Source organism: Pagrus major, chromosome 20, assembly GCF_040436345.1.
Source record: "Pagrus major chromosome 20, Pma_NU_1.0".
NCBI classification, from domain to species: Eukaryota; Metazoa; Chordata; class Actinopteri; order Spariformes; family Sparidae; genus Pagrus; species Pagrus major.
In genome coordinates this window covers 8,418,824-8,490,912 of record NC_133234.1, presented here as the reverse complement: position 1 = coordinate 8,490,912, position 72,089 = coordinate 8,418,824, and the positions used below count along the sequence as shown (strand labels likewise).

Genomic DNA, 72,089 nt, shown 5'->3' with positions numbered 1-72,089 from the left:
ACCATGGACCTGCTCCGGAGTAGGGCCAAGCTGCGCCAACCCGTAACAAGCACCCATCTCCCCCAAAAATCGATAATCTACTCACGTCTGTGCAGGAAACCTGTGAGAAAGACTTTTTTTTTTTTTTAAAGTCAGTGTATTCAGCTCTCAGTGCTTTTGTAGCATCTAATTGAATCTCTTTAGTTTCTCTCGTCCTGTTTGTACTTGTAAATCTGCTGTTTTACTGTTTCGTAGTGAAAACACGCTTCCTGTAATGCTGCTTCATAATAAAAGCTTTTAAATGACTAAATAACAAGGGGCTTTTATTGTGAAGAAGTTATAGTAAATAAAAGGTGTTTGTAACTGAATTAGTGGAGCCACTTTGTTAACGGTGATTCTTTGATAGTGCTGCGGAGATTGAGACAAGCGCGTCAAATCAGTACATACAAACTCTAACAACGACAACTTCTATAATTATCTGTTATATTTACCTAAATATTTTTTCCTGAACGCCATAGCCATCCCCTCAACCATCGCTGCTATAAGTCCCTAACATCGCTAATGAGTCAGCAGAAATAACATGAACGGTAAGTAGTGAGAAATAAGTGGTGACATTGACGCACTAAGCTAACTAGCTTCAAATTTCCAAGTGAAATACAAACTTAACAGCACAATGGTTCTCTCAAAATCTGAATCCACCACTAACTGAGCCATGAGTTAATTAGCTAACGGTAGCTAGCTACAGCCAAGGATCGCTAGCAAAGAGCAGCAGTTGTCGTTTACTCTGGTGATAGAGTTACCCCTGAACTGGCCATATTCTACAAAGCAACAACAGGACATAATGCTTTGTGAGAAGACAAAAAACCTTTTTCTCCTGGGCTGTAACATGCTCCAGTCAGAAGCGCACCACATAAATTCCGTGTCTCCAAGCAACCGCAGCTCTCAGATGTCAGTCAACCACAGCCATGGAAAACACCCACCCTGAGGTTGAAGTTCAGACATTATAACCCATATTTCTTCATAAAAAGTGAGAAGAAATCTGATTTCAGTTTGACTCAAAAAGTTGTGAAACTAAACTTTTACAAGCAATATCCAGTGCACGCATTGGTGAGACTTTTGTATTAAAACTTTGTCTGACAGATGATACACTCTGTTCTGTGTCAGCCCCTGCTGGCTTGCCAACATCATTTGTGGGGGTACAATATGTCACAGTTCTTATATTTAAATGAATAAAAAGATGAGGTGAATCACCCAAAATATCATTATAGAAAATCTTCTTTTCAGTCTGTTTATTTAAGGTCAGTGTTAATAAGAGTGGACGTCAGCTCTCCATTCTCTAACAGATGTTCACCGCTTTGTTTCACTCACAAAGATGTGTGTTTACAGTCATCATCCATTTTAATCTTTTTTAGGTTTTTATTATCTTATTTGGTTTCATTAGGGGCGGTTTTTCAAAATAACTACCGGTGCTACATGTCTAATAACAGCTCATATGACAAAAGGTGGCAAAACACACATTTTATATCTTTGAAAATGTCACATTATTACTTTAATTGCACTTCTGCTTCGCCGAAGATCCCTTTGCACACTCGAGCTCGTGTGTGGGTGGGATGGATGTGCTTTCCTGGATTGTCTAGGAAAATGTCACAGGAGACAGATAGAGAAATGGAGAGGAGGGAACTGCGGTGGGTTTGACATTGATCTCCCTTTTATACCGATGCATATTGCATGACTCATTCATTTGCAGCGGGGCGTGTTGCGAGTGTGGGTGTGCACACGTCTGCTTGTCCTGAGGTGTGTGTGTGTGTGGTCTTATAGCCCTCTTTTTGCAACCATTGTGCAACATACATGTGAGTGTTTAACCTGATTTGTAGCGCAGAGTGTTTTCCAATTTGCCTTGAGATGCTTGTTTTAATCAGCTCGAGTGTCTCCCATGAGCTCCATGTGCTCCATCTTCTGCGGAAATTGGCTTACCCACATGTGCAGCTATCTTTTTCACGTTCAGTCTCAGGTGGGATATGCACTTGTGGGTACTCAAAATAAACTAATAAAATACAGGGATGTGTGTGTGACTTTAATGAAATAAAGAAAATAGATACAAGTGGATTCACTTGCTACACTGATCTAGAATTCAGGAAAATATCAATGAGCTTCACTTGACACATGCTGCAAGCTTAATGGACCCTTTTATATATTGAGAAAAGAGAAAACCTTTCGGAAGAAACTGTTGCTTATTAACACCACAGATATTGTGTAGGCTCCGTCTAATGTGTGTACATGTGCGGAGGAAGGTGCTATGTGCGTTGTGTAATGAGATCACTTTAAAAAAAAGAAAAGAAAAAAGTCAAGTAAACCAAACCGACTCCTGTCTTTGTCTGTCGTTAAAGCACCCCTCACATTTTTTTTTCACATTTTCGCACCTACACTCTCTCTGCATCATCTCATGGCTCCCCTTGTGGTCCTACAGCGCTCTTAGCTTCTTCAGCAGTCCGCCCACATCAGCTGAGAGCAAGGTGTGAATTAACATCAACAGTCATTACCACTCTCATCCCATTCTGCCTGGCCAGCATATGTGTCAGATGGTGCCTCCATATGCAGAGTGTGAGCACAATGTGTGGAAAAGTTTAGGGCATGGGGTATGTGCGTTGTTAAGATCTTTGGTTACTAGTCATACACCCAGGGTTACAGTTATGACTAACAGGAGAATAATGAACAAATTCTAATGGATCATTAAAGTTTCAGAGATAGTGCTGTGAGTCAGGCTGAATCCGTACAAGTCAGTTAAAATATTTCCACCTGGAGTTCACTTGGAAGGTATTTTTGGAGCTGTCATGTCACCATGGTGGCAAAAAGATACGGTCTCAGCTCTAGTTCTGAATGAAACGGTGGAAACACATCATGGTTCATATGAACAGTTCCTGACAGAGATGAATATCATCCCTGAGACTTCATCCATAGGTTGATTAAGGGTAGGTTTTTTAAAATCTGGAGCTGGGCATATTTTTCACAGGCAGAAAATCTGAATAATAGTGAGGCGAGGCGAAACTGGGGGGAAACGATTCAAACCAATGTTATCAGTTGACTGATAAACTGTGTTTCAATGTCTCAAATATAATAAATATTTAAATGAAAGGAAATATTTTCATTGATTTTAAAGATAGCCATGGATAAGCAAAACCCTAACTCTATGATGATGTCCATAGTCACCTGATTTCAGAAGTCACTGTAATGGATGCATCTAGTTATCAGCCTCACTTAACCCATTGCAATGTGAATACAATTTTCAGTTATGTATAGCATTAGGGATTACAATGCAAAAATCAGTAAATTCATTACAGTTACTAATCCCAAGTTGGAGTCGGCTTATTTTCTGTCTTCACAGGAGTTTGATGGACTTTGAATATCTGTTTGGTTTCCCTGCATTTACTGGAGCTGACAGATATGTTAGCATAAGAGCAGGGGCTGGAGGAGTGGTGAGGCACTTAGCCTCACCAGTGAGAGAGGAAAATGGCTCCTGGGAACTGGTAAAATTGTTGTATTCATATGGTGCATCTTTGGAGTTGTTTAAAGGTGCCTTTGATGAAGCTGTGGAGTAACAAAAGTAACATGTAACATGAAAGATTCTTTTTGTTGTCAAGTAATAGTAAATGTAACTTATTTGTCACTGAGTAATATGCAGTGACAAAGTAATTTTAACTTGCCAAACACTGTGTACTTCAATACATTTTGGTTCTTCAGTGCTGATTTTAATTCCCTATTTATTCATATTTATTCATAAGGAAAGGTGTTCTGCACACATGCTCTTTTTCAGTAACCAAGCATTAATGCTTTTCAGTTTAACCTTTTGCAGTGTGCTCCTGATAAGTGGCTTCCAGCTACCATCTCTCTCTCTGGTGTACCTGCCTCCTCCCCACCTACTCACTCTGATCTTTGTCTTACCTCAAGTAGCTCTCATAAACAGTACAAGACACGATCACTTTTGTAAATGGTACAGAGAGGTGTGGGAGGTCACCAAGAGACGCTATTGCAACACCGAGACCTTACTTACAGCTACTGATCTTTACTTTCGCTTTACATTCAGCCAAGAATGAAAGATACCTGTGTGCCATGAAATGGACACTTACATCTAGTGTGACTTATTGTATGATTGTTTACAAGATGTGAACATGAGTGGTTTATACACATATACACACCCAGGGTTACTGTATGTGTCACCTTACACTAAACCATGAATTGCTCCCAACAGGCAGGTCAGCGCTTTACATGGCAGCTCTGCCACCATTTGTGTGTGAATAAGAGTGCAGATGGGAGAATAAGAGGCAAAATGGAACATCACTTTGTCCGTAAGCAGAAAAAGCATCGTTGAATGCATTCTTTTTACTATTCTGTTCATTTTGTTCATGAATCATCTGTGAAATAGTGACATTTCAAGCAGGCATTTGAATGGAAGTACTACCCATCATGTAAAATGCTTCCATCTGGGACCAGGGCTTTGCATAGATGCAAATTATTGTATACACCGATCAGCCACAACATTAAAAGGACAAGCAAGCACAAGTGGAGTGAATAACATTGATCATCTTCTTAAAATGCGATTTTCTACTAATACCTTCTAGTATTCATGCTAATGCCACTTGAGATGTACCACCCACCCAAACACTGATGCAGACCGAGTGCACCCCCTCATGGCAACATCAGTTTCTGATGGCTGTGAGTGCCATTAACAAATTGATCCACAGAGCCCTTACAATGGACCAGACTTGGCTTGAACCTATTGAGGCATTAATACAAGACCTCCGAGGGTGTCCTGGTGGATCCTATGAGTCCTGTGGATTGTGAATTGGGCTATCCATGGATTGAACATGTTCTGGCAAATCCCATGGATACTCAATCAAATCGGGATCCAGACAATTTGAGAAGTCAAATCGATGCCTTCAGCTCTTTGCCACGTTCCTTGGGCTATTGCTGAGCAGATTTTGGGGTGGGTGGGTGATGTATGTCAAGTGGCATCCACATGAATACCAGGACCCAAGGTTTCCCAGCAGAATATTGGGCTCTAACTCGATGACAAATGTTATTTACTTCACCTGTTAGTCCTGATCAATGAAATCAATTTCAATTAGTGTGAACTAGTTACCTTTTTACCAGCCAGTTTCTTCTTGTTCTGGAAGACAGTTAACAGCAAAAAATGGACAACTTACCCATAGATAGATTGATCGATGGGTGGATGGATGAATGGATGAATGGATGGATGGATGGCAACAAGGATTCTGCTGGGAGATAATCTACCAACATAACAAAAGCATACATCAATATAAGATCAAGAACAAAACAAGCATCAACAAATAAGGATAGGGGAGGGACGAGAAAAAGGGAGTTGCAGCAGTGCAGTGGTTACAAGTGAGAAAAGTCCATGTCAGGGGGTTGTTGGGGTATTTGAAAGGGTCATACACTGGACTTTACCTCCAGAGACTGAGGTTTGTGTCCCATTTGGGACCAAGGGTCAATAGTGGCAAGTGACGTTTTTAAGTTATGTTACGTAAGTAAGTTAAAGTACGTGAAATGAGTTATGTCACTTACGTAACTCTAAGTCATAAGACTGAATGTTGTTATTTTAGCCCAAAGTAAAATCTTTTTCTAAACCTAACCAAGTGGTTTTCATGCCTAAACCTAACCAAACCGCAACCGTTTGACAGTACAAAAGTCATGATATGTCAGGTTGAGTCATCTGCATTTCTTATCATTTTATCAAGTCAGTAAACAGCAAAAAATGGACACTTGCCCATAGATAGATGTATAGATGGATGGATGGATGGATGGCAACAAGGATTCTGCTGGAAGATAATCTACCAACATAACATAGCATACATCAATATTAGATCAAGAAGAAGACAAGCATCAACACACAAGGAGGAGGAGGGGCGAGATAAAGGCAGACGGCGTTGACAAGAGTATATTTACAGTATGTTAAGTTATAGAGCTGCGTACTGCAATGAATATGACTGGAATGACAGTCATCTGCTGGATGAGCTGATCGATTGTGGAACATAAGTGAAATAGCTGATGCCAATTAGTTGATGCAAACATGACTTCCGTGCAGTACATGAGCTACTGCAATGCATCTTTAAGAATCAAACAAAAAAACAGGTATTTTTGAGCCAAAACATGATGCTGATGGTTTTTGTGCCCAAACTTAACGAGACCATAAGCACAGCGTCATCACAACATAAAATAGAAAGTTGAACCGACAGTGTAAGGAAAATTAAAGTACCAGCGTGGAGGAATGTGAAGTTTCAGCATGTCTGTAGTTTGCCACTGCCATCATTTATTCTGGCAACTGGGTTGGAAAGTGCCACCAGGGGCCATTTGGCATCAAGGTTTTCCTACTTTTTGGGTTTGATACTGAATAACACAAGAAAATAAAAAGAAGCTGCAACAAAAATGGTCCTTCAGGCATTCCAGGTCAGGGTAAAAGAGAGAGAGAGAGAGTGAAAAAGAAAGCAGGTGGCCTTGATAATCACACCTCCCTGTCAGTAAGATGGATGCATATGCAGCCAGGCTCACCAACTCTACAGGCTGTTTCTCCTCTCTCCATCATCTCCACCCCTCTGCTGTCTGAAGCACCATATCTCCCTCCCTCTCCATCTTTCTTTATTTCGCTCTCTCCACCTGCCCTCATGTTTCATCCATGAGTGGTACAACCCACTCTCACTTAGCACAAGAAGTAATCATCGACCAAGGCTCTCACATATTGGGCTACACGCACACACAGGTTTGAGTTACTGTACTTTTGAGGACTGTTGTCTCAGTTTTCTTGAATGTCCATCCGATGGCAAATTTTAAGAAAACTCTGACATATTATTGAAGTAAATAGCAAAACCCCCAAATCCTTTAAGCAGTACAAACACACCATATTGTTGAAGACTTTAATTGATCACTAGCTAAATTCACTTCATGTTGGCACTTCTGGGGGTCTGATTTCTTAATTAGAGAAGTGCTTCTGGCGGAACATGGGAGGCATTCTTGAAGCAATCTTATCGCAGCAATACTTGTGGTATTGCGTACAACTTCAGAATGAAACCGACATGTTTTAGCCTTTGGTATGTTTTCTTCTTCAATTATCCAGCCTCATCATATTCAAGCAATGGTGCAAGCCACTGGCTAATTCCATCTTGACTCCACCAAGGCTTCGCCCCCTCTCTCCACAAGTTTGTGTTTTCCCTGCGGACATGGAGGAACATTAGCATTCATTTGGAATCTTGTTTCTGGCCACCTAATGATTGTAAATGTATTATTCAGTTCATTTTTAGCTCTGTTTTGGTCTCCACCAAGTTGCATACAGGTATATGGGACACTGGGACATAGCAGGGTTCTGTCTCTCATAAATACTGTGTATTATATGATAACCGATCAGTGCAATAATCAGTGCACCCAATACTGACTTACAGGTGGTAAGTACGGGGCTGGAGTCTGGATGTGTTTTGCATAGCTTTGCTGCAAGCATGGAAAAACAGCGAGTTAGCTAGCTGCTTATGTTGTCTGCAATTTCATGCTTGGCAGGGAGCATAGGTGTGTTTACCAGAGCTCTTTTGCTAAACCAGCCTGTTCTCACTCTCAGCCTGGTCAGTGGACTATGGTCATAAGTTTGACGCTGTATGTACCCCTCTTGTGTCACTTCTTGAAGGGGCCCGCTAGTGCATGAGTTAGGTCACTTACGTTACTGTGAGTCACAAGACTGAATGTTGTTATTTTAGCTCAAAGTGAAATATTTTCCAAACCAAACCCCACCGTTTGACAGTACAAAAGTCATGATATGTCAGGTTGAGTCATTTGCATTTTTGAATCGTTTTCGAGGGGGAACCGTTTGTCAGCAAGCTTTATTTTGAAAGTTTATCCAGAAGTTGCAAATACATATTATTGCTAACTTGACCGTTGAGCTCTTCACGTCCAAAACTGATGCTACAGGGGTAAGTAGAGCGTCATAGTTTGAAGCTTAAGGCCACCGACCAAGCTGACTACTTGATGAGTTGGGAGTGAGAACATGTGGATACGGCAGGTTAATGTGAGCTTTTATTTTCTTACTGAAAACAGCTACCTCCTGTGGCTGGAAATAAGATGGAGGTGCAGGCCAGACAACCAAAACAAAGCTTAAAGACACCAAATGCAATTAGTTGCAGTGAATTAAGAAGGCGTGAATTATAGTATATCTCCTTTAACGCATACCCTAAATCAAAATTAGTCTTAGCCACACCCTGATCTTGATGTTTAACTCAACCATCTGAACAGGTATGGGCTGTAAACATGTTCCTTTCATCAATGTTTCTATCCTTGTGTGGAGATTCAATCCATACAGACATACAACAGCAAACACACAGAGAAACATCCACAAACAGTCGCAGGTGTTTTTTTGCTGCTCATCACAGCCACAGCTTCTTGTTATTAACTTCCTCATCTTGTCTGAGACAAAGAACTGGCCTTGGAAATGGATTTCTCCTGGATAGAGACAAAGCAAATAAAGAGAAAAATACACAACGGGTGTAATTTTCTCCATCTCTGTGTGTGTTACGGAGAGCAAGAGACCTGGATAGTAAAGCGTTCCCGCAATCAGCAGTGATTGATGACTCATATATGGGACCAGCTGATGGACAAATGGTCAGGAAGGTTTTTTTTGTTTTTTTTCTCGTTTAGATTTTTGCTGCGCATTCCCAGATGTCATGAATAATTCATTACGATGCTTCTGTGTATTAATGCAAAAAAAGCAGAGTGAGACAGGAGGGATGAGGGCCGGGTAAGGCAACTAGCTGCATATATCTGTTTAACTCTCCCATCTCAATGTATCACGCAAGTGTGAAATCAGCCACAGCATTGGAGATGGTCGTGTTGTGGAGTGTGCGTGCACAGGATGCGATAGGGAACATTACTCTGCTTTACATGGGAATGTGCTTTCTCTTTTAAAGGCTTGCAGTCACAGATGCAGGTGAGCACATGTGGTTCACACTGGCTCTATCCGACTAGAAAACACTATTTGTCGGCAGACAACTGCATTTTGTGTGATTTACTCTGATAGCAATACAGCAAAAGGCTTTTCAGACAAAGGAGACACAAAGAAAGTCGATGTTGATGGAGAAGTAAAAGCTACAGAAATGCATTTGCTGAAAAATTTATGAAAAAGCAACCTTTGTAGTCAAAGACTGGCCATCCACCAAGACATACTAGAAATGTCATTTGTGGCATGGCTCAGATGAAAGCACCCATCATGGTTGTCTGTCCACGAAAAAAGTGCATTACTGCAAAGTGCATGTTTTTTTTTTTTTTATCTTTGGATAGCATGAAATCTGTCAAAATAGCAACATTTGCTGCAAAACATACATTTTTCCAGAGGAAAGCAACAAAATTTGAGAGAAATAGTGTATGTATTCTGTGCTAGGAAACATGTTAAAAATACTGCCCCAGTATAAATAATTAATATGTTCAATTAATATAATATATTCTATGTAATGAGTTACAACATGCACATTTAATCCATTCAAACAAGATTCATTCAGGATTCTCAGACGGCTCAGACGGTCTGCTCCAAACTAATGAAATAGAGCACACTGCTTCATTTGAATACATTCATTTCAAATTGATTAAAATCAGCCCACGCAGGAATTTTAATTTGATGTGTCATAACGACATTTCTTAACAAGGTCGATCATATTAATAATTGCCTGTGCCATTCATTTTTCCAGCATCTGATTTAATTAGGTATGTTGGGTCCGGCCATCACACTGCACATCAGAAAGGACTGTTAGAAAGCACTGGCTTTTGGGGGTTTTCTGCTCAATGGTCACACTGGCTTATGTCTTGAGTTCTTAAATCATCTCATAATTGCAGGCGGTAGCAAGTAAAAATAAACCTTGAGCGAACACCAAAGTGCTTTTGTTATCTGAAAGGTTTGTCTGTTGTGATGTTACATAGCCTCCATTCTCCTAGTGTGAAGGCCTGACTCACAGTCAGGGCAGAACAGAGTGGAACAATTAATTGGATTCATCCCAAAGTTGTTGGACGGTGGTGAGGTCAGGATTCTGTGGAGAGGGGGTGCCACATACTGTACAGTGTAAATTAACCAACACAATTATATTCAGCCAGAGAATACAGCTAGAAATAAGCACTCCAGGCTAACTATCTTACTTACTGTTCTTTATTTCTGCTGATCAATGAGCATTGTCCCTGTTAAAAGTATTAACAGGATTAAAGGAAAATCTGAAATCTTAAAGATGCACTGATCAGTATTTTTATATGTACAATGGATCAAATGAGTAATGTGAAAGATTTTACTTGTAGCGAAGAACCCACAGACAGCTATCAACAGACTCTGCATGTGCCCTCAGCTCTATGTAGATTTATGCCATCTCATTGTTTTGGTTAATTCATGAGTTGTTTTTTTTTGTTTTTTCCTTCATTGTTTAACTGTTTTCAGCGAAAAAGCTCTGATATACACACTGTACCTGATACCAAAAAGCAGAAGACAAAGTTAGCAGCTAACGGGTGAACATAGTGGAGCATTTAACATCGTTCTCACTCCCACCTCGTCAAATACGGCAGCTTTCTCAGTGGCCTAAAGATTCAAACTATGACGCCCTACCTACCCCTCCAGAAGTTGAAGGGCTCTGTGGTCAAGTTAGCAAAAATGTCATATGTAACATCCGGTTAGACTTTCAAGAGTGTCATCGCTAGTTTCAGACCGACACAGTTGTCTTTTCTGTTTTATTGTCAGCAGAAAAGCTCTGATAAACCTACTGTACATGATACCAATTGGCACAAATATAAAGTCAGCAACTAGCATAGTGGAGCATTTTAGCAGCTAGTTATTGGTGGAGGCCAAAACAGAGCTAAAACAGATTGTTACACAAAGATGGCCACAAACATGACTCAAAAGTCATACTAAAGTTGCTCTGTATCTGATGGATCTGTAATTAGGTGACTGTAGTGAGTGAATAACACTCACTACAACAACTTTATAATGTGGTAATATTTCACCGTCATGTTTACAGCTTGCTGCACTGCCACCATGTGGCAAAACCAAAAATTACTGCAGGTTTATGCTGTACTGTATACTTGCTATCTTGCGTAAAGAGCTCATCTGCCACTGAATATTATTCAAGTAACTGAATAGAATTTCCTGTTATAAGAACTACTGAGGGTTTTATGTCTACTTAACCCATTCTCTTAACCCTGGCAGATTCGTATAGATTATTAAAGCTTCAGTCTCTTATAAATGTTATGAATTTTCATTCTTTGGCCTTTACGATAGTGCTAGAGCCCTACAACAACTTGACATGCTTTATAGTAAAGCAGCATGCACAGCTTGACACTGGGCGGAGATGGTTTCAGTTATCTTATTAAATCTTAAGAGCCTTTAGATTTTCTTTAGTGCGATGCTTTCTTGAACCTCCTTGACTGAACCACTGTACCATAGATCATATCATGTAGTCTGTTTTGTTCAGCGTGTCAGATAGAAGGCCAACAAATCTGCCCTGAACTGCTGAAGGACCTGCTCTTTCAATATATATAGCGTCTCTCTATAAAAGCCTGCTAAGTGTGTTATTGATTAAGTAATGCATCAACGCTCTGTCTTTTTCCTCTGCTCTTCTCACTCTCTTTTCTGTCGCCTGCCCTCGCTCTCTCATTTTATATCACAAATAAAATCCAAAGAATTCAGCTAATTATACCCCCCACTGGACTGATGCAGCAGAACTGCATAATGAATGAGTTTGTCTACTTTGTCAGAATATCGTTTTCAGCAAAAAAAACAGCTGCAAAAATGATCTTTGACAGAAATGTAAACGTCGTACCCATGATATTTGTTGGTTTGTATGTTGTCAATGTCAGTGTTGAGGTTACAAAAGCTACCCATCACAGCGATATATTTCTTTCAGTGGTACGGCTGTGGCTCAGGGGTAGAGCCAGCATCTTGTTATCGGAAGGTCGCTGGTTTGATTCCCCTGGTCTGCATTGTCAAAGTGTCCTTGGGCAAGATACTGAACCCCAAACTGTTCCTGATGTGCTGGTCGGCACCTTGCATGGCAGCCACCGCCATCAGTGTATGAATGTATGAATTACTGGAAGTCGCTTTGGGCAAAAGCGTCTGGTAAATGTAACGGAGTAATGTAACACAATGTAGTGTTACTAATAATATTTCAGTAATATATTACTACAGTTATGTTATGTAACGAAGTGCAGTGAAGAGTTTATTGTTGTTTTTTTAAGAACCCATCCACACCATGCATAAGCATATTAATAAAGGCTATGTATATGTTTAATATAGCCGAGCTTATAAGTTCTTTGTTAAGTCTCTGTGTGACTGAAATTAGCTGTAATTTGTAGCCTAATGATGAAGCCTAATCCTCCGAGCGCACTGTAACTTACATTCTTGAATCACGTATGCCCATGCATTCCTTGTTCTGTGGACTTATCATGTCACTGTAATCTACATTATAGAAGGTATAGGTCTATTGTGTTTCATATGACTAAGCCTACAATTAAAAATATTTATTCCTTTCTCATAATATATCAGACGTTGATCCTTTGTCTGCCTGCTCATCACTGTTTCAATCAATTGTTCTATATAGGTTATTTGGGCATTTTGTTGAAATTAACTCAAAAGTAGTGTAATAAGTTATTTATTACTCTATGCAGATAGTAATATTGTAACGTAATATATTACTTAAAATGAAGGTAACTAGTAATATGTAATAAATTGCATTTTGAAACTAATTTGCCCAATACTGGTCAACATACAATCTACCACTGGTGGAGTCTCAATAAAAACACACACCACTGTTGTGTCATCGGCTTGTCAGGTCGCAGCAGGCTTGGTTAGCAATGCTGTCACGCTGGTCGAGACGGGTTTCACACTGTGTTTCCATTTCCACTCAAGATACACAGCATGTTCCTCTACACATGTTAAATGTAATTCACTCTTTTCTTTTCTATTTTGGGATTGTTGGGCCCGCAGTTTGGATTGCAGATATATTGATCTCTTTCACGCTGTAAGTTACTTTTAATCACAATTTGAATCTTTTTACCAATTTATATATGGAGTAGAATGTTAATTTAGGCAGAGCACTGAAGTAGCACTTGTATGGTATGTGCTAATTAAAAAATCAAAACATATGAACATTAACCCTTTCAAGTCACAGTATTATTTTTTGTTTTTTAAGTGAAAAATCAGCTTTTCTGTCACCATGCATCAATGGTATGAAATGCGATTCAGAAATAACTGTTAAATCTTTAAATCTCAGAAAACCAGAGGTAAAAACAATATTTTTCAGCTAAATACGATCTTAGAAATACTTTATCCTGGTTTTGATAATATTTTTCTTATACGTCTTTTTTCTGTGATTGAAAATACATCCATCCATGCCGGTGGATGTTATGCACCAAAGGGTGTATTCTGCCTCTTGGGCCTATTTAATGAAAAGAAGAAAGGGGCTTATAATTATATTAAATCTGAAAACGGTTTAATATTGCTGTGTGTGTGTAAATTAAATCGTAATCTTAATAACGCACACAAAATGAATCTAGGCAGAATATACCCTTTGGTGCATAACCTCCACTGGGATGGAAAGATGCATTTTCAGTAAAAGAAAATATTTAAAATGTTATTAAAATCTGGATAAAAGTATTTCTAACAGCTTACAGATAAAAAAAAACATTTTTTTACGCGACTGGTTTTCTGAGAATAAAATGATTTAACAGTTATTTCCTTTGTCAGCTTAAATTTATAATACCATTTCTCAAAATGGGAAAGGCATACAAGGATGATAATGAACTGGAAAGCCCTGTGGACAGGGCTTTGAGTGAGGTTAAAAATGGCTGCCAAATATCTGTCCACTGTAATCTGCCCACTGAAACGGTTACTGGAGTTCTATGTCGGGATGCTAACTCTGCTCTCTTCCACGCCTGTCCACTTACTTTTATTCAGCTTGCTATATACAGTATTGGAAACACTACTTACCTTTGGCACTGGAAGGGAAATAAAGACATGGATGTAATACCTACACTGGACAGACTGTTTGGTATCAGCTGCTTCATTATTGCTTGCGTAGCAGTGGCTCATTCTCCAGCTGTTTGGCGACCAGCCGACTAGGAACGCCAAATCCTATTCATTCAGGTGTACAAAGTGGCCATTAAAAGCCAATCTTTCCAGCTATTACTCCGCCAAACCATTCCTGCAACAAATCCGACTGCATAACCATTTATTCTTATTGATCATTCAATGAAGAAGTGTCTCTGACTCAGCTGGCAAATGCTGCTAATTGGTAATTCAACATCATTTGCCACGCCTTCATAATACTATTATTAAGAATTAAAGTGCCTTTCAATGCGGTGATTAGATTTCTGCTCTCCTGCTCCACTCTGTTGTTTGCTTTGCAGCAGCACATTACTTAGACATTACTGTTTTGTGTCTGTGTCCTCAGATGCACTATACCTGACTGCTATCCTTTTTTTACACACATCAAAAAATATTCCCTCTTACACAACTTTTGATCAAATTTCTGCCTTTTCAGTGCAGCTTTAAAGGAAGAGAGTGGAGATTAAAGATACCGAAAGGCTTGGTGACTCATCCCAGGACTCCAGGAGTGTTGTTTTTTCCCCCTGTCAGCTTTCTCATTCCCTCTCTAGTTTCTACGTCAACCCAACAGACCAGGCTAATTTCTCATCCCCTGTCTTCCCCAGTCATTACTTCTATCCCTGCATCACTCTTTTCCCCTCCACCCCCGCCCCCACTCCTTCTGTCTTCTCCGTCGAGCCCTCCCTTGCTCGTTTAGCCATCGTCTCCTCAAATCTGGTGGTCTGTCTACCCTGGATAAATGCTTTCAAAGGCCACAGAATGACTCAGCACATGTTTCTCTTGGAGGTCACAGTTAATGCATACCAATCGTAGTGGGGCCAGATGGCCGGTGTCTGGGCAGGGAGGATGGCACAAGGGCAACAGCATTACACCGAAACAGCAGACAGACTTGCTCAGAGGAAAGAGCAACAAGGGCAAAGTTAGGGCTGGGTGGAGAATTAGAAATAAATACAGTTATGATTAATTGAGTCATGTATAAAATGATTTATAGTGCTAAAATGAACAAGAATGGAGTGAAACAGGTTCTATTTCCTGCAGAGTTAACATTTGGGGTTTTACACACAATAGCAACAAACTGGTTTATGTGAGGTCACCTTTTTAAACTTGAGAGCCTCCCACCATCCCCTGACTGTAATTTACTCTAACTTATTTTGTTGCATTTGAGTGTTTTTCATAATAAAAGCATTTAGGTTTTAAAGATACAATATGTAAGAACTGAATTTAGCATGCTAACCAGCTAGCCCCGGCCCATCCTGTCTCGCACTTTGTACCACAAGAGGTGATAGTCTAATAGTATAGCTCAGGCACTGACTCATACCCAACCAGCCTCTCCTGAACCCACCATGCTTTTTTTGCATGCCCAGAATACAAGTCCTGGTCAAGGTTCCTGTAAATCACAGTTGTACTGTATCCCCTGTCGTCAGACTGGCCTCAGTCAGTCTCTGAGTCTGTGTTCAGTCCTGGTGCATCCATGTTTGCTGAGAGGTTGCTGAACCCGGCTGTTGCCTGTTGGCCTAACTTTGGATCTGGTACCACACCCTGCCAGCTATCCCCACTTGGTCACCTCGTCCTGGGCCTGAAAACGTCTTCCTTTCTGCGATCCAACACTCCCGTGCAAGCAGTATAAACAAAATCAACGTTTTCACAGAGCTCCAAACTCCCAGTTCGGATTACTAGCCGCATGGCTAACTGTGCTGACTAGTTAACCAAAGCTACAGTTAACAGCTGTTAGCAGTTACGCTGTTGTTTGAATTCAACAGGTTGCCAAATCTTTAAAGAACCTGCTGTGCCAAAATGAGGGCTTGAATTTCATGAAATATTTGGGGTGTACCACATTCATGTATTTGAAGTTCATGATGTCATTTGAAGCCTAATATATTGAGAAAAAGTAAAATTGGTCTTTACAGCTACATGCTATACACTGCATATGTATGTATAAATATGTGTTCATAATCATACTAACCAAGGTCTGCTGGTGGAACAACCTTAGAAGGAATATTAAGTAATTTTGGAAAAGATACTTGTAAATATACTTATATTTGCATTTGTGCCGGAAGTTAAATGAGGAGATTGATGCAGAGGGTCGAGACTAAGTCATTTTAACAAATGTCCAAAAATGTGAACAGAAGGAGGAGGTCGGGGTTAGATCAATGGGTCTTTTTGCCAAATGTGGGTTTATCTGCTGGATTACTTTTTGACCAGATGCTGTGACTTCCTCCAATCTTATCGTCACTGTGAGGTTGCCAGGCAACCAGCAGAACTAGTCATCAACAGTCCGGCACATAAACGCCCATATATGCACATTTTCTTGTTTTTACACTTTTATACGGATTACGTAAACAAGATAAAACAAGATCATTTGTGATCTCATCAGCCGTTTGTTTTTCCCCCTTGGAATATCAATCCAAATTTGGTGCGAATAAAAATAAATGAAAGGCATCTCTGAAAGCAAAAACAAAAACAGTATCCAGGCTCCTGTGCTCTCTGCCTCTGTTTTGCATGCTTGTCTAGCTTGCTTGTTCACATCACAGACAGCCAGACTGGCCAGCAAATATAAGGCTGCTGCACAGTGCCACTTCAAAATACACCCAAAACTTTAAGCGCTGAAAACAGCTTTTGTATGTACTATTTTTACCTCAGTGGCAACTCAAGTAATAAAAGTCTGTCAGCTGCTGAAACCAGCCCTCTCCTCTCCATAATTCAATTAATGAAAATTAGCTGAGCAGCGAAGCAGCACAGCTAGAAAACTAATCAAAGATTTCTTTCTCACCCTCCACAACACTCAGTACTAAAGACAAACCGAATGGCCCGTAAAATAATTATTTCCTGTCGCCCTTAATGAGCAGTGATTAGCATTATATTGCACGCTGCTATGATTTTCATTTCTTCCTGATTAGAAGTTTTGCATAGATTTCATTACATCATACATGACAATTACAGCTGCCCACTGCCGTCATTAATCTGTAGTTGTGGTTTAGCAAAAGGTTTTTAAAAAAGTTTTAGTGGAAGTCTTTTGATACTTGACCACAAAATTGAATAAATAATAAATTAAAAAATAACTAAAGTCAACTCACTAGCAGCACATTTGAATATAAGTCATTTGGGACTCAACTGCATCCAACCAATAACTTCTGAGTGATGTTTTGGAGTCAAAAATTGTACAATACACAGTCATATCTCTGTTTCCTCCGCGGTTCTGAGTCTGCCAAGTTACAGCCACAGCTGGCTGAGACTGGTTGAACAGATGAATCAAAGACTCATTGGTTTTGAGGCTCGGTGCTGCAGAGGGTCTTTTGAATTCCACATTTTAAACCATCCAATTTAGCCTTGTGAATCATTTTCTGTTATGAAAATGATGACTGGAACTGGGGTGTCTTCTGTCATGACAGTTCAGCTTCCTGTGGCATGGCCTGTTCCTGCCACCAAAAAGCAAATTAGAAAAATGACAGAAACTCCTTGTGACAAAACCTAGATCGAGGCTTCACATTGAAAAATGCCATTGTACTGTAGGACATTCATTTACAGCTTCTGTCCATCTAATAAATCTCAATACTCTTTCCCCATATTCATCCTGTCCTTTTCATGAAGTAAGAAAAGCAGCCGTTTTCCTGCTTTCAGCGTTGCATATTTCATATGATCCAATGGATTTTCAAATTTCTCATCTATGCTGCAAAGAAACACTGTCCTTCAAATTATAGGAGAAATTCTAAATCATCAAAACATAACACCACTACACCTCTTGTGTGTGTGTGTGTGTGTGTGCGTAGGAAATTAATCTATGCTGAAAATTGCTGAAAAGTTGAAAATGTTAGACAATAACAAAAACCAGGATGCACATCCAGATTACAATGCAGTGGCAGACATGTTACCTTAAAATGGGTCCTTGATTCCAGACAAAGGTATCAGCTGTCAGCTGTTGCTAGCGAGCTAATTAAGCAAACATTAGCTTCATGAGTTGAAACCACTGTTTCAGCAGTTCCCTTGAAACAGAAGTGTTATTTGCTTCTTCATATTTACACGTTTCCTGTTGAACCGTCAGGTAGGGAGGGACTCGTCGAGGATATTAAGTGGTGTTTCTAGCAGCCAATAGTGTTAGCAGCCCTTACCATGCAGCTACATGTCAAGCCTGACTCCCTGACTGGTAGCTCCCAGGGAACAAAGCCTATTAAGTGGTAAGAGGGCCTGTCAAATACTCTTACACATGGCAGCATCTCAGCCTGATGGCAGCCAATGTGGTGACAGGGATCAGTACCAAGGTAGTTTTCTTTCTGGGTTTAGTTTCTGGCAACCCAGGGCCAAATGTTAGTCTGCTAATAGAACTGATAATGTTAGCTGCATGACTAAATTAGCAAACCGTTACTGTCTAACAGCAACTAAACTCCGTAGACCATCTCAGAACTTGATTTCCAGTGGTCAAACTGGCCGCAGTTGGTCTCGAAGTTTGTGTTCGGCTTCAACACTGGCAGTGATCACTTGAAGCCCAGTACAGTTAGCTACTGTTAGCGGTTAGTTTAGCAACAAGTAAAGCCATCTGTTCATCAGGAAACTTAAATCACCAAGGGTTCAGGCAGAGCAGCCAGAGGACATTATAGGGAAAACCAGAAACATTGTCTGCATAAAATATAATCAAGATTTTTTTGTTAATTTTTTGGGCACAATTTGTTAAATAGATGCACAATGTGACCATGGATGTGATAACAAGTATTATGCTCTACGGTTGAATTTCCCTTTTTTACAAGAAAAAGGGTATTTTGGGTAAGGACTAACGTGTTTGCCAGACATAATGCTATCTTGGATGAGTGTAAGAAGATTTGGGTTTTTTTACGTGTACTTTACCTGTGACCACAATAGATAATGGAATATGAAACACTTGTTGGCCTTGATAATAGTGCTTGGGTAAGCCTACGACTGTAGTTAGCCAGAAATGCCAACATTTACAGTCTGAAGTTATAATAGGATGATTGCTGTTCATGGCGAGATTTAGCTAGAGAACAGTCAACTTGGAAATACATGGTCAACCTAATCCTCTACTTGCACTCTCATCTGAACTGTTTCTTGTCTCTTTGCTTCATGTCTAACTGTACTTCTATGGTTATATTTGACTTTTTGCTGCTATACATTTTAACGACAGTGATCTAGGCATACAAGCCACTAAGTACCTGCTCAGACCAACAGCTTCATGGCATATGTGCGAATGCAAACACTTCTCTGAGTTGACAATACCGAATCAGAGACAAACATATTTGGGCCCCCCAGCAAACCTCTTTCTCACTATCTACAGACGACCGACCTTCCATTATGTTGAGATGATGACAGCTCTGGCCAAATTGGATGAAAGTCTGCTGTTAGAGTGCTTGCCAGGTGCCTCATTATATTCAAAATGGCTCTGATTCACTGCTAAATGCATTCTCTCCCAGTGAGAGGTGATGGAGGAGAGGGGAGAGACGGTTTTTCTCCATCACCCTGTCATGATATCCAGAGGAACCTGCAGGGGGGGGCGCCCCGGGAGCTGTGTTCCCGCTGTAACTGCCCTCTCGGTGGCTGCACGACATCAATCACCTCCACTGAAATGCCCTGGACCTCCCCTGGGTGCCAGTCATGTTGTGAGAGTGAATTCGCATTGTTTACCCGACAACCCTCCAAAGTATTCATCTACAGGTGACATTTAGGAAAATGGTACAGTTGTGAGTTATTATGATTTTGGCATCTTCATTTTCTCTTCCTCGATCTATCTGGTCTCATCTGGTTCTTATCAGAGGTCAATAAGGCCATCAGCAAATCGATTTTGTGGTTAAATAAGATTACATTCTCCCTAAAGTCCCTGAGTGATGCCTGATGACCTTGCCGCTGTCAGATACACAGATCAGGGCCATGAGGAAGGAGAGCTATTGATGAAAGTATGTGTCTCTCTCACACACACTTACACACAGGCAGTTTAGCGTGTGTTGTCATGTGCAAACATTCTCCCTCACAAAATTCAACAGAATAAAGAATATGATGGCAGGTAATGACAGTAGTTGTAGGTAATTAAGGAGAAGCCGGGCTAAGCAAGATTTTGTATAAAAGTGCATCCGTCTCATGTCTCAGGCTATGTTCAGACAGAAGGAAAATCAGAGTTCTTTCTCAAAAATCAGATCTGCAAACACAGTGTCCGCACACACATTGTTATTTGTTAGTGATCAGACAGCACCAGTCTATCTGCACTGCTGCGGTAACAACGTAGGTAACGTCAGTAACTACGTATGCTGGTGATACGGCTTTCCATCACAGAAGCATGATAAATGAACAGGCGTTTTCTCACTCTTGAAAACAATCGCGCCGTCAAGTCGCGGCGCGGACAACTGATTTCAGCGTGACTGTCCGCGGACCATTGTTCTCAGTGTCGTCTCCCATACCATTCTGATGGATTAATATGTGGCCTGCCAGTCTGAACAGAGCCTAAGTCGCAAATTACAACGGCAATAGAGAGGATCTCTGTGGCATCAGATTCATGTCACATGACGCAACACGCCACTGCTGACGGTCTAAGTTGACCTCCAGGGTTAGGTTGCAGCCATTGCAATCAATTTGAACAAAAACCAAAACTTTTTGTACAGGCCAAATATGCATGCATAGTTTAGAAATACCAGTCACCTCTTAATATCATCATTTTATACGGTTTGTGGGCGATGATGTCTTCAAACATTCATGACTTTAAAAGTCCTGCTGCCACTAGAAGAAACCCAAAAACAGTGCAGCGTACACTTTCATGCTGGGTGGAAAACCCTTAAAGAAAGTTAAGTCTGTATTATACTATGTCCATGGAAATCCTTGGTCCTGATTAGCTGGCAGGTGCCTAAACTAAACTCATTCATCAAGACACTTCAAACATACACTAGCTTCAGACAGTTTAATAACCATTCATGGCTATTAAATTAAAGTAACTGAGATTTAAAGCAAAGATGCTTTATGAGGAGTACATTGGATTTTGAAAAAGTAGCTCATTAAGCTGAATAACAGAGAGAGAGAGAGAGAGAGAGACTGGTGTTGATGTTGTCTAATGACAAACCCTGTAGCTGCTCCCTGTAGACAGTAAAAAATGACACTGTGACAGAAATGATAACTTTACTGGAATATTGTCACATTTCTAATTAGTAATCTTGGCACTTCAGAGAACCTGAAATTGTTATCATTTTACAATATTACAGAGAAATGTCACAGTTATTCTTTTTGATTCTTAGTAGTTCTTTGCGTTTCTGGGTTTCATTTTACAGTAATCTGACCAATGTTCTGGGGCTGTGGATTATGTGTGATGTTGCCCTGCTGTACAGCAACCACAGGACCGCAGGACTACAGCAGCAGAACCAACCGCGATCAATGGGAACCTGCTGCATGAGAAAGCACAGACACTCCGGGGAAGAAGCCAAGTTAGTATCATACATTAATGGGACAGACAGAGAGGAAGAGGAGGAGAGAGGAGCTCAGTGCATCATGGGTAGTCCCACGGCATATCTATCAGAATATAACCAATAGGTTTATGGAAAAAAAAAGCTACCACCTATCAGGCGCCAAATATCTATCAGAATAAACTACTAGGTCTATAAATAGTTAAACACGGGCCAAGTTATTCTATCTAGCACATTCTATCTGAAAAAAGTTTTTAAAAAGTTCTAATAATCGGCATCAGTATCAGCCCTGAAAAATCCATATCGGTCGACCCCTACTTTTTAGACCAATTACTTTACTCTGATATTTTATGCCTGACAGAATGAGCTAGCTTATTTTAACTACATTTATAGACCTATCAGAAAAAATCTATAAATATACAAAAATAAGGTAGCTCATTCCGTCAGGCACAAAATATCTATCAGAATAAAGTCCTAGGTCTAAAAAGTAGGTGTCGACTGATATGGATTTTTCAGGGCTGATACTGATGCTGATTATTAGAAACCAGGGAGACTGAAAATCGACATTTGGGACCGATGTTCATTTGCGGTTAAAATGAAAATCTTAGTGTCAACATTTTTAATAACCTGTGATGGAATAAACCCACTTTATACTTCCTCTCCATTGCATTCATTTGATAACTTTAGTTACTACTTAATTTGTAGATGTAAGTGCTCACAGGCTATGAACTGTGACGTGTTACCAATCAGATATTCTTGCGGGTGGGACATTATGTGAGAAAATGCTGCATCAGAGTTAGTTTACAATTAGTTTATTTATCAGCAATCTGACAGACAAATCATAGATACCGATAATTAGAATAAATGCTGAATATCGGCCCTGATATTAACTCTACCCCAACTATAAACAGTTAAACACTGGCACAAAATATCTATCAGAATCAACTACGAGGTCTACCAAAAATTAAAAAAATGAGCGAGCATATTCTATCAGCCACAACAGATCTATCAGAATAAAGTAGTAGGTCTTCAAAAAGTAAAAAATAATAATAATAATAATATTAATAATAATCTAGCTTGCCACACATTCAGCAACTGATACTGATAAACTTTATTTATAGAGCACTTATCAAAACAAAGTAGCTACAAAGTGCTTTACATAGATACCCGAATGAGCCATAAAATATACAAGAAGAGCTACATTACAAAAAGGTTATTAAAAGTTAAATTTAAGTTAAAACCAATAAAATTACCAGGCAAATTAGATAAAATTATGATAAAAGTATGTTTTTAGAAAAGATTTTAAAGAAGACATTGATTTAGACAGGCTTGTTTCCTCTGGAAGGTCATTTCAGAGCCTTGGGGCCCTGACAGAAAAAGCTCTGTCCTTTTAGTTCTCATCCTGGAGTCTGGAAGAGGCAGAAGACCACTCATGCACACAGCTTCATAAGGGATTAAATGATCTGAAATATTATATTTAGCCAGAAGAGAAGAGCTTTAAAAATAAAGAGGCTGAAACAGGTGTGATGTGATCGTACAACTTAGTTCTGGTTAAAAGTGTGGCAGATGAGTTCCGTACAGTCTCTAGTTGTTGGTCTATATACACAAAAATATACAAAACAAAACATTTACAAAACAAACCCTTTAATGTCAAAGTGAGAACAGATTTCTACAAAGCAATGTCAATTAATTAAAAATATGTAAATGTAATGTAAAATAAGTATAGTATAAGTATTTAGCAGATGCAGCTCGCAGCTTTGGCCACAATCACAGCACTGAGTCTGTGTGGATAGGTCCGAGTCAGGCTTACACATCTGGACACTGCAATTTTATTCCATTGTTCTTTGAAAAACTGCTCAAGCTGTGTCAGGTTGCACAGGGATCGGGCGTGAACAGCCCTTTTGAAGTCCACTTGGAAGTGTTTTTGTATCCATCCCCTGACTCCCCTGATACTTTTCAATAACCTTTTCACAAGTTGCTTGGAGTGTTCTTTTGTCTTCATGGTGTAATTGTAGCCAGGAGTACTGATTAACCAGTGACTGGACCTTCAGACACAGGTGTCTTTATACTACATTCACTTGAGACACATTCATTGCACTCTGGTGATCACCTCAGTAACTGTGAGACTATGAGCACCAATTGGCTGGACCGCTGTTACTTCATACTTACGCAATCACTTCTTTTATATTATGTATTTCTAATTAATTTACATTACTTTTTAGACATCTGTTTTCACTTTGACATTAAAGCATTTTTTTGTTGTTGTTTTTTAAATTTTTTGTTTTGTACATTTTTTTTTATATTGACCACGATTCCATTTTAAAAAGCAATAAAATGGAAAAACATCCAAGGGGGTGAATTTATAGGCACTGTATGAAATGAACAACACTGAATAAATACAAAGCCAAAGTCCTTGTCTCTCCTTGCGTCGTCTTTCCCAAGACAAAAGGTCAAACAGTAATAACAACTTAATTTCTCCATGCTATCTGCTCATATCAGAGACGGTGGCCAGCCTGCATCGAAGACGATGATGATAGTGAGGCTCTCTCTCAGGTCCACTGTGACCTGCTGTCTGCTTCATCACGGCATCATCAGCCTCTTTTGTTATGAAGAGGCATACAAAGATTAAACCTCAAACACAGCTTTCATTATAGAAACTATTCTTGTCCATGGCGGAGAGACAATACCATCTGATATCGTCTCCTTTTTTGATCCCATGACATCCCGTTGCAGCTCAATTTCCTCATCGTATACTCTCTCAAGTGCTCGGCAACAACCTCAAGGTAAGGCTCTTAACTCCCACAGTATTTCTGCACTGCACTTCTGGTTGCCAAAGGAAACCTGGACACTTCAGTCGATGAGGAAGGTGCAAATAAAAGCAGCAGGCTGAAACATGCCCTCTCCCTCACTGTCACTTCCTGGAACCAGACACCTCTCAGAGGCCACTTTCACCTAAAAAAGACCAAAGACTCTGAAGCACCACTTGGTAGAAATGAGCAAGCGCTCCTCTTTGAACAGGTACGTCAAGAATATGTTAAAAATGCCAAATGTGACGTACTTCTTTCATGTAAAATGTATGAACAGATCGAGCTGTCTGTTGAACATAATAGTAGAGTACCATCTCCAACGCTGTAAAAAAAAAAAAAAACATTCACACATTTAAAAAGATGACAGAGCCAAGCCTACTTAAACAAAAAAATCTGAACCACAGAAATAATAGAGGGACTTTGGTTACTGAGTTCTGGATCAGTTTTCTTTTTGGCTCGTAGATAGGAAGTGACATTGGAAAAGGCATAGTTTATTTGCAGAATATTGGCTCAGACAGGGCAGGGTAGCAATCAGGAGGACTGGGTAATATCCCAAGGGCCTTGCTGCCAGCACAGCTTGCAGACCTATGCTCTCGCAATCACACTCTTTATCCACATTAAGGAACTCAGCAAGATATCGGTTATTTTTCAATGGGTCAGATCAAGGTACGTCCTTTCAGTTCAGATCTGGGCAGGGCTGCTCATTTACTCCCATACTTTAGATTGTATTATTTGCAATGTAACCAATGTGACTTCTTGAAAGTAATGTACGCAAGATGTAAACTGAAACATTAAGGCTGCTGTAAGTGATATATTTTGCATTAAAATAAGTGTTGAATGGCACTATATTCAAACAGTAATCACTGTTATAGAGTGTTTGGTAAATGACTGCCGGTCATGCAGAAGAGAAAATACATTTTCTGGTATTCCTGTCCAATTTATCCAATCAGGACAGAGAACTCCATAAAGAGGCGGTCCTGTCTGCTCATGAATGTGCAGAGCTGCTTTGTCTGGCGATTACCGCTGAGCGTTCATGTGGTGACGCAGACAGGACAACATTTACAGCAGCTTTAAGGAGAAGGGTGGTGCTGAGAAAGTATTTGAAGCACCAAATGCTAAATGCCAAAACAATGTACATAATTTGGTTCTTACATTTCAAAAAGCATAAAGGCGGTTTCATATTTAGCTTAGTGGTCATGTAGTTTCACATGAATTTATTAGCTAAATTGTTTAAATGGCAGTAACGTAATGAGCCAGTACATTTAATTAGGATTTTTCCATGTATATGGAGGTACAGTTTATGGGTGTGGCAGCTTGTAGGAGAAAAACTAGCATTTGGATGGAATTCAGGTTGTTTTTTTGTGGTTTTATAATCAGCTGCCAAGTTTTCAAGCTTCTATTCTCATTTCTCTGTGCAAGAAAGTGAAAAACCCTGTAACTCAAAATATCAAACCATTCCCAGAAAGTGTGGTTCACCCAGCCGCTGGGGTCAGAGCATGCTGTCTCCCCCGCAGCTGATGTGTTCGTCATTGTGTTTGCTATTGTATGTGATACCCTGGATATCCTTCAGAGGACCTTCACTGTAGCACTAAGCTCTGAAATAAAACAACACAAAATGCCTGAAATCACCAACAAGGCCCCAAAACACACCAGTGTGTGTTCAGACTGTGACGGGTAAAGTGCAGATGAATGTCTTTGAACAATGTCTAATCTGATTGCCTGACCTAGACTTGCTGTATCTCTTAAGTGTAATGTACTTAGGCTAGTTCTGCTAATTAGGAATCTCTTTTGACATCTCTATCTCTAAATCTTTATATCCTACCACTTTTGACAGTAGTGCTATTTAGATTTACTAGAAAAAGGCCAGTGGATTTTGGAGGACAAATTGAAGGCCAGCGAGAACAGAAATATTCCCTCTCATACAAACACAAACCTACTTTCCGGGTGCACACAATTAAATATGAAGCTATATAAAAGCCATTTTTCTGTCATCTAATAACAATAGTTCAAATAGCCAGGACACACTGCTCAATTACTGTGAAATGTAGTAATAGAGTCCAGTGAAACATCCCACTTGAACGTTACCCCCTCTTCAGAGCTAGATGTTCTCCAACAGCTCTTGTTTCCATAAATAAACAGTATTACGCTGGCAGTTTTCATGGGAGTGGGTGGGAGCAGTTGGATCGAAGCGGCGAGGAGCGTAGGGAGCCAGAGTAATGTGATTAAATGTAATAAAGAAAGCAGTTGAATCAGACTGGCGGAATCAGTTAACAAAATCACAAAGAAGACGATGCCGTGGATTACCAGCACTTTTAGTTTTTTATTGTTGCATGTCACAAACCGTCTCAGTGCACGAGACGGCACAAATCGCGACACAACCGACACAAATAATAACAAAAAACATGGCGTGTGTTGATGAATTTCATCAGTGGTGAGTGAGGTCTGTATGGATGAGTGAGGAATGTGTATGTAAGTGTTGAAGGCAGCAAAAACATCAAATAACCTACATAAAGTCAGAAATGCAGGCCGGTGTGCTACATAGCACCAAGGTTAAAAGAATCCTGAACAATACCGGTTGAAAAAACAGTTTATTTGGTGGAAAAGTAGTGCGAGAGAGACAGACAATGAGACCAGGCTGGTAGTTACAGCCTCGGTGGAGGCCTACACAGGTGTGGCTACATAACTTAACAGCCCTCCCTGAGTGCAAGCTCCTGCAGGAGGAGGCCACTGTGGGCAGAAAGGGAGGGGCCTTCACATGCACATACAGTCATTACCCATTGAATAAATATTATTGAATAAATAATTTCAGTGTGCAAAAAATATATTAACTACTCAATTATACAAAATAAAGCCTGAACATTTTTTTTACACAATCAATATCATCATCGAAGATCGTCATAACATGCTTTGGAAAGACAGCATCATACAATAAATATATCTCATTCAGTTAGTGCAAAGCATCTTCGAACTGCTTCGACAATATTGCGTTTTCTTCGAAAAGCAGCAAGAAAGTTGTTTTCAAGGAATAATGAGGTGATACGGATTATTAATTTAAAAAAATACTCTTAAGAGAAGCATCTAAAATGTAAAATAATGAGTAGATGTTGTCCCTTGATTCATCCTAAGAAATAATCTGTGAAAGGCAACATACAGAGGCTGTGACAGATGGTCAACAGAAGGCTTGCAAGGCCTGTGAGGTGACAGCTGTTGAATTACATCTTCGCCTGGGTGTTACATCTGTGACTCACTTTGATAATTTACAGATTTACGTTTGAGTGCGGAAAGGAGAGCGAGGCTGAGAGGGAGGCTGAGAGCAACGACAGTGGCGACATCTACTGGCTGTTTTGCAGAGCTGCAGTCATGAATACACATGTAATACAGTCGTGAGTATAAACAGAATACATTTCAAGAGATGGTTAAATGGGATTATGATGTTAATAGCACCACTAGGAAAGATCACCTGCGTGGGAGTCTATACTAACACACATACAGTCCAGTCTGTAGACCAAGTTTAGAGAGGCTATGTAACCTCTTGGATCACTGAACAGGAAAACGTACGCAAGCATGGCTCACTGGGCTGGATAGACATGTTGATGGAGCAGAGAATATAATCATATTACACAATAAACAGGCACTGTTATCAACACAGTGCAGACGTGTTGGATTAGAGTGGATAATCCTTGAATACATGCAATTCAAATGATTACCCACTGTACAGCAAAAACCTCTATTATTGTCCATACCTTCAGACAATTCAAGTGGGTATGAATATGAGCTATGTGGCTACATTGGAGGTATATAATCCATCACATTTTGGGTTCAACACGTTTAGTGTAGTGTCTAACATTGCACAGTTAAAGCATGCTTCACTCAGGTAGGACTAGAGCATGTTTAAAAGCTCTTTATCTGTTCACTTCAGACTGTTTATTGCTCCCAGAGTGTTCAATACAGCTCAAGAGTACAATAAAGTCTTACTATAAATTCATAATAATAAAGTAAATCAAAATGTTGATCAAATCTTTGGCATAAAGTCAAGTTTTGTGAAGAAATTGGAAGAGAAATGACCAAAGCAGCTGATAGAGGTAAAAAATAAAAGGAAATTATTTTGTGAGGGTCTGCTCATGTTGCTTTTTAACTGATTAAGCAGGGTATACTGAAGGAAAGGACGATGGAAAAGACTTAAAACTGAAGTACAGTATTCCTCCCAGTATTCCTTTTCTTGGAAATTTCCTATTCAGGTTATAGTTAACCATTAAGAGAGCTGCCTTGTAGAGAAAAGATTATGACGTCATCGCTTTAGAGCCCATCAATTGTCACAAAGCCTTTTCTTTGTGACTATACTGCACTATATTGATTTTTGAGTCTCATTCCTAACTTATCAAATACTGCTGCTGCTTTGGGATTGGAGGTCAGGTCAGCCACCAGCATAAGTATCTGATTAACAGATACAAATCTTTGAATAATTTAGTTTGACATTTGAGCTAAACTGAATGATCAATCATTCCTTAGACAAATGTTTTCATAAAAAGGACACTTTGGGTTTCATCTGTGGAGTAATCACCTGAACACTTTCCACCCACTTGTTTGCTTTTGTAAATATCTTATTGTTTTTTGTAAATATCTTGTGTTTTTCTATTTACTTTCTATTTAATATTTCTATGCATATTTTTATTCTTACTTATTCGTACTGTTGCACCTGTTGAGCTGTTGTAATATGTGAATTTCCCCGTTGTGGGATAAATAAAGACAATCTTAATCTTTATCTATCACCGAAATTGCATGAAAAAGGCCATGAAGGTGCAGCCCGTTTCATCTCCACCATTACTGGAGGATGTCAAATTTCTGTCCCCAGTCTTACGGTCGGGTGAGGGTCAGGATCTTGCATGAGGGAAGTGAAGGAAACGGCTTTATCCAGCTGCGTAACGGGCTCGTCCACCTGCGTGTCTGACATCTCCCTCTCCACGCCATTCTTTCTATCAAACTCCGCAGTTATCTCGGCCAGCGTCTTGCCCTTAGTCTCTGGTAAAGTGAGCCCCAAAAACAGAGCTGACACCACACACACAACCAAAAAGGGTAGGAAGCAGAAATCCCCCAGGCCTTTGACAATGAAGGGGAACAGCATTCCAACCAAGAACAGGCTGATCCACATAAACGAGCCAGCGACCATGTACGCTGCCGGCCGAGCCCCCTGGTCGAAGATCTCGGCTGGTAAAATCCCTGTCACCCCCGCTGGGCCCAGGCCAAAGCTTAGGATGTAGCAGAACACGCATGCCATGCTGAGGTAGGGCATCCCAGCCACCCCGCGGCTCTGGAGGTTAAGAGCTACAGTGAAGACTACAGTCCAGCAAGACATAAGACTGTACCCACCCACAAGAAGGTACCTGCGACCCACGCGTTCAATCAGAAGATTACTCAGGATAGACGCAGTGAACTCAGACGCACCCGTGCCAATGGTGACATACTGGATTCTCTCTGGAGGGATCCCTGCTGCGAGGAAGATATAGTAAGCATAGAAGTAGATGGAGTCATTGCCGCAGAGCATCATGGCAGAACTGGCAGTCATGACTGTCCTGAGCTGGGCTCGCAGGTCACGACTCTTGAACAGGGACCAGGGCGTCTTTGCAGAAGACCCCGAATTTATGGCTTTCTGCTGCTGCTGCTCCCGAAGCATCTCCTCCATCTCTTGGACAGGAGCCTCCCCACCACGAAGCCTTCCAAGCGCCTTCATACATGCTTCCTTGTCGCCACGGTCAATGAGAAGGTATCTGGGGCTTTCAGGGAACCAGGGCAGGGTAAGGATCTGGATCAAACCTGGCAAAGCGTTACTAGCTAATAAGTAGGGCCAAAGAGGCTCTGCACCCAGCAGCTCGGTGAGTCCAACAACTTGGCCCAAGAAGATCCCGAATGCAGTGAAGACGGCCGAGGAAAAGGCCACAGCACCTCGGAGGTGCGTGGGGGCGCTCTCCCCAAAGTACATAGGCTGGACATTCATACTGACCCCCGAGTTCATCCCCACCAGAAACCGAGCAATGATGAGCATCTCAAATGATTTTGCCACCCTGCACGTCAGCACGAACACAGCGCCAGCAAACAGGAAGGAGTTGTTCAGAAGCAGCGTGTTCTTCCTACCGAAGCGGACTGCCATAGGCCCTCCTATCAGGGCTCCAAACAAGCCACCCAGCGAGAAGGCTGATACAATCAGAGTCCACACAAGGGTCACCTGAGGCATCTCCAGGCCGGTGCCCCAGCGTTCCATGTAGGTGTCATTGATGAAGCCCTGGATGTAGCTGGTAGGAGCGTTGATAATTGAGATGTTGTAGCCATACTGGAAGGTGCCTCCAATGGCAGCAGAGCATACAGTCAAAGCAAGGGTCCTGCCTGAGGATTTGCTGGCTACAGTTGGCTCAGTGTCGCCGGTGGAGTTCATCTCGGGTCTGGCTGTCCCCGGAGGAAAAGCAAACGTGTGTGTGCTCTTCACTCGATGACATGCAGTATTTATTCTCGACAAGCACTATCTCGTGCCTGCTTTAGCTTAATAGATAACCTTCTGTTGAATGAATTACAGTACTTGGCAGTGTCTAATGCTATAACCAAGCTAGCGGTGCGGTTTCCGTGTGGTTTAAAAGGAAAAGAAACCGGTTGCATTGGTACTTGTTTTCCCTCAGTATTACCTGTCAGGCACCTGCCACCTACGTACTGTACGCTGTGCTCCGTCGGTCCTGCCGCAGCAATCAGGCAAAGTGCATCACACAGTTGACCCAAACTGTTTTAACAGTTTGAACAGTAGTATAATAGCAATGGTTCAACTATTTATTTAAAAAAAAAATGTTAAGCTTCTAAATAGAGATGACAGTGTCAACATAATTAGCTAAAATTGACAATATTTGTCGTTTTTTCCTAGATTTTTTGTGATTGTGAGGGAGAAACTATTGAATGTGTATTTACAGATTGTTTCCATAGTACTGCATTTTGGCTTGATTTACAGAAATACCTTTCAGAAATGCTAATAATAACAATAACAATAATAATAATAATAGTAATAATAAGAAGAAGAAGAAGAAGAAGAAGAAGAGGAAGAAAACCTACCCTGGCAGTCCAGATTCAGGGGATATAATTTCCAGGGCCTGTGGGCGCGCAGTCTTTTGATTACGTCAGGCTAAAATGTTACGTCACCTTTCTGCGACTATCACTGTCGCGAGTGGGTGCAAAGATGTGAGTAAACGCGACCACCTCAATCAGCGTTTCTTACGTGGAGAATATCCCTGTGTGACTTATATCAGCGACAGAACCTCAGACTCTTGATAAGTGCAGATTTTTGGTTTCAAACGCGCGCATTTGACTGTCTGCACAACGTAACGAGTCAGTATTTGCTGACGAGCTAATGCTAACATGGGCGAGTGTTTGGCTAGCAGCCTACCGTTAACATTTGATTTAACCCGGGTGGCTGGTTGTTGTCAGTCAGCACTTGTCCTCAGTGGGACCACGTAAAGTGTTGAAAGCTGGATAGTCGAACAAGTCATGAGACAAATATACATTCAGTGCAATGTTGTTAATTTGCGTTCTGGTGCTCCAGACTTGAGTGTGGTGCAAAAAAATATAGAGCAAATTAGATATATTTTCATATTTATTGTGCCCATGCATTTTGAGTTGATGATTCATCAGTGTTTACATGCCTTCAGAGCCAGTATTATTGTATATGTTAAATTAAATCTATGCTGTATGTGTAACCCCAATTAATAGTGCAACTATAACGGTGTATGCATTTCAATGCATTAAAATTACTTATATAACTCTTGTAAGATTACCTACTAGTCAACAGTCGGTTTGGAAGTTTTGATGTCAGTGTTTGGATAACATGCCTACAAATGTGCATTTTGCATGTTGTTTAAGTGTCAAGGTTGGTCCACTGCCTTCAGTCCTGACTTCTGTTCTTCTTTCCTCTCCTCCAACAGGGCGCCTTCCCCAACTAAGAGGAAGGAGGATGACAAGAGTAAACAGAGAGGTAAGGAGAAGTCAGGATCCACGAAAGAAGGAGCTGACAAAGGCCGGGGCCGAGAGAAGAACCGCACACGACGCAGTGCTTCCAGTGGGAGCAGCAGGTCAGAGACTGTTGTCATATGATGTCAATAAATGCTGCCAGGTTCCTATTTGCTTGTTCCCTGTTGCATTTCTGTTATTGATTAATTTTCCATCGGATGAAGGGAAATGTTTGGCAAAAGCTGCCCTGTATTGGATGTCATGTTGTGACTTTGACACAAGGTCACAGCAGCATCCTCCTCATTTACTTTAGACAGTGGAGGACAAACTGCTCATATCTGCTCTTGTTAAGGTCCAGCTCCAGCTCCAGCAGCAGCTCAGGCTCCAGCTCCGGCTCCTCCAGTGGCTCCAGCTCCTCTGCTTCCAGCCACTCAGGCTCATCCAGCTCCCGCTCCTCTTCCTCCTCTTCCTCATCCTCCTCACCAAGCCCCAGCCGCCAGCGCCACAACAACAGACGACGTTCACGGTCCAAGTACGGAATCAGTCACAATGAAATTTTCGGGAAAATTAAAGGGATAGTTTGGATTTTTGAAGTGAGGTTGTGTGAGGTACTCTATAGTCAGTGTGTTTCATTCAGTAGATGGTGGAGAAACATATGAGGACTGATGTCTATTTGTTTGTTTAAAGGATTCCCATTAGCTGATGTTATGGAAGGTATGCATGTTAAAAGAAAAATGCAAAGCTTAAAATGACAGGAAACGGGGAAAAAAATACAATCATATACGATTTTAAACCCACTCAAGACTGAAACTGTTATATCCATCTATGCTCTCTTCAGAGCCACCAGACTCCTTTGACAAAAACAGTAATTTTACCTGACAGAACACGGAAGATGCTGGTCTACTGCCGCCTCAATCGGTTAGTTGTGTCATTGTGTGACTTCACTGTTTTAAAGGGTTAGTTCAGCGTCCTTAAAATCACACAATGACACAAACAAACAAACCAAACAAGGCAGTCACAGACTAGAAACTCCTGTGTTCTGTGAGCTAAAATTACCTGTTTTTGTTAAAGGAGTCTGGTTTGGAGAGAGCGATATAACATCTTTTGTTCCCTGTCAGAAAGGTCTGACGGCAAAGTACAGCAGGGAAAATATTCTTTATATAGTGTGCACTGAACTGATATTGATGTTCTTTTGTGACTGTTGTACATTTTGTTCAGTACTCCTGCTGCTTTTTCAAACTGCGGGGGGTGCTGACTGCTATCTACTGTAGTAATACATTGCCTTTTTTTTATGTCTAACTGAGCAATTCCTGAATGTCTCACCTTGTAGTAAACTCATTACGGTTTAAATATTAACTGAAAGGTTAATGTCACTAGGTCAAAATCAGCAAAGAAGGACGACAGAGACCGGCGACGTAGGAGCCCCACACCCAAACCCACAAAGGTCTACCTGGGCCGGCTTACCAGAAATGTTATAAAGGTAAAGGCAGAAGGCAATGCATGTTAAAGACCCCGAATCAATTTCCAGTATAAGAAATCAACACATTTCATTTTTGTCTTTTTTTTATGTTCACATCAGCCCAAAATCTTGTTCACCATATTATTCCTGGGTATTGAAGACTTGATACAAGAAAATTTGACCCAAAAAGGAAGTAATATTTTGAATAAGATGCTTCGATTGCCTGCAGTAACCTCAATTCTCCATTGTTTGAGTGTTTGAATTAGATTATGGAAGTGAGCTAACAGGAAACAATCAGTGGCACAGTTTAAGAGAAGAAAAATAAGAGGGATTTACGGTGTGCTGTTTGCAGGCTCCATCGCCCTGATGTACAGGAGCATAATTACTACACTAATAGCAATCAGACAGAAGTGCTTACACACACGAGTAATTGAAAGACTGCTGAATGATTCGGCTCTGTTACTCGAGTTATGGAATAAAATGATTCCTTGGTCTTATTATAATAAATTAATTTATAGTGTTGTATAGTGTTTCATACAAGGAGCTGGAATGGATTGTATTCACAGTACTAAGCAGTAGAATAAGGATCCACTCCATATAAATGTGTCTAGATGTAGTGCTAAATTTCAAAGTATTCTCTGTTGTGCCTTTTGAAGGAACACATTCAGGAGATCTTCTCCACCTATGGCAAGATCAAGATGATTGACATGCCAATGAACCGCGTCCATCCTCACCTGTCCAAAGGCTACGCCTACGTGGAGTTCGAGACCCCAGAGGAGGCGGAGAAGGCCCTGAAACACATGGACGGAGGTAAGAGGATGCAGAGGAACATGAACATGGAAAGGGAACAGATTGCATGACAGCCATATTGTTTATGATTGTATAATGTAGTGTAGATAACAGACTGCTCAGCGATTACCATGTTTCTTTGGCACACTTATATTGATCTCTCAAGTTAATGTGTTCACTTCTTAATTATGTCGACATGACAAACCTTAACCAATCTTGAAATTCTGGATTTTTTTTTCCTTCAGGTCAAATCGACGGTCAGGAGATCACAGTCACAGCTGTGCTGACACCCACAGTGCGTCCTCCCCCCCGCAGGCTGTCCCCTCCCCGCAGGATGCCTCCTCCACCACCCATGTGGAGACGCACTCCACCTCGAATGAGGAGAAGGTGAGCAGCATGTGATGAGTAGGAAAAGGTGCAGCAGTGCTTTGATTAGGGAAAACAAATAATGCAGATTATCCCTCAGCTGCTACTCTGTATTCTAATACAGCCTCCATGTTTACTCTTGGTTGCTATGACATCCAATATCTATCTTTCATTTTGTCTGGTTATTTTCTGCTTTTCAACATCACTCTTTTCCTGCTTTTTCTCTTATGCTGTCTTTTTTTCTTCCTCTCCGAGGTCTCGGTCTCCACGGCGACGCTCTCCAGTACGTCGCCGGTCTCGGTCACCCGGCCGGCGCCGTCACCGGTCACGCTCTAGTTCCAACTCCTCCCGCTAGTGATAAAGAAACCCCTCCGATGCTCCTATGCTGTGTCCTTCTGATTATCAGTGTGACCAACCAAATGTGAAAGAAATACACATTTTCCTGGTCGACTGTTCGCACTTGAGTGATGAGAACACAGACACCAAAATCATGACTGTATCCCTGAGTCAGTTACTGTCACCAGTTTTCTATGCTAACATTATAGCATGCTGCTATTAAATTATAGGAAACAAGCATTATCTTGAAAGAGAAAGTAAGCATTTATCACCTCCTATTTCTAAATACTGTAACGACAATAGTTTTCTGTTGGAACGTGAAGAAATTGATTCATTATTTGTTGTATAAATAACTGTCAGAATGGAGTTTAATTTAAAAATGAATTGCCCCAGAAGCCATGTGAAAAAGCACATAGAAAATAGCAAACTTTCTGTCTAAAAATCCCAGACAGTCCGCAAAGAAAATGCAAATTGATACACATTTAGGAGTTGGTTGCATAAAAACAGGTGAAAGCACACTTGAATGTGTTGGAGTCACCGATCATCATATACTGACATCATGTAGGCGAGGATTAAATCGTCTAGTGAGATCACATGATTCAATTTAGTGTCTGTGTTCTCATCGCTGAGGCAGTAAGTCGATTTATGACTTTAAACACACACAGTCTTTAAATAATCCACCAGTACAATATGATACACAGTGTGTTGAAATCCATCTGGCAGGGTCCAGATGTTCACTTTCAGTGTAATCAATTATTCTTACTTAATCACATATTTTATATGGTGCTACTGGTCATAACTTAGATTTAAATCAGTATGAGTTTTAAAAACAATCCTTTTTGTATCCCTCTTTTCATGTGTGAGTGATGCTCCAGCCACCACCTCATACAGAGCCAGTCAATCACATTTACAGAGGCAGCTATACAAGTGAGTCACAAGAAGTCAAATACCAGTAAGAAGCACACGCCTGCTTTCATACAAGTCTGAAAGTGACAGTCATTTTAACATTGTCAGTGCATAGACGTCAGAGGGTTATTGAATAATGGATGCATCAGTCATTTCTGTTTTCCGCTTAATTTTATGTGTCAAACTGGGATCTGATCCAGACATTTGTGGCTTTAGATAAATTTGTCCCCTTAAAATCAAATTTTGCATAGCTGGCTGTGTTAGCTCCAGCAGTGGCTTGAAAATAAAGTTCATTGTTTTAATTGTAAGAATTTTGTCTGTCTGATTTGATAACATTACTGGAACTTTTGTGTTGTGCTGCCGGTCGTTGGTTTATGTTAGCAGACTAAGCTAATGTTAGCTACTGTTGCTCTCTGTTAGCAAAGCGTGCATAAAGTCACATAGTCACATAAAAAGAAATCCACAGTCCAGCAGCATTAACTTGAACGGGGAAGGTCTCATTTTTCATGTCACGTTACAATCACCTCAAATATGGCCAATAAAAAGTGATTAATGCATGTTATTTGCTGCAAATTGTTATATAGAGCCCCTTTAAAATCTGTATATCAACTTAGTTTTATTCTGTAGGGAGGAACACTGAGCAACTCGGTCACACGGTGTCATCAGCTGGTGTTACTCATTCTCGAGAAAGAGCCACCGCAGATGATGACACCTATAACTGGTTTGCTTAATGTTCCTCCTTTAAAAAACAAAGTCGATACACAGACTTTAAAGGGGCCCTATATAACAATTTCTAGCAATTCACAGAAGTTTCAGACATTTGCGGCTTTATTTCAAATTTTCCCCTAAAATCAAATTTTGTATAGCTGGCTGTGTTTAGTTCAACCAGTGGCTTGACATTAAAGTTAATTGTTTTAATTATAAAAAAAAACACATTTCTGTCTGTCTGATTCAAAAACATTGTGCCATTATGAAAGGGGCTCTGTGGAACTTCTGTGCTGTGCTGGAGGCCGGTCGTTAGTTTATGGTCGGGACTTCATATCTAAACTAACGTTAGCTACTGTTGCTCTCTGTTAGCGAGGCGGAGCGGCACTGAGACGAGGCACTCGAGAACGTGCTTAAAGTCACATCCTTTGAATTCATTTTTCCCTCCACATTACAATCCACATAAATATGGCCAGTCAAAAAGTGATTAATACATTTAAATTACTACAAATTGTTACAAAGAGCCCCTTTAAAATCTGTGGATCCGCTTAGCTTTGTTTTTTAGCGAGGAACATTAAGCAACCCAGTCACAAGGTGTCATCATCTGTGGTGGCTCTTTCTCTAGAATGAGCAATGAGGGATGTGTGTTCCCACATATTGGCTGCATATATATACCAAGAATTTTCCTCCTCTGTGACTCTGACTAGTGTTCAGAAACCGACGCTAACAGTTACTGTCACCGGATCTCTGAGATACATCAGGATGCATTTCTCTGCTATCATTGGATTGGGTTTTGTGTGCGTCAACATGATGCTTTTCCTTCCCGCGCAAGGTGAGTGTTGCTTTGAACACTAGTCATTTATGTATACCTGAAAGTGTGACATAGTAAATAATAATACTGTGTTGAGCCACAGATTAAATCCAGAACAGAATAGCTAGAAGATGATAGCTGCTCACTCCAGTTCTGTTACTCTCTGTGTGTTTTGCATTGTAGGGCAGCGTCAGCGTGCCACGCCTCGCCCCCCCTTTTTGCTACCAGTTCCCGAGTGCTGTCCGAAAGTCTCCCCGGCCCACATTCAAGAAGCTGTCATCGCATGCTATGAACAGCCGGAAAACTCAATTCGCAATTGCAAAATCCATGCATTCATGTGAGTAAGGAAGTCATCTTTGACTGTGTTACCTGGCTAAGCTAATCATGAGCAGACAAACCAGAAATAATGTGATGGAGAAAGCCGCCATCTTGGTCTTTGGCACAAACTTAATAAAATCACACCTGTATGATCCGGAAACTTGTTAGATCACTTGTCTGTAATGTTGGGTAATGCACCCAAAAAAAAAAAAAATTGTGAGGCATTTTGGAAAGGTTAGCTTTTTTTGCCAAAAGTAAGATGAGATGATCAATGCCACTCTCATGTCTGTGCGTCAATTAAGGAGCAATTATTTTTAACAAATTACACCATACAGCATTCAGTTGGATACGTGTGGGCCAAAATTTGGCCCTTTAACAACCCTTTGGCCCATTGATATTTTTTATTTTTACTCTCATATCATTTAAAAGTTTTGAGAAACACAGGCTGTTAAGCAGAGGGAATTTACAAGAATCAAACTGACAACCTACTTCTAAGACTGAAAAGGTGCATTGTTTTTATTCTGTACTTTTGTGTATATGTTTCTTTCTCAATTGTGAAAACTAATAAAGCAGAGGAAAAAAAATGCAGTGTTTTAAGTTATTTAAATTCTGAGATCTACAGGTCAGATATGAAATGTAAATGTCAGGCCCCTTGGCACTGCAAGTTAAATACGCCTGCCATAGAGTATAGACTTCCCAAGGTGTTGTTATCATCCTGCTGTTCTAACTCTATCCAATGCACAGACATTTGGGGGCTATAGCAATCTTATTGTCTAACCCTCGCCATGAAAGCGAAAAAGTGGATTTTCCAAAAATTTCTTACGATTCCCTCAGCGCGACTATATCTGTTCATGGCTTTTCTGGTCTATTTTCTGTCTTTCCATCCCTCTAGTTTTGTTGGTGTGAGTGGTGAAATATATTGTGTGGATCCAGGTGCCAGCTGGCTTCCGGAAAGACGCGAGAAGTTGGAGAAGGTAAGTCTAGAGAACATGCTGGAAACCTTGTTTATAATCTAATCATGAGGAGGGGTTTCAGAGTGTCTGATTATGGATGAGGGAATATAGTGTGCCACGTTCAATTGTAGCTTCAATGGAGGAGGACATAAATTATCCTATAATATAAAAACTGTCTAAGCTTAACTGTTTTTCTCCACAGAAAGGAATACATTGCACAATCCTGGGAAAGGCCTCCAACCACCACGGCACACAGATCTTCTGAGCAGAAGTCTGCAATGGCGCCAGTTTCTGTTCAATTTGTCAGCTAACGCGGATGAGATGATTCATTTCCTCTATTTTTAATTACATTAAACAGTATTACCAAAGCTTTTGCAGGAATCTTTAACATCTTCTAAACTAATAAAGAGCATTCTGAAAAATCATGTCTTGGTGTGGTTGGTTAATTTACAGCATATGTTAGCCTTTCATAGCCTCATTACTGCCTTACAAATCAGTAGAAGATAGTAAAAATAAGAAAAAAACATTAAAATCTTAAAGGGAATAGTTCGCCATTCACGTCCTCGCCTAAAGATGCTGTTATATTTGTAATGTAAGTATGGAGCCACAGCCAACGACAGGTTATTTTAGCATGACATAGAAACTGGAAACAGCTAGCCTGGTCAATTCTCTTCCTCCAAAGCTCAATAATTCTTACAGCAACAGAAATTACAGTTTTAAAGACAGCAGTTTTAGCAGTTAGCCGAGGATTAGGTTAGAAGAGCCGTGCTAGTGGTATCAATCTTTTCATCCAACTCTGCAAGAGGGTGAATACACACATTCCCCGAATGTCTTCACAATTTCTTCAGTGTTTAGGAGAATACATTTTACCACCTGATAGAGCTGCAGTCTTACATTGAAAACTTCAGGGAAACTAATTTCCAACAGATGTCAGTAGTGATTAAAAGGGGCTACATTTAAAGGACCAGTGTGTAGGATTAAGTGGTATCTAATAAAAATGCTGAGTTTGTCCATTCTGGGCTACTGTAGAAACATGGTGATGCAACAAGGCAGACTCGGTGGAAGAGCACCCTCTCTGTAGATATGAACGACTCATTCTCAGGTAACAAAAACACAACGATTCTTAGTTTCAAGTTAATACACACTAATAAAAGACAGAACCTTGAATATTATATTCCATTTCTGCCAATAAATCGCCTCTAAATCCTCCACACTGGACCTAAACTGATGATTATGTTTCACAGTTAGGCTTTTCTTTGCTGACATATTTGTGTTTTAACCAGTGAAACATTTTTGTCTCTCAGTGATTTCAACACATCACGCCAACACTGAAGACAAGATATTTGCATGCAGACTGTACCAACAAAGTAATTGAGTAACTGCTCAAAAAAAAAACTCAGTGGTGTTCTTGTTGTTCCTTTTTCTTTGGAAAAGGTGCACAAATGCACACAACCTCAAAACTCACCACACTTGTGGCATTGTGTTGTGTGATTTCACTGCACATTTTAGAGTGGCTTATTATTGTGACCAGTCTTAAGCATACCTGTGCAGCAACAATGCTGGTGAATCAGCGCATTGATATGCCACACCTGTCAGGTAGCTGGATTATCTTTGGAGTGAAGTACTCACTCACACTGATTTTAACAAAGAACAGCAATTTTATATCAGCAGTAGCGCTTAACACCATGTCATAATCTTGCAATCTTGAGAAAAAGCAAAAACTGCACTACAAATAATCTACTAGCAAAACTGAAAACACTTCTGTGCTGTGCCTGATTGTTTGTCTGTGACTGTTACTTGTGTTGAATAAACTTAACATATTGCAATGTTCCCAACTTCAAAAAAGAAATGTGCTGTTTTTTCTTTAAGGCGTCACCGTCAACTTTTTTGGCGAGCCAGCCCAGATAGACCTTTGTGGGTTTGGGTGTTTGGCTCTGCTCTCTGTCATCCTTGGTTGCTGATTATGACCTCAAGTGACATTTACATCTCAGTTGATATTTTACTCTTTAATGAGTTTACTGCAGTGTGAGAGAATCAGGTATTCCTCAGTTATACATTTAAAACTATATATGATTAACCTTTTGCCTCAAGGGTTAGTTCAGGTTTTTTGAAGTGGGTTCATATCTACAGTCAGTGTATTATCTACAGTTGATAGCAGTCTGCACCTGCCAAGTTTGTAGAAGCAGCAGGAGTACTGGTGTAGGAGCCAAAGCAAAAATATAAACAGAACACTTTTCATGACTTTTTCTGTTCACAAAAGGTTTGACATATTTTCACTCTTCTGTCTTGCCATCAGACGTTTCCAAATGTGGAACTGTAGTCATTGTGTCACTTTCTTTAAAGCCACCAGACTCCATTGCAAAAAACAGTCATTTTGTCTCAGCAGGACATGGGAGTTGCTGCTCTGCTGCGGCCTCGACCTGTTTATTTGTGTGATTGTGTGACTTTGGTGAATCCAAACCAACCCTTTAAAACAGTGTCTCTCAGTGACTTCAACACATCTCACAATCACTAGAGACAATATATCTACCTACAGATATATGTTTTCTCCTTATAATGAGAAAACATCACAAAATAATTGGGTAGCCACCAAAAGAAAAAGAAAACAAAGTGTTTGTGTTGTTCCTCTTTCTCTGGAATGAGTGTGTGTTTGACCCTTCAAGCTCACCTCATTTGTTACCAAGGAAGTTTCTTCTTGCAAGTCAGAGCATCACTGTTTACTGCAAGTGTTTACCAGTGAGAGTCTAGAATTACCTTAACTATTCATAATAACCAGATACTGTACAGAGACACACTGTCATATTGGGACCCAGGATGCCTTTCATGAGGTCACTGAAGCAATGAAGACATCTTATTGAAATCATCAGCTTCATTTTGGGTTCTATTTTCTAACAAGTCTTCATTACTGTGGAAAAATATGTTGAGCAAGATCTTAGGCTGATCCTAACATATTAAAAGAAGATGGGTAACACTTAGTGGGTAGGGTACATTAATTAACATTAGTTAATGCAGTAATAAAAATAAACTTACAGTTAATTAACAGTTAACTAATGTGCCTAGTAATGATTTACTAATAGTGTTCATGTTAACTAAGGTATTGATTTAGACATTATTAAAAAGTTTATAAAGATGCTATTAATATTAGCTCACACAGTGATAAGCATTAACTAACAGTTTATTGCATATTAATTAACTATTAATTAAATGATAGTTAATGCTTATTACTACTGTAACTAGTGTAAATTAATGTACCCTTATTGTAAAGTGTTACCAGAAAGGGAAATGTTTCCCAATAATGGAAATATGTTTGGGGCTCTGTTACATGTGTTGCCTTTTGCCTTTAAATAATCACCTTGATATCATTTTTTGGTCAGCCGGCCCAGATAGACCTTTGTGGGCTTGGATGTTGGGCTCCTAGGTCTCCGGTCTCTGTCATCCTTCTTTGCTGATCTTGACCCAAAGTGACATTTACATTTCAGTTGATATTTTACTCTTTAATGAGTTTACAAGTGTCTGCAGTGTGAGAGATTAACAGTTATACATTTTACAAAAAATAAATGATTCACCTGTTGCTTAAAGGGTTAGTTCGGGTCTTTTAAAGTGGGGTTAAATCGGGTACTTATCCATGGTCAATGTAACGCCTACAGTAGATTGCAGTCAGCACGCCCCCAGTTTGGAGAAGCAGAAGTAAAAGCAGAAGAAATTTGTCAAACTCGATGTTGGTGAACACTTTGGGACCTTTGGTATAATTGCGACATGGGGCTGTGCATTATGATGCAACATGAGGTGATGGTGGCAGATGAAATGCACGACAATGGGCCTCATCTGTGAATTCACACTGACATCAATAAGATGCTCCTGTGTTTGTTCTCCATAGCTTCTGCCTGCCTGTAACATAACCTGATGACCACCATGGGCACCCTGTTATGCCCATCATCAACATTGAAATTAGCAAACCACTCGCCAACACAAGACCATACACACTATCTGCAGTACAAACTGGTTGTGTCTATATTTTTTTGAGTGTATTTTAGCCACCTAAAAAAACTCATTGTCATTTTAAATGGTGCAATTTGTATGAATTGACCACCTGTCAAATTCATACCCACCAGACACAGGAGCCTCCATCTGTTAGTTTGTTTGTGTTATTCAGTGACTTCGATGAATGTGTCTCTCAGTGACTTCAACACATCACACACTCTTGTTCCTCTTTCTCTGGAATGATGGTGCACTCTTTCCCTCTTGCTCACCTCATTTATACCAAGGAGGTTTCTGCTTGCAAGACAGAGCATCACTGTTAACGCCAAGGGTTGGACCAGTGAGTGTTCAGAAGAACGCTATTAATTATTCACTCACCCAGGACCCAGGATGCCTTTCTCCATTCGCTGTGGACCGACACTTTTGTGTTTGACAATGCTGTTTTTCCTCCATGTACAAGGTGTGTTAATGACTAATATGACTGTTAGAGTCCTTGATGTTTAACTTAAATGATTAGGAGAATCTATTGAATTGTATTGTTTAGAAATTGAATAATACACTCATCAGCAATGAAAAGAAAGTTGTATCTCTTATTCCGAAAAGTTAATATTTTAGGAACAGGAAGTTTTAATTTTGTATTGTATAATAATGGAGAACGTTTTTATATTTCTTTGTATTTTGGAGTAGTCTGTGATATTTAGCCTTTGATTTAGCACTGGACTAGTTAACAGGTGAGAATAGATGTAGGCTAGGCTAAGTTTTTCTGTCGAGGCACTGGGTGTGCGTGTTCCCGTCCCACAATTGCTTTAAAATATTGTTATTTAGGGTTCGTTCAGCATTTTGGGAAACATGTTTATTCACTTTATTGCTGACAGTTATATGAGGAGATCAAAACCACTCTCATGTCTGTACAACTCACTTATTAACAGGTTGTATCTGTATGCAAAGTGCTTTTTAAGCCTTCTATTTGCTTCTCTTCGTAAATACTAAAATTTAACTTTGGCAGGGAAAAATTTATTCTTCAAAAAATAGCTGTCCTGAAAGAATATTTTCCTATTCCTAGACTTAATAATAGTATTGGCTGTTGTTCTGTGAATTGCAGTGATTTGTCGTAGTACCCAGTTCAGGACAAAAAGCATAGGACCTGCTCCCACCTGCTGTATGGAAGCCTCAAAGGGCACCATTAACGAACCCATCACCGCCTGCTTTGAACAAAAGGAGCACACATTTCCGGGCTGTAGAGTACATGCTTATATGTAAGTATAGGGTAGTAGATTATTCGCAAGAGCTTCATCTTGTGTCCATTATCTCATGGTGTGTTAGGTGGAGTCACCTAGCCGACACAGCTGATCATGAGCAGACAACAAAGAATAATATGAAGGAAAGAGAAACTTTGGCACAACAGTGATAGTTTGACATGCTGGGAAAGACACTTATTGGCTTTTTTAAAGAGTTAGATGAGAAGATCAATACCACTTTCTTGTATGTTTGCTAAATGTGCACAGCCTTGTGCTTCTGATGGGGATCCTTAAATAAACATAAACATCTGTATCATCTACTTTGTGGGCCTAAATTCACCATTTTGCTAGTGTAGATATTTTTGTTTAAGGCACATTGATCATATTTGATACATGTTTTCCTTTTTTCTGTTCTTGCTATAGGCCTATATACTGTTATTGTTTTGCTTGTTTTTTTACTCTTTCCTGTCTTTTCAACCCTGAAGCTTTCACACTAAGACAAAGGATTGGTGTGTGGACCCAGGAGCCTGGTGGATCACCCGAAGACTCAAGAGATTAGAACAAGTAAGTCCAGGTTTTGACCTTAAATCGAATGCAGCATAAATAAAGACATTTTTATTCCTACAATATGGGACTTTCACCTTAAATTCTTCTCCCACAGAGAGGACTACGTTGCCAAATCCTCTGACGGGTGTTCAACAGCCACACTGAAGATAATGCATCACAACCATGTACCAGATATCTTGACACTATTTCCTTCTTTTTTTCTAATAGTTAAGAGCAAATTATCAACTTTCTGTTTATAGGTACATTTAGATATGGTAATAATATCTTTGTATGGATTTTTATTGTCTTCTAAGCTAATAAAGAGTTTTGACCATTGTTGTCTCTGTGCTGCGTATTTATTGTATTTAAAGTATACACAAATAACATACCCTTAATGTCTGGAGCACATAATATCTTGATACCTGGTACAGTTTTAAAATTACTAATGAATACATTTAAAATGTTTTGATTGGTAAATTAAAATAGGACTCCATGATAGTAATGAAAATGTCATTAAAAAAGCCTTTACATCATTTTCATAATGGCCATGTCTGCTTCTTGGTAGCAATGTCCCAGATCATCCAGCCCACATACCGCATGGAATGACGGCATTTGGGCGGCCCACTCCTGTTTTCCAAAATCTGAGCCATACCATGACCACATGTCAGCCAAGAGTGAACCGAATAAACCAGAACTGGCCCAAATCTGAATCTGAATCTTCTGAATCTGTCTGGTGTGGGCCAGATCAGGGCTCATTTATAAAGCTTGCCTACGCACAAAATTGGGCTTGAAAGAGGCGTGCGCCACTTCCCACGCAAATGTTGTGATCTGTAGAAACAAACTTGATGGGAGAATGCGCGCACCTGTAAGCAAACTCTGACCCATGCCTACGAACATTTTGGAGGTGAGGGGAATTGGCGACACGAATGGTGAGGTGCTGAATTGAAGCAGATAGTAGAAATTAAACGTGAGAGGCATTCTGTGCATAATAATACATCTCACAATTGATTTCACTTCATAGCAAATGTTATTTATAGATCCATGTTATCATAAACCAAACCAGCAACCAGAAACTAAATTGTAAAAGATATAAGCCAACTCAAATCTGAAATCATATTTCCTCAGGCCTCTCTCACCATCACATTCCCTCCCCCGGAGCACAGCAGAGAGGGCTGGACTGTTCGATGATGAAATTATCATCGGGTGGGGGTTGGGGATAACACTGATCATTTTGTCAAGTGGAACGGTCAGTCTGATCGCTGTACACATAAATTCTGTGGTGCCCCTCATGTGTAATGCTGCATGGACTGCGCGGACTGTCACTGTCCTCACACTGCTAGAGGACGACTTGAATGAACGTATACAAAATGTGTTTTGTAACCTCCACCTCACCAACGAACACCTCGTTCTCTGTGCCAGAAGTATGTATTTTCTTCGTTTTTCTTTTGTTGTGGCCATGATTCACTGTAAAGAACCATCGATCAGCGGCTCATTTCCAGGGGGCGGTATAGGAGGTGGATCCATGTGCGCACATTTCCAGGTTGATTTGGGATTTATAAAAGGAAATTGCGAATTGTTGGACGTACGCCAGATTTTGGTTTGAATGAGAAATGGGAGCAAAAAAGTGTTTTTGTTGAGTGAATCTTAGCCATCAGTTAAAGTGACTATTTCTAATATTTTCACTTATTTTACCTTGCAGTCAGGCCTTTCTGGCAGGGAACTGAAGCCATTATGCTGCTTTCTTCAAAGCCACCAGACTCCATTGACAAATAGAGTAGTTTATTTTTATCTCAGCAGTAGGGTCTGACACCATGTCATAATCTTGCACTATTATTTCAAGATATTTGAGATAAAGCAGCAAAAACTGCACTGCAAATAATCTGAAAACAGTTCTGTGCTGTGCCTGACTGTTTGTCTGTTACTTGTAATTGTGTTAAATACACCTAACATGTTGTGATGTTCCTGGAAACATGTAATGCCAACATAAAAAAAACTTGTGTCACACCGCGGTGAGGTTTGTCTTGTCTTGGGTTTTTGTCTCGTAACTTCCTGTTTTATTTTGAAACCTAACTCTCCTCTCGTTTCAGGTCACTTGCCCTTCCTCATGTGTCACCGGTCTGATTGTCTCACCTGATCCCTGATTGTTTCCACCTGTTCCCCATTACCCTCATGTGCTTATAGTCTGCGTCTCCCCTTTGTCTTGTGCCAGAGTGTTTGTGTTTGTCGCGCACCCCAGCCCTCGTCCACAGCCTTGATCCAAGCCACGAATTGCGAGTTTGTATTACTTCGACTTGTGCCTCTTAAATGAGTGACCTTTTGTTTGATTATTATTATATATAATTATTCCAAGATAATTTCATAGCCTGTTGTTTGCCTCCGATGGAGTGCCTCTTTTGTTTCCTTCGTTTTTATAGATAGTCGCTAGAGTAGTTTTTGTTTATAGCCTTTTTTCTTTTCCTCCGATTGGAGTGATTTTTTTTTTTGTTACTAGTTTTTATAGCCGTTTGTGCCAGAGTAGTTTAGTTCTTTGTACTTTTTCTGTGCCTCGTTAACAGTGATTTTTTTGTTTCATTAGTCTTTTTCTTTGAGGTCGTTTTTTTGCCTCGAGTTTATTGTAGTCTTGTTTCTTGTTTTCATAGCCCATAGATTAGATTGTTTCATAGCCTGTTTGTTTGTCACCTGGTTTAAGAGCTCAAGTGGAGAAATCAAATCTCAAATAAAAACCTGCTCGTATTGCTCTAAATCTGCTCCTGAGTCCTCCTTCCTTGTCCAGGCCTGACATTGTGACTGCGTTTCTCCGTCGGCATCCCGGCTGACCAGCCCCAGTGTTTCTCTTAAAAAAATAAAGATTTTTGACCATTGTTGACTCTGTGCTGTGTATTTAATGTATTTACAGTAAGAACAAAAAACAAATAAAATATCCTTAATGTCTGGAGCACATAATATCTTGATACCTGGTAAAGTTTTAGTATTCATTTTAAATAAATTTAAAATGTTTTGATTGGTGAATTAAAATAGGACTCTATGATAGTAATGAAAATGTCATTAAACAAGCCTTTAACACATGTACTGAAGACAATTACAGAAGCCCTAAAGGGCCATGCATTCATACATTTTATTTCCTCCGTTTTCCCGTGATAACGAGTTAATTTCATTTGTTTTCTCGAGATCTCGAGTCATTATCTCGAAATAACAACTGCCGTTTTACCGAGATAACAGGATAATTTTCTCGAGATCTCGAGATAACGAAACTTTGTTTTCCCAAGATAACGATATAATTAATTTGAGATCTCGTAGTTAATGACGATCTCAAGATCTCGAGAAAATTATCCCGTTATCTTGGGAAAACAGCAGTTGTTATTTCGAGATAATAACTCGAGATCTCAAGAAAACAAATGAAATTAACTCGTTATCACGGGAAAACAGAGGAAATAAAATGTATGAATGCATGGCCCTTTAGGGCTTCCGTAGACAATATATCTATGTAGAGATATATTTTTTCTCCTTATTGGTAGAAAACATTATCACAAATTAATTGGGTAGCCACTAAAAAAATTTAAAAATAAACTAAGTGTTTGTGTTGTTCCTCTTTCTCTGGAATGAGTGTGTGTTTGTTCCTTCAAGTTAAACTAATTTGTAAACAAGGAAGTTTCTTTTTTGCAAGTCAGAGCATCACTGTTTACTACTGTTCTCAGTGTTTACCAGTAAGAGTCTAGAAAAACGGTTAATTAACAGTCAACTAATCTGTCTAGTATGATTTACTAATAGTGTTGATGTTAACCGAAACATTAATTTAGACACTATTAATACGATTATTGTATTGTATTAAAGATGCTATTAATATGAATTGATAGTGATAAGATTAACTAACAGCTAATTACACATTAATTACCTGTCAATTAAATGTAAGCTAATGTTTATTATTGTAGTAACTTATGAAATGTTTCCCAATAATGGAAATGTGTTTGGGGCTCTGTTACATGTGTTGCCTTTTGCCTTTAAATAATCACCTTGATATCATTTTTTGGTCAGTGGTCCAGATAGACCTTTGTGGGCTTGGATGTTGGGCTCCTAGGTCTCTGGTCTCTGTCATCCTTCTTTGCTGATTTTGACCCAAAGTGACATTTACATTTCCGTTGATATTTTACTCTTTAATGAGTTTACAAGTGTCTGCAGTGTGAGAGATTAATTCACCTGTTGCTTTAAGGGTTAGTTGGGTTTTTGAAGTGGGGTCATATCAAGTACTTATCCATGGTCAATGTAACACCTACAATAGATGGCAGTCAGCACGCCCCCAGTTTGGAGAAGCAGAAGTAAAAGCAGAAGGAAGCTAACGGTCAGCAGCAAAACATATACTCTATAAAAATATAAAAGCAACGTATCCCTTTATTTGATGAGGTGAAGTAAAACATCTCAGACTTTTTCTGTGAAACAAAAGTGTGAAACAAAAAGGTTTATTTCTCTCAAATTCTGAGCAGAAATTTGTTAAAACCCATGTTGGTGAAGACTTTGCCTTTTCCAAGATAATCCAGCCACTTGACAGGTGTGGCATATCCAGATGCTTAATAAACTGCAGGATTAGCGCACAGGTTTGCCTTAGAATGGTCACAATAAAAGGTCAGTTTGGGGTTGGGGGATCATTGCGACATTGGACCGTGCATCATGATGCAACATGAGATGACGGCAGCGGATGAAATGCACGACGATAGGCCTCATCTGTGAATTCACATTGACATCAATAAAATCCTGGGTTTGTTGTCCATAGCTTATGCCTGCCCATAAAAGCCGCTGCCTCGATCGATTAGTTTGTTTGTGTTATTCAGTGACTTGGATGAATGTGTCTCTCAGTGACTTCAACATATCACACACTCTTGTTCCTCTTTCTCTGGAGTGACAGTGCACTCGTTCACCTCATTTATACCAAGGAGGTTTCTGCTTGCAAGACAGAGCATCACTGTTTACGCCAAGGGTTGGACCAGTGAGTGTTCAGAATAACGTTATTAATTATTGACTCACTGTCATACTTGGACCCAGGATGCCTTTCTCCATTCGCTGTGGCCTGACACATGGGTGTTTAACCATGCTGCCTTTGCTCCTTGTACAAGGTGTGTTAATGACTAATAATGACTTTTAGAGTCCTTGATGTGGAACTTGAATCATTAGGAGAATCTATTGAATTGTATTGCATAGAAATTGAATAATACACTCATCAGTGATGAAAAGAAAGTTGTATCTCTTATTCTGAAAAGTTAATATTTTAGAATTTAATTTTGTATTGTATAATAATGGAGAAAGCTTTTATATTTCTTTGCATTTTGGAGTACCTTGTGATATTACGATATTTAGCCTATGACCTTTGAGGCAAATGAAGATCTGATGCTGCTGTAGGATATTTGGTCTTCTACAGGCTATCAGCTGTAGTATCAACTGTACTAGTTAACAGGTGAGAACAGATGTAGGCTAGGCTAAGTTTTTCTGTCGAGGCACTGGGTGTTGGTGTTCTGGTCCCACAATTGCTTTAAAAGATTGTTAGTTAGGGTTTGTTCAGCATTTTGGGAAATTCACTTTATTGCTGAGAGTTATATGAGGAGATCAAAATCACTCTCATGTCTGTACAACTCACTAATTAACAGGTTATATCTGTATCTAAAGTGCTATTTAAGCCTTCTATTTGTTTTTCTGAAAATAAATACTAAAATTCTGCTTTGGCTGGGAATCAAACTAGCAACATTTTACACATTTTTGCTCTTTAAAAAAAGTTGCTCTGAAAGAATATTTTCCTATTCCTAGACTCAATAATAGTATGGCTGTTCTGTGCATTGCAGTGATTTATCAGCGTACCATGGGCGTGCACGGACACCCAGGACCTGCTCCCGACTGCTGTATGACAGCCTCAAAAGGCGCCTTTAACAAACCTTTCAACGCCTGCTTTGAACAAAAGGAGCACACATTTCGGGGTTGTAGAGTACATGCTTATATGTAAGTATAGGGTAGTAGATTACACTCACAAAAGCTTCATCTTGTGTCCATTATCTCATGGTGTGTTAGGCGGCATCACTTAGCCGACGCAGCTGATCATGAGTAGACAACAAAGAATAATATGAACGACAGACAAACTTTTGCCACAACTATGACCGTGATGCTTAGCATAAAGATTGTTAGCAGTGGGGAAGTAGCTAGACTGGCTCAGTACCTCTTGTACATGTCTAGACCTTGTTTTCAACATCTCTTGGGAACACTAAAGCTGCCTCCCTCGTAGCCCAGTTGGATTACGTGATCATAATTAGGTTGCTTTGTCGAGAAAGACCAAACTCCTGAAAGGAGGTAACAACGTCCTATCGGCTTGCAAGCACGGATAACAAGTGGGAGCTGCATTGTTTAAATACTTTGTACTTTGTAATTGCATGTCGGTATTGTATTTTTATGTTTGGGACCCCAGGAAGACAAGAGTCACATCCATGTTCTTCTAATGGGGATCCTTAAATACACATGAACATAAACATCTGTATCATCTACTTTCATGGGCCTAAATTCACCTTTTTGCTACTGTAGATGTTTTTGTTCAAGGCACATTGATCATATTTGATTTTTTTTTCTTTTCTTCTTGCTATACACTGTAATGAATTGCTGTATATTTACGATGGATTTACAACAGTATCCTACTGTATTCTATAATAATTGTAAAATACTGTTAAATATTCATCCTTTACATGTAAATTAACAGTTAAATCAGTCATTTAACAATAACAGTAGATAACTGCAATTTAGCAGCATAAAACAGTATTGTAATGAATTTCTGTAAATTTACAGTGGATTACAACAGTATCTTACTGTATTTTAAAATAATTGTAAAATGCTGTTAAATATTCATGCTTACATGTAAATTAACAGTTAATGCTCAGTTAACAATAAGAAACTGTAATTTAACAGCATAAAACAGTATTTTCTGGCAAGCAGTGGAGACATGTACTAACATCCCTTCTCAAGTCCAGTCATTATCCATCAGCATCTTACTGATGATTGCAGGCTTATGTTTCTATTTTGATGATAGCACTTCTTTACTGATCAAACTCCTCAAACTACTCATTTTTGAGTGACAATATGTAACCTAACTGGCTATTCCTGAACTTGACTTTGGAGAGCACAGCTCCGTCATATCATTCCAGCCAGAGAAGTCCATGTGGAGTTCAACAGAGCAGGTAAATTTATGCTTATCTCCCGGAATTGGTAGTGTCCAGTGTTGTTTTGTCTGCATGATTATTGAACTGTTGACATTTCAGATGTTTCATTAGGTCTGTTTCATTAGTTCAGGTTGCTAAATAGGGCTAAGTGAAGCAAGCTCTGTAGCTAGCTTGAGCTCAATTAGCCATAGGTGTTGCTGACCTTCATAAAGTTTTTTTTATTGTAAAATTTATGTGTCATTATCTTATAATTTTTTAGTAATTTAACTTCATTAACTTCATTGCACACTAGTTTTTCAAGCAAAAAAAGGCAGTAAAGACGATAATCTCGTATATGTCAGTTTCGTTCTCTGTGGTGACACCCATGGTGTTACAGTGGCTAAGCAGTAGGCTAAACCGAAAAAGACCGGTAAAAAACAGTAGGCGACACGCCAAGCGGCTTCACCTGAAGCAAGCTTATTTTATTTATTTATTATTTATTTATTTTCAGTTTATTGCTCTGGCCCATTTATCTCCCCTCATTTTTATGTTTCTTTCTCTCCCTCCATTAGTCTTTCATATTTTTATATTTTACCAGAGACGTTGTGTTGCTAATTTTATTTATTTATTTTTTTACAGGCACTCGTCATCGGTGACTGAGAAGACCAGCCAAACGCTGCTGTCAAGTACTCACTGTTCGCTCTTTCTCTCTCTTTCTTTTCTATAATTCAGCATCTGAGGTTATGCTCATGAGTTCAGTAAAGCCTGTCACTAATGATTGTATTGGAGACAGTTTCTTCCAAATATGGTAATGCCATACCATGATTTTATTGGAGACAGTTTCTTCCAAATGTGGTAATGCAATACCTTGTCATTTTTGTAATACAAATGTTCTCAATGTTACTAATCTTACAAAGTCTGTTGTACGAATGAGCACTTTGTAATAAACTACAGCAATGTTATGAAATGTATATTCTCTTGTGTTCTATACCAGGGTTCTCGAACTTATTACTTAAAGGTCTGCATCTGATTTTTTATTCAAGGTCAGAGGTTAGGAATGATTGGCAATAAGTTATCAGTTGAATAAGTTTAAGGTGAGAGCTCTGTACTGTCGGTTCTGGGAAACGGTGTTAGAGTGAGCGCTCGTTGTACTGTCCATTCTTTGCTACTCTCCTCCTCCATGTCCTCCGCTAGCTTAACCTGCTACTTTTCTTCAGTTGAGCACAGACAGATAAACAGTGATGAATGCATGTTGTTGCTGAATGTGTTTCTGATCCGCTCTAAGCACTAGAAGGCAAGACGTTAGTAAAATACTAGAAAAGTCAAGCTGTGTGTTTATTGTAGGACTTTTGGATGTTGATTGGCTGTTGAGATGAATGTGGTAGCCTAGAGCTGGGTATTTGAGAAGCCCTGCATACTTTGTTTTTAAATTGGTGAGGATTTATATGAATGCAAAAATAGCAGATTTTATAACACACTGGCATATACTGTAAAATTACCATAACCCACAGTTCTCCTACTGTCATGTACTGTAATCCAAAATACGGTAATATACTGTTAAATAAATTATGGTAGATACGCTGTTAACATTACCATTACCCAGTTATACTACTGCCATGTACTGTAATCCAAAAAACGGCATTATACTGTTAAATAAATTATGGTAAATTATGGTGCGGTAATACTGTAATATGCTGTTAAAATAAATAAGAGTAGTTGCATTGTAAAATAACAGCAAAATACTGGCATCCTTGCTGCCAGTATTTTACTGTTATTTTACTGTGAAATTCTTTACAGTGTAGGCCTACATACTGTTTTTGTATTGCTTGAATTTTTTACTCTTTCCTGTCTTTTCAACCCTAAAGTTTTCGCACTGAGACAAAGGATTTGTGTGTGGACCCAGGAGCCTGGTGGATCACCAGAAGACTCAAGAGATTAGAGCAAGTAGGTCCAATTTCACAACCTGTTCATGATATCACAATATTTGTTTTCATTTTTATTTTTGTTTTTTCCTCCTTAATTTCTATCACTTCTCTCTAACAAATGCTCTTGATGAGATTGTTGCAATACAGTCCGTTATGAGTTTTTGTTTGTCTTACTTCTTAGTAAGTATTTAGGAAATCAAGGTTTTGACTTCAAATCAAATGCAGCATAAATAAATAATATTTTTGTTCCTACAATATGAGACTTTTACCTTAAATCCTTCTCCCACAGAGAGGAATACATTGCCAAATCCTGGGTGTTCAACAGCCACACTGAAGATAATGCATCACGACTTTCTATGCAGAAATCTTGACACTGTTTTCCTCTTTTTTTCTGATAATTTAGAGCAAATTATCAACTTTATCTGCTTATAGGTACATTAAGATATGGTAATAATATCTTTGAATGGATTTTTATTGTCTTCTAAACTAATAAAGATTTTTAAGCATTGTTGTCTCTGTGCTGCGTATTTAATGTATTTACAGTAAGAAAAAAACAAATAAAATATCCTTAATGTCTGGAGCACATAATATCTTGATACCTGGTACAGTTATAAAATTACTTTTAAATAAACTGAAAATGTTTAATTGGTAAATTAAAATAGGACTCCATGATAGTAATGAAAATGTCTAAATGTAATTAAAAAAGCCTTTACATCATTTTCATAATGGCCATGTCTGCTTCTTGGTAGCAATGTCCCAGATCATCCAGCCCACATACCGCATGGAATGACGGCATTTGGGCGCCCCACTCCTGTTTGGTATCTGAGCCATACCATGGCCACATGTCAGCCAAGAGTGAACCCAATAAACCAGAACAGGTCCAAATCTGAATCTGAATCTTCTGAATCTGTCTGGTGCGGGCCAGATCAGGGCTCTCATTTTTAAAGCTTGCCTACGCACAAAATTGGGCTTAAAAGAGGCGTGCGCCACTTCCCATGTAAATGTTGTGACCTATAGAAACAAACTTGATGGGAGAATGCGCGCACCTGTAAGCAAACTCTGACCCATTCCTACGAACATTTTGGAGGTGAGGGGAATTGGCGACACGAATGGTGAGGTGCTGAATTGAAGCAGATAGCAGAAATTAAACGTGAGAGGCATTCTGTGCATAATAATACATCTCACAATTGATTTCACTTCATAGCAAACGTTATTTATAGATCCACATTATCATAAACCAAACCAGCAACCAGAAAATAAATTGTAAAAGATATAAGCCAACTCAAATCTGAAATCATATTTCCTCAGGCCTCTCTCACCATCACATTCCCTCCCCTGGAGTGCAGCAGAGAGGCCTGGACTGTTCGATGACGAAATTATCATCGGGTGGGGGTTGGGGATAACACTGATCATTTTGTCAAGTGGAACAGTCAGTCTGATCGCTGTACATATAAATTCTGTGGTGCCCCTCATGCGTAATGCTGCATGGACTGCACGGACTGTCACTGTCCTCACACTGCTAGAGGACGACTTGAATGAACGTATACAAAATGTGTTTTGTAACCTCCACCTCACCAACAAACACCTCGTTCTCTGTGCCAGAAGTATGTATTTTCTTCGTCTTTCTCTCGTTGTGCCCATGATTCACTGTAAAGAACCATCGATCAGCGGCTCATTTCCAGGGGGTGGTATAGGAGGTGGATCCGTGCACATTTCCAGGTTGATTTGGGATTTATAAAAGGAAATTGCGTATTGTTAGGCGTACACCAGATTTTGGTTTGAGTGAGAAATGGGAGCAAAAAAGTGTTTTTGTTGAGTAAATCTTAGCCATCAGTTTAAGTGACTATTTCTAATATTTTACCTTATTTTACCTTGCAGTCAGGCCTTTCTGGCAGGGAACTGAAGCCATTATGTTGCTTTCTTTAAAGCCACCAGACTCCATTGACAAATACAATAATTTATTTTTATCTCAGCAGTAGGGTCTGACACCATGTCATAATCTTGCACTATTATTTTAAGATATATGAGAAAAACCAGCAAAGACTGCACTACAAATAATCTGAAAAAAGTTCTGTGCTGTGCCTGACTGTTTGTCTATTACTTGTAATTGTGTTAAATACACCTAACATGTTGTGATGTTCCTCCATACATGTAATGCCAACATAAAAAAAAGTAATGTGAATAAAAATGCTGTTTCCTTGACGGCTTCACCTTCATAACATTTCTGGTGAGTTAGCCCATCTAGACCTTTGCGGGTTTGGGCTCTTAAGTCTCTGCTCTCTGTCATGCTTGGTTGCTGATTATGATCTCGAGTCACATTTACTTTATTTCAGTTAATATTTTACTCTTTAATGAGTTTACTGCAGTGTGAGAGAATCAGACATTCCTCAGCTATACATGTAAAACACCATTTGCCTCAAGAGTTCGTTCAGGTTTTTTGAAGTGGGGTCATATCTACAGTCAATGTATTACCTACAGTCGATAGCAGTCAGCATCCACGAGTGTGTAGAAGCAGCAGGTGTACTGGTGTAGGAGCCAAAGCAAAAATGTATAAACACAACACTTTTCATGACTTGAAGTTAAAGATCTAAGACTTTTTTGTTCACATAAAAGTTGTGACATCTTTTCACTCTTCTGTCTTGCCATCAGACATTTCCAAATGTGGAACTGTAGTCATTGTGTCGCTTTCTTTCAAGCTACAAGAATCCATTGCAAAGAACAAAAAGTTTATTTCAGCCGGACATGGGAGTTGCTGATCGGCAGTGGCCTTGATCTGTTTGTTTGTGTGATTGTGTGACTTTGGTGAATCCAAGCCAACCCTGTAAAACAGTGACATCACCACATCAACACATTTACCGGAGACAATATATCTACCTACAGATATACGTTTTATCCCTATAGAGAGAAAAGATAATCACAAAACAATTGAGTAGTCACCCAAAAAAAAAAAAGTGTTTGTTTTGTTCCTCTTTCTCTGGAATGAGTGTGTGTTTTACTCTTCAAGTTCACCTCATTTGTAATAAAGGAAGTTTCTTCTTGCAAGTCAGAGCATCACTGTTTATTACAAGTGTTTACCAGTGAGAGTCTAGAATAAGGCTCTTAATTATTCACAATAGCCAGATACTGTACAGAGACACATATGCAAAACTATTCTCTTTTTGGGGGTTGTCTTGCTTTTGCCTCTCCATTGCACCTGTTGTCACTTTCATTTGCACCAAAGCAGGTGAAATTGATTCACAATCACTTGTGCTTCCTAAATGGACAGATTGATATCCCTGAAGTTAACTGACTTGGTGTTATACTGTGATAATTTTTTGAGCAGTGTATATGGTTCACCATTTGCTGCAAGAGTTAGTTCAAGTTTTTTGAAGTGGGGTCATATCTACAGTCAATGTATCACCTACAGTTGATAGCAGTCGGCACCCACCCAGTTTGTAGAAGCAGTCAGAGTACTGGTGTCAGAGCAATGTACTCAACAAAAATCTAAACGCAATACTTTTCATGACTTCAAGACTTTTTTTTTTTACACAAAAGGTGTGAGACATGTTCACTCTTTTTTTCACTCGTCAGACCTGTTTGTTTGTGTGATTGTGTGACTTTGGTAAATCCAAACCAAAACAGTGTCTTTCAGTGACTTCAACAAATAGCGCAATTACTGAAGACAATATATCTACCTACAGATATATTTTTTATCCTCGTAGGGAGAAAACATCACAAAATAATTGGGTAGCCTCTCAAAAAAACAAAAAAAACTAAGTGTTTGTGTTGTTCCTCTTTCTCTGGAATGAGTGTGTGTTTGACCCTTCAAGCTCACCTCATTTGTAACAAAGGAAGTTTCTTCTTGCAAGTCAGAGCATCACTGTTTACTGCAAGTGTTTACCAGTGAGAGTCTAGAAAAACGGTTAATCAACAGTTAACTAATGTGTCTAGTATGTTTTACTAATAGTGTTCATGTTAACTGAGGCATTCATTTAGACATTATTAAAAAATTATGAAGATGCTATTAATGTTAGTTGATTATAGTAATAAGAATTAAATAACAGCTAATTACACATTAATTGCCTGTCAATTAAATGTAATTTAATGTTTATTATTGCAGTAACTTATGAAATGTTTCCCAATAATGGAAATATGTTTGGGGCTCTGTTACATGTGTTGCCTTTTGCCTTTAAATAATCACTTTGATATAATTTTTGGTCAGCCAGTCCAGATAGACCTTTGTGGGTTTGGATGTTGGGCTCCTCGGTCTCTGGTCTCTGTCATCCTTCTTTGCTGATCTTGACCCAAAGTGACATTTACATTTCAGTTGATATTTTACTCTTTAATGAGTTTACAAGTGTCTGCAGTGTGAGAGATTAACAGTAATACATTTTACGAAAATAAATGATTCACCTGTTGCTTAAGGGGTTAGTTGGGTTTTTGAAGTGGGGTCATATCAGGTGCTTATCCATGGTCAATGTAACGCCTACAGTAGATTGTAGTCAGCACGCCTCCAGTTTGGAGAAGCAGCAGAAGTAAAAGCAGAAGGAAGCTAACGGCAGCAGCAAAACATATACTCTATAAAAATATAAATGCAACGTATCCCCTGATTTGATGAGGTGAAGTAAAACATCTCAGACTTTTTCTATGAAACAAAAAGCTGTGCTGTGCCTTAGACTGGTCACAATAAAAGGTCAGTTCGGGATGGGGGAACATTGCGACATTGGACCGTGCATCATGATGCAATATGAGGTGATGGCAGTGGATGAAATGCACGACAATAGGCCTCATCTGTGAATTCACATTGACATCAATAAAATCCTGGGTTTGTTGTCCAAAGCTTATGCCTGCCCATAAAAGTCACTGCCACGATACATTAGTTTGTTTGTGTTATTGAGTGGCTTTGATGAATATGTCTCTCAGTGACTTCAACACATCACACACTCTTGTTCCTCTTTCTCTGGAGTGACAGTGCACTCTTTCCCTCATGCTCACCTCATTTATACCAAGGAGGTTTCTGCTTGCAAGACAGAGCATCACTGTTTATGCCAAGGGTTGGACCAGTGAGTGTTCAGAATAACGTTATTAATTATTGACTCACTGTCATACTTGGACCCAGGATGCCTTTCTCCATTCGCTGTGGCCCGACACGTGGGTGTTTAGCCATGCTGCCTTTCCTCCTTGTACAAGGTGTGTTAATGACTACTAATGACTTTTAGAGTCCTTGATGTGGAACTTAAATGATTAGGAGAATCTATTGAATTGTATTGCATAGAAATTGAATAATACACTCATCAGCAATGAAAAGAAAGTTGTATCTCTTAATCAGAAAAGTTAATATTTTAAGCACAGGAAGTTTTAATTTTGTATTGTATAATAATGTAGAAAGTTTTTATATTGTCTTTGCATTTTGGAGTAGCTTATATTACGATATTTAGCCTACGACCTTTGAGGCAAACTAAGATCTGATGCTGCTGTAGGATATTTGGTCTTCTACAGGCTTTCAGCTGCACTGTACTAGTTGACGGGTGAGAACAGATGTAGGCTAGGCTAAGTTTTTCTGTCGAGGCACTGGGTGTTGGTGTTCTGGTGCCACAATTGCTTTAAAATATTGTTAGTTAGGGTTCGTTCAGCATTTTGGGAAATATGTTTATTCACTTTTTTGCTGTGAGTTATATCAGAAGATCAAAACTACTCTCATGTCTGTACAACTCACTAATTAACAGTTTATATCTGTAGCCAAAGTGCTATTTAAGCCTATTTGTTTTTTTGAAAATAAATACTAAAATTTTACTTTGGAGGGGAACCAAATTAGCAACATTTTACACATTTTTGCTCTTAAAAAAAAAAAATGTTCTGAAAGAATATTTTCGTATTCCTAGACTTAATAATAGTATGGCTGTTCTGTGCATTGCAGTGATTTCTCAGTGTATCCAGGGCATGCACGGACACCCAGGACCTGCTCCAGACTGCTGTATGGCAGCCTCAAAAGGCAACTTCAAAGAACCTGTCACCGCCTGCTTTGAACAAAAGGAGAACACAATTCGGGGTTGTAGAGTACATGCTTATGTGTAAGTACAGGGTAATAGATTACACTCACAAAAGCTTCATCTTGTGTCCATTATTTCATGGTGTGTTAGGCGGTGTCACCTAGCCAACATAGCTGATCATGAGCAGACAACAAAGAATAATATGAACGAAAGAGAAACTTTGGCACAACAGTGATAGTTTGATATGCTGGAAAAGACACTTCTTGGCTTTCTTTCAGAGTTAGATGAGAGGATCAATAACACATTCATGTATGTGTGCTAAATGTGTGACTAAAGCCAGGAGAAATTTAGCTGGGCTATGTAATTTGCTAGGTAATGTTTGTTTGCTAAGTCAGGAGTTGATGCTTAGCATAAAGATTGGTAAATGTGGGGAAGTAGCTAGCCAGGCTCAGTACCTTTTCTACATGTCTAGACCTGTCTAGAGTTGTCTAGAACAACTCTTGGGAATACTGTTCTAAAGCTGTCTCCTTAGTAGCCTAGTTGGATTACATGATCATAATTTGGTTGCATCTTCACCAATGACCTGCCAGTGTGCACAAAAAAATTCAATGTATGCTGATGACTCCACTTGGTACAGTGCCACAATGTCGGGCCAAGATTTAACTGGTTCTCCAGCTAAAGCCCTGAGAGACATACAGCATACGAGTGGGTTGAGAAAACTGGCAATAGGCACCAATAATATTAAACAAGTAAACACATTAAAACTTCTGGGTGTAACTCCTGATAGCTCACTATCCTGGTCCAAACACATATATAATGTAGTCATTAAGATAGGAAGAGGAATCATCCATCCCACAATAATCAAAACACTCATTCATTCTCTGATCCTGTCTCATCTAGAATACCGCCCTGTAATCTGGTCATCAGCATCAAAATCCGACCTGAAAAAGCTGCAGGTTGCTCAAAATAGAGCAGCCCGTTTGGCACTTGGTGTCACGGCTGGTAAGTGAGCAACAGGGGTTGGACCCAAACGCAGAAGAAAAGGCGAGACAGCAGGATAGCTTAGTGATGATTTCATAAGAGCTCACGTGGTGGACAGTTGGCAGGTACATAGGAAAAATAAAAGTCCGGTTAGCAAAAACACAAGCGCAATATGTAAACATGGAAACAAGGAACAGAGTATCAGTGAGGCTGGGGTATATATACTGGCTTAACAGGTGATCGGGAGCAGCTGTGAGACCAGGTGAGCAGAGCTGGTTTGATTAGGTGGGGGCGACTGGTTGACTGGTCAGGCAGAAGTGAGCAGGTGACTAGAAATGCAGAAATGTGTCATTTTTTAATCTTTCCTGTCTCTTCAACCCTAAAGCTTTCACACTGAGAACAACAATCAACGGTGTGTGGACCCAGGAGCCTTGTGGATCCCTGAAAGACTCAAGAGATTACAACAAGTAAGTCCAATTTCACAATTTGTTCATGATATCACACTACTTGTTTTCATTTTTACATTTCAATTTTTCCTCCTTAATTTCTATCAGTTCTCTCTAACAAATACTCTTGATGAGTTTATGCCATAATACAGTCTGTTGGGAGTTTTTTTCTCTCACTTCTTAGTAAGTATTTAGGAACTCAAGGTTTTGACTTCAAATCAGATACAGCACAAATAAAGACATTTTAATTCCTACAATATGGGACTTTTAACTGAAATTCTTCTCCCACAGAGAGGAATACGTTGCCAAATCGTCTGACGGGTGTTCAACAGCCACACTGAAGATAATGCATCACGGCCTTCTACGCAGAAATGTTGACATGTCAAACATGTTAGATATGTCAATAATATCTTTGCATGAATTGTTACTGTCTTCTAAACTAATAAAGAGTTTTGATCATTGTTTTCTCTGTGCTGATAATGTATTTACAGTGAAGAAAATACTGAATGAAATAGCACATACACACATACACATACTGCATGGAATGATGGTATTTGAATGGCCCACTCCTGTTTTCCAAATCTGAGCCCTAACATGGCCACGTCAGCCAAGAGCGAACCCAATACATTAGAACTGGCCCAATTTTGAATTTGAATCTGTTGAATCTGTCTGGTGTGGGCCGGATCACATCATTTGAATATTGGGTTGAATGAGAAATGGGAGCAAAAAAGTGTTTTTGTTGAGTAAATCTCAGTCGTCAGTTAAAGTGACTATTTTCAATATTTTCACTTATTTTACCTTGCAGTCAGATCTTTCTGGCAGGGAGCTGAAGCCATTATGCTGCTTTCTTCAAAGCCACCAGACTCCATTGACCATTCCCTTTTTGGGGGTTGTCTTGCTTTTGCCTCTCCATGGCACCTGTTGTCACTTTCATTTGCACCAAAGCAGGTGAAATTGATTCAAAATCACTTGTGCTTCCTAAATGGACAGATTGAAATCCCTGAAGTTTCACTGACTAGGTGTTATGCTGTGATAATTTTTTGAGCAGTGTATATGGTTCACCATAAACTGCAACGGTTAGTTCAGGTTCTTTGAAGTGGGGTCATATCTACAGTCATGTATTACATACAGTTTAAAGCAGTCAGCACCCACCCAGTTTGGAAGAAGCAGTCAGAGTACTGTCAATTAAATGTTAGTTAATGTTTATTATTGCAGTAACTTCGGAAATGTTTCCCAATAATGGGACTCTTTTACATGTGTTGCCTGTTGCCTTTAAATAATCACCTTGATATAATTTTTTGGTCAGCCGACCCAGATAGACCTTTGTGGGCTTGGATGTTGGGCTCCTAGGTCTCCGGTCTCTGTCATCCTTCTTTGCTGATTTTGACCCAAAGTGACATTTGCATTTCAGTTGATATTTTACTCTTTGATGAGTTTACAAGTGTCTGCAGTGTGAGAGATTAACAGTTATACATTTTACAAAAATAAAAATATAATGCAACTTATCCGCTTATTTGATGAGGTGAAGTAAAACATCTCAGACTTTTTCTGTGAAACAAAAGTGTGAAACAAAAAGGTTTATTTCTCTCAAATTCTGAGCAGAAATTTGTAAAAAAAAAAAAAAAAAAAAACGATCCTGGTGAACGCTTTGTGACCTTTGGGATCATTGCCCAGTGTATCTCAGTGACTCACACACTCTTGTTCCTCTTTCTCTGGAATGATGGTGCACTCTTTCCCTCATGCTTATCTCATTTATATCAAGGAGGTTTCTTCTTGCAAGACAGAGCATCACTGTTCACACCAAGTTGGACCAGTGAGTGTTCAGAATAACGCTATTAATTATTCACTCACTGTCATATTTGGACCCAGGATGCCTTTCTCCATTCGCTGTGGACGGACACTTTTGTGTTTGACCATACTGACTTTCCTCCATGCACAAGGTGTGTTAATGACTAATAATGACTTTTAGAGTCCATGATGTGTAACTTAAATGATTAGGAGAAACTATTGAATTGTATTGCATATAAATTGAATAATACACTCATCAGTGATGAAAAGAACGTTGTATCTCTTATTCTGAAGAGTTAATATTTTAGGAACAGGAAGTTTTAATTTTGTATTGTATAATAATGGACTAAGCTTTTATTTTTCTTTGCATTTTGGAGTAGCTTGTGATATTACGATATTTAACCTATGACCTTTGAGGCAAATGAAGATCTGATGCTGCTGTAGGATATTTGGTCTTCTAACAGGCTTTCAGCTGCACTGTACTAGTTAAGGGTCAAGAACAGATGAAGGCTAGGCTAAGTTTTTCTGTCCAGGCATTGGGTGTTGGTGTTCTGGTCCCACAATTGCTTTACAATATTGTTATTTAGGGTTTGGTCAGCATTTTGGGAAATATGTTTATTCACTTCATTGCTGAGAGTTATATGAGAAGATCAAAACCACTCTCATGTCTGTAAAACTCACTTATTAACAGGTTATATCTGTATGCAAAGTGCTATTTAAGCCTTATATTTGTTCTTCTTCCTCTTAAATACCAAAATTTTACTTTGGCGGGGAATCAAACTAGCAACATTTAACAGATTTTTGCTCTTAATAAAAAGCTGTCCTGAAAGAATATTTTCCTATTCCTAGACTTTATAATAGTATGGCTGTTTTTGTGCATTGCAGGGATTTCTGGATCCCAGACATGGATTTCTCGATTCCCAGGACCTGCTCCCAACTGCTGTACGACAGTCTCAAAAGGCGCCTTTAACGAACCTGTCTACGCCTGCTTTGAACAAAAGGAGAACACAATTCCGGGCTGTAGAGTACATGCTTATATGTAAGTATAGGGTAGTAGATTACACTCACAAAAACTTCATCTTGTGTCCGCCGTCTCATGGTGTGTTAGGCGGTGTCACCTAGCCGACATAAACAAAAGAGAAACTTTGGCACAACTATGATCGTGTGACATGCTGGGATATACACTTACTGGCTATCTTTCAGAGAGTTAGATGAGAAGATCAATACCACTTTCGTGTATGTGTGCTAAATATGTGGCTTATAATGGATGAAATTTAGTACCTCTTCTACATGTCTAGACCTTGTTTTCAACAACTCTTGGGAGCACTAAAGCTGTCTCCCTAGTAGCCCAGTTGGATTACGTGATCATAATTTGGTTGCTTTGTTGAGAAAGACCAAAATCCTGAAAGGACGTAACAAGGTCATCTTGGCTAACAAGCATGGATATGAAAGTGGGAGCTGTATTGTTTAAATACTTTGTACTTTGTAATTGCATGCTGGTATTGTATTTTTATGTTGGGGACCCCAGGAAGACTAGGGGCACAGCTGTGTGCTTCTGATGGGGATCCTTAAATAAACATAAACATCTGTATCATCTACTTTGTGGGCCTAAATTCACAATTTTGCTACTGAAGATATTTTTGTTTAAGGCACATTGATCATATTTGATACATGTTTTCCTTTTTTCTGTTCTTGCTATAGGCCTATATACTGTTTCGGTTTTGCTTGTTTTTATACTCTTTCCTGTCTTTCCACCCTGAAGCTTTCGCACTGAGACAAAGGATTTGTGTGCGGACCCAGAAGCCTGGTGGATCCCCCGAAGACTCAAAAGATTAGAACAAGTAAGTCCAATTTCACAACCTGTTCATGATATTGCAATATTTGTTTTCATTTTTATATTTTGTTTTTTCCTCCTTAATTTCTATCAGTTCTCTCTAACAAATACTCTTAATGAGTTTGTCGTGAAACAGTCTGTTGTGAGTTTTTTTTTGTCTTACTTCTTAGTAAGTATTTAGGAATTCCAGGTTTTGATTTCAAATCTAATGCAGCATAAATAAACAACATTTTAATTCCTACAATATGGGACTTTCACCTTAAATTCTTCTCCCACAGAGAGGAATATATTGCCAATGCCTCTGACAGGTGTTCAACAGCCACACTGAAGATAATGCATCACGACCTTCTACACAGAAATCTTGACAATGTTTCCTTCTTCTTTGCTAATAATTTAGAGCAAATTATCAACTTTCTCTGCTTATAGGTACATTTAGACATAGTATTAATATCTTTGTATGGATTTTTATTGTCTTCTAAGCTAATAAAGATTGTGAACCATTGTTGTCTCTGTGCTGTGTATTTAATGTATTTACAGTATACATGAATAAAATATCCTTAATGTCTGGAGCAGTATCTTGATACCTGGTACAGTTATAGATTACTCTTTAAATACATTTAAAATGTTTTGATAGTCAAATTAAAACAGGACTCAATGATAGTAATGACAATTTAATCAAGCCTTTAAATCATTTTCATAATGGCCATGTCAGCTTTTTGGTCACAGTGTCCCAAAACACCCAGCCCACATTGACATCAATAAGATGCTCCTGTGTTTGTTCTCCATAGCTTCTGCCTGCCTGTAACATAACCTGATGACCACCATGGGCACCCTGTTATGCCCATCATCAACATTGAAATTAGCAAACCACTCGCCAACACAAGACCATACACACTATCTGCAGTACAAACTGGTTGTCTATATTTTGTTGAGTGTACTTTAGCCACCTAAAAAAAACTCATTGTCATTTTAAATGTATGAATTGACCACCTGTCAAATTCATACCCACCAAACACAGGAGCCTCCATCTGTTAGTTTGTTTGTGTTATTCAGGGACTTCGCTGAATGTGTCTCTCAGTGATTTCAACACATCACACACTCTTGTTCCTCTTTCTCTGGAATGATGGTGCACTCTTTCCCTCATGCTCACCTCATTTATATCAAGGAGGTTTCTTCTTACAAGACAGAGCATCACTGTTCACACCAAGAGTTGGACCAGTGAGTGTTCAGAATAACGCTATTAATTATTCACTCACTGTCATATTGGGACCCAGGATGCCTTTCTCCATTCGCTGTGGACCGACACTTTTGTGTTTGACCATGCTGCCTTTCCTCCATGCACAAGGTGTGTTAATGACTACTAATGACTTTTAGAGTCCTTGATGTGTAACTTAAATGATTAGGAGAATCTATTGAATTGTATTGCATAGAAATTGAATAATACACTCATCAGTGTGAAAGTTGTATCTCTTATTCCGAAAAGTTAATATTTTAGGCACAGGAAGTTTTAATTTTGTATTGTATAATAATGGAGAACGTTTTTTTATTTCTTTGCATTTTCAAGTAGTCTGTGATATTATGATATTTAGCCTTTAAATTAGCACTGTACTAGTTAACAGGTGAGAACAGATGTAGGCTAGGCTAAGTTTTTCTGTCGAGGCACTGGGTGTGGGTGTTCTCGTTCCACAATTGCTTTAAGATTGAAAAGAATAATTTGTCAAGATTAAGATTGTTAGTTAGGGTTCGTTCAGCATTTTGGGAAATATGTGTGTTCACTTCATTGCTGAGAGTTATATGAGAAGATCAATACCACTCTCTTGTCTGTACAACTCATTAATTAACAGGTTATATCTGTATCAGAAGTGCTATTTAAGCCCTCTATTCGCTTCTCTTCAAAAATACTAAAATTTTACTTTGGCAGGGAAAAATTTATTCTTCAAAAAATAGCTGTCCTGAATATTCCTAGACTTAATAATAGTATTGGCTGTTTTTCTGTGTATTGCAGTGATTTGTCCGTGTACCCAGTTCAAGACAAAAAACATATGCATAGGACCTGCTGTATGGCAGCCTCAAAAGGCACCTTTAACAAACCCGTCATCGCCTGCTTTGAACAAAAGGAGAACACAATTCCAGGCTGTAGAGTACATGCTTATATGTAAGTATAGGGTAGTAGATTGCATTCACAAAAGCTTCATCTTGTGTCCATTATCTCATGGTGTGTTAGGTGGAGTCACCTAGCCAACACAGCTGATCATGAGCAGACAACAAAGAATAATATGAACGAAAGAGAAACTTTGGCACAACAGTGATAGTTTGATATGCTGGGAAAGACACTTACTGGCTTTCTTTCAGAGTTAGATGAGAAGATCAATACCACTTTATGTTTGCTAAATGTGCACATTCATGTGCTTCTAATGGGGATCCTTAAATAATCATAAACATCTGTATCATCTACTTTGTGGGCCTAAATTCACCATTTTGCTACTGTAGATATTTTTGTTTAAGGCACATTGATTATATTTGATACATGTTTTCTTTTCTTTTTTTCTGTTCTTGCTATTGGTCTACATACTGTTTTTGTTTTGCTTGTTTTTTACTCTTTCCTGTCTTTTCAACCCTGAAGCTTTCGCACTAAGACAAAGGATTGGTGTGTGGACCCAGGAGCCTGGTGGATCCCCCGAAGACTCGAAAGATTAGAACAAGTAAGTCCAGGTTTTGACCTTAAATTGAATGCAGCATAAACTGGTAGATGAAAAAATCCACCGGCCAAGCATATTTTTTACTGGCCAAAATAATAAATTGCCTTTTTGTGTTACATATACATTAATTTCCATACATTTCATTGAGATAAAGTATTATGTTGCATACAAACTTAAAGAAGAGGCCAGAGCAAAGTTGAAGCGTAATTATTTTTAATATATTGATGAATGTATTTGTGAACAGGAGTTAAAACAGGATCAACAAGAATTAAAGCAAGAACATCATTCTATCCTATCTATCAATTGTTCTATGTCTGAAATTAGGCATGGCTCGTGAGAACGTTAAGCCCTAAACATAACATTGGATGCTTAATTATTTAAAATACATCCTTCTCATCAGACTCCTCACTTTCAACCACAGTCATCACCCTCTTCTTTGCACAGTCCATGAAGTCTGGTCTCCTGCTCCTGACAGAGTCCTGGTGCCACAACACCACGGCTTTTGTGGGATCATACTCACTGATCTCTGGAGAGGACAGCTGGACCATAAGGAGATCTGACAGTGTATCTGAATGTAGGTTGGACCGCCAATCAGTTTTCACCTCTTTCATGGTATTAAAACCTCTTTCACATTCTGCTGTGGAGGCAGGGAAGAACAGGACCAGGTCAACCAGTGCCAGCAAATCAGGGCAGGAATGCTTATGGCTCCTGTTAACACTGAACCACGACATCTTCTGCAGGGACTGGGGCTCTTGGTACATCAGTGCCTTCAGGACAGTCCACTGGTCAGGGATCCTTTCAACATCGATTCCAGCGGTCTCAAGGACAGGCTTGAAGTGGTCCACCAGGAGTTCCAGTTCACGTTCACCAAAATCTAGATTAGAATAATTGTACACATTACATTAGAAGAAGCCTAATGCTGTTTTAATTCTCAAACTACAAAAATATGATCATGAACCTGAAACTAACCTGCCTCTGCATCTTCTGACTCTGGCCAGTTAGTGAAGCTGACCAGCTTAGTGGCACACAGGACCCCTACACTGACATCCTGGAACCTGTCTGTCATACTCTCAACTAGCCTGGCAAGCATTTTCTCCTTTGAGCTGACGAGGATCTTGCTGTCACCAATGGTCAGTGAAATTCCCTGATAGCTGTTGCTGTCGGCACTTGTGGCTTTCATCATGGGCCCTTGTCTGATTATAAAATGATCATAATGATCATTATTTCAGAATTTATCTTTACAAAAAACTCTCTCTTTCTCTCTCTCTCTCTCTCTCTCTCGTTAACACAGTCATTTCTCTTAATTCTCTTAAGGTAAGTATTTTTTTTTGCAGCCTAAATAAACATACCTGGTTTTGTACTTCTTAAGTACTGCCTGTGTTGAGGACAAGGATCTGTGTTCCTCTGCTATGGCCGTTGTGGACCTCTGCAGACCAGCAGACAGGCTGCTCAGGTGTGTGAGTGTGTCATGCAGGAAGCCGCAGAAGTGGACAACAACAGCCTCCCTGGCAACACTGTAGTATTTCCTGGCCTTGGCCTGCTGGACACCTCGGACATTTTGGGCATCAGGAGATTAAATCTGAAATACATAAAGAACAAAGACATACAAATAGATTAATTGCTGCCCAAAAAAACCTATAGTTTTTATAGAGTACTTAGCATAAAAATCTAAAGTCACTACCTGTTCCAGATGCTGGACAAGCCCCTGGTAACCGCGCAGGAAGTGGTCCAGGGCGCGCAATAGGTGTCCTACCCATCTGGTACCACCGATTCTGGTGGGTACCAGTGGTGTGTGCCCAAGAGCCTGGAAGCTGTTTACCAGGTTTGCCCTGTTCAGTGGACTGGTGTGGTAGAAGGTGTAGAGCCCACTGAGGAGGTCTTCTACTTTCTGGAACATCACATTAGACCAAATGGCATCAGAAAAAGTCAATTCAAGGCGGTGTGCCATACAATGGATGCCGATGATGTAGTCCCTGTCCCCCTTCAGCCGGCTGACCACACCATTCTTGGCTCCAGTCATCACAGCAGCTCCATCTGTTGCTACAGTGACCAACTTGCTTTCCCACTCATCACATACTCCCTTCATGATGGCACTGATGGCTTTGCTTATCTGCACTGCATCTGCCTTCTCCACCAACTTGATGCCAACAAACTTGGAAGCAATTGTGCCCTCGTGGCAGAATCTGACATAAACTAATTCCTCCTCTTTCACAGAACTGTCTGTGGAGCCATCTGACATGATGGAAAGAAATTTGGTGTTTTTCAGATTCTCTCTGATGTTGTTCCTCTCCACCTCTGCAATGTGGTGCATGAACTCTTTGGCCTGCTTTTCATTTCTATATGTTGAGTCCACAGTGAGTCCTTTCTTTTCATCCAAACTGCAAAAGTCAAAAAACAGTTATTTCATTAAAAATTTACTTACAATCATGTTATTCAATATAGCTGTTACTTCTCGAATTTTCTGTATGTAACATTACTTTATACACAGCAGAAAATCAGTGAATGTTCTCAGTAAAATAATTGGAAAAGGTGGTCATTGATTATTGAATTTTCATTTTCATTATGATACAAATGATACTAAAGTGGAAAATGTAAACGCTATTGTGGGATTGCATTTTCATTTTAAAACAAACATACATTAAACATTAAACAACTAACAGGTTACATATGACAGTGACACTATGACAGCGGCCCACTCCTGTTTTCCAAAATCTGAGCCATACCATGACCACATGTCAGCCAAGAGTGAACCGAATAAACCAGAACTGGTCCAAATCTGAATCTGAATCTTCTGAATCTGTCTGGTGCGGGCCAGATCAGGGCTCTCATTTATAAAGCTTGCCTACGCACAAAATGGGTATTGAAAGAGGCGTGCGCCACTTCCCACACAAATGTTGTGATCTATAGAAACAAACTTGATGGGAGAATGCGCGCACCTGTAATCAAACTCTGACCCATGCCTACAAACATTTTGGAGGCGAGGGGAATTGGTGACACAAATGGTGAGGTGCTGAATTGAAGCAGATAGTAGAAATTAAACGTGCAGTAGTGCAGCAGAGAGGCCTGGACTGTTCGATGACGAAATTATCATTGGGTGGGGGTTGGGGATAACACTGATCATTTTGTCAAGTGGAACAGTCAGTCTGATCGCTGTACACATGAATACTGTGGTGCCCCTCATGCGTAATGCTGCAGACTGCCACTGTCCTCACACTGCTAGAGGACAACTTGAATGAACGTATAGAAAATGTGTTTTGTAACCTCCACCTCACCAACAAACACCTCATTCTCTGTGCCAGAAATATGTATTTTCTTCGTCTTCCTCTCGTTGTGGCCATGATTCAATGTAAAGAACCAACAATCAGCAGCTAATTTCCAGGCATTAACATTCATGAGGCACTTTGCATTGACCATTTATGGTTGAATGTGGGTGTGGAGAGGGCGGTATAGGAGGTGGATCCATGTGCGCACATTTCCAGGTTGATTTGGGATTTATAAAAGGAAATTGCGCATTGTTAGACGTATGCCAGATTTTGGTTTGAGTGAGAAATGGGAGCAAAAAAGGGTTTTAAAGTTTCACAGAGCCCCTTTAATAATGGAGGGAGACTTTGTGCTAAAGTAAGTGAACCAGCTGCTAGCTTCATATTTATCCCAAAATTACTAGTGGTATCAGTCTTTTTATCCAACTCTCCAAGAAGGTGAATACACACATTTCCCAAATGTCTAGCAATTTCTTAAATGTTTAGGGAAATACATTTTACAACCTGATATAGCTGCGGTTTTAAATTGAAAAGGAAGCCTCCCTCCATTATTTTTCTGTATGCTTCTGACCCTATTAAATTTGAGTCATCGTATTTCAACAAACAGGACCTTGAAGGCAAGGCAAGTTTAGTTATATAGCACCATTCAGACACAAGGCAATTCAAAGTGATTTACAGAGACATGGAAATGGATTTAAAAAAGACATTAAAACCTTAAGAATGTCTTAAAATTGCCTGGAAAAAACAATAAAAGCAAAATAAGTAGTTTTAAAAGATTAAAACGCATTTAAAAAGACAACAAAAGCAAGCATTTAAATTGCTACAAATTGTTACAAAGAGCCCCTTTACAATCGTTGGATCCGCTTAGCTTTGTTTTTTAGCGAGGAACATTAAGCAACCCAGTCACAAGGTGTCATCATCTGTGGTGGCTCTTTCTCTAGAATGAGTAATGGGGCTGCATATATATACCAAGAATTTTCCTCCTCTGTGACTCTGACTAGTGTTCAGAAACCGACGCTAACAGTTACTGTCACCGGATCTCTGAGATACATCAGGATGCATTTCTCTGCTATCATTGGATTGGGTTTTATGTGCGTCAACATGATGCTTTTCCTTCCCGCACAAGGTGAGTGTTGCTTTGAACACTAGTCATTTATGTATACCTGAAAGTGTGACATAGCAAATAATACTGTGTTGAGCCACAGATTAAATCCAGAACAGAATAGCTAGAAGATGATAGCTGCTCACTCCAGTTCTGTTACTCTCTGTGTGTTTTGCATTGTAGGGCAGCGTCAGCGTGCCACGCCTCGCCCCCCCTTTTTGCTACCAGTTCCCGAGTGCTGTCCGAAAGTCTC

General features: G+C 39.6%; 2 protein-coding genes across 2 annotated transcripts; one reads left to right on the top strand and one right to left on the bottom strand.

Moving 5' to 3' along the window:
* Positions 1-29,058: 29,058 nt before the first annotated feature.
* LOC141015751 (solute carrier family 2, facilitated glucose transporter member 11) lies at positions 29,059-30,787 on the bottom strand. Its single transcript, XM_073489928.1, has one exon. The coding sequence runs from the start codon at positions 30,715-30,717 to the stop codon at positions 29,125-29,127; it is 1,593 nt and encodes a 530-aa protein (XP_073346029.1). The 5' UTR covers positions 30,718-30,787; the 3' UTR covers positions 29,059-29,124.
* Positions 30,788-31,472: 685 nt separating this feature from the next.
* LOC141015752 (RNA-binding protein with serine-rich domain 1-like) lies at positions 31,473-36,434 on the top strand. Its single transcript, XM_073489929.1, has 7 exons — positions 31,473-31,502; positions 32,243-32,389; positions 32,620-32,799; positions 33,645-33,747; positions 34,383-34,536; positions 34,761-34,902; positions 35,137-36,434. Coding segments are annotated over exons 1-7 (828 nt in total). The 5' UTR covers positions 31,473-31,500; the 3' UTR covers positions 35,237-36,434.
* The last annotated feature ends 35,655 nt before the right edge of the window (positions 36,435-72,089 follow it).

Excerpts from the sequence above, each read along its gene's own strand:
- LOC141015751 (XM_073489928.1), bottom strand. The coding sequence starts at position 30,717 with ATGAACTCCACCGGCGACACTGAGCCAACTGTAGCCAGCAAATCCTCA.
- LOC141015752 (XM_073489929.1), top strand. Across the intron at positions 32,390-32,619 it reads GCTTCCAGTGGGAGCAGCAG|GTCCAGCTCCAGCTCCAGCA; the intron begins GTCAGAGACTGT and ends GCTCTTGTTAAG. Across the intron at positions 33,748-34,382 it reads TTACCAGAAATGTTATAAAG|GAACACATTCAGGAGATCTT; the intron begins GTAAAGGCAGAA and ends TGCCTTTTGAAG.